The sequence below is a fragment of the Hemiscyllium ocellatum genome, unplaced genomic scaffold (assembly GCF_020745735.1).
Source record: "Hemiscyllium ocellatum isolate sHemOce1 unplaced genomic scaffold, sHemOce1.pat.X.cur. scaffold_680_pat_ctg1, whole genome shotgun sequence".
In the NCBI taxonomy this organism is placed as follows: Eukaryota; Metazoa; Chordata; class Chondrichthyes; order Orectolobiformes; family Hemiscylliidae; genus Hemiscyllium; species Hemiscyllium ocellatum.
Genome location: NW_026869167.1, coordinates 1 through 71,874, shown reverse-complemented (window position 1 = coordinate 71,874; position 71,874 = coordinate 1). Strand labels below are relative to the sequence as shown.

The 71,874-nt window shown below is 45.8% G+C and overlaps 2 long non-coding RNA genes and 8 other non-coding genes across 10 annotated transcripts in view; 1 reads left to right on the top strand and 9 right to left on the bottom strand.

Annotated features, from left to right (window-relative positions):
* LOC132814107 (uncharacterized) overlaps window positions 1-3,186 on the bottom strand; it is a 7,877-nt gene extending 4,691 nt beyond the window's left edge. The window contains exons 1-2 of the long non-coding RNA XR_009644310.1: window positions 3,053-3,186; window positions 1,950-2,064 (exon numbers count right to left, since the gene is read on the bottom strand). This is a non-coding gene — a long non-coding RNA (uncharacterized LOC132814107). The remainder of the gene's footprint in view (window positions 1-1,949; window positions 2,065-3,052) is intronic.
* A 9,035-nt stretch (window positions 3,187-12,221) lies between these two features.
* On the top strand, window positions 12,222-18,886 carry LOC132814106 (uncharacterized). The gene is made up of 3 exons (XR_009644309.1): window positions 12,222-12,407; window positions 14,831-14,939; window positions 18,851-18,886. It is a non-coding gene; the product is annotated as an uncharacterized LOC132814106 (long non-coding RNA).
* Window positions 18,887-44,703: 25,817 nt separating this feature from the next.
* trnav-aac (transfer RNA valine (anticodon AAC)) lies at window positions 44,704-44,776 on the bottom strand. Its single transcript has one exon. It is a non-coding gene; the product is annotated as a tRNA-Val (tRNA).
* A 3,211-nt stretch (window positions 44,777-47,987) lies between these two features.
* On the bottom strand, window positions 47,988-48,060 carry trnav-aac (transfer RNA valine (anticodon AAC)). The gene has a single exon. It is a non-coding gene; the product is annotated as a tRNA-Val (tRNA).
* A 3,210-nt stretch (window positions 48,061-51,270) lies between these two features.
* On the bottom strand, window positions 51,271-51,343 carry trnav-aac (transfer RNA valine (anticodon AAC)). Its single transcript has one exon. It is a non-coding gene; the product is annotated as a tRNA-Val (tRNA).
* A 3,210-nt stretch (window positions 51,344-54,553) lies between these two features.
* Window positions 54,554-54,626, bottom strand: trnav-aac (transfer RNA valine (anticodon AAC)). The gene has a single exon. It is a non-coding gene; the product is annotated as a tRNA-Val (tRNA).
* Window positions 54,627-57,836: 3,210 nt separating this feature from the next.
* trnav-aac (transfer RNA valine (anticodon AAC)) lies at window positions 57,837-57,909 on the bottom strand. The gene has a single exon. It is a non-coding gene; the product is annotated as a tRNA-Val (tRNA).
* A 3,210-nt stretch (window positions 57,910-61,119) lies between these two features.
* Window positions 61,120-61,192, bottom strand: trnav-aac (transfer RNA valine (anticodon AAC)). The gene has a single exon. It is a non-coding gene; the product is annotated as a tRNA-Val (tRNA).
* A 3,210-nt stretch (window positions 61,193-64,402) lies between these two features.
* trnav-aac (transfer RNA valine (anticodon AAC)) lies at window positions 64,403-64,475 on the bottom strand. Its single transcript has one exon. It is a non-coding gene; the product is annotated as a tRNA-Val (tRNA).
* A 3,209-nt stretch (window positions 64,476-67,684) lies between these two features.
* Window positions 67,685-67,757, bottom strand: trnav-aac (transfer RNA valine (anticodon AAC)). The gene has a single exon. It is a non-coding gene; the product is annotated as a tRNA-Val (tRNA).
* Between the last annotated feature and the right edge of the window lie 4,117 nt (window positions 67,758-71,874).

Below are 71,874 nucleotides of genomic sequence, written 5' to 3'. Positions count from 1 at the left end.
GCATTACATTTTTAAGTTTAGAGGAGAGACATATAAAAAAAAGACATGAGGAGCACATTGTTACACAGAGGATGGGTTGTGTGTGGAATGAACTTCCCAAGGAAGGGGTGAATGTGGGACATTTACAATGTTAAAAGACATTTGGATTAGGGCAGAAATAAGAAAGGTATGAAGGAATATGATCCAGGAACAGGTAGGTGGGATGAGATCCGTTTTAGAGTATGGTTAGTGTTAACAGAACAGTGTGGTATGACTCTCTGACTATGATTATAATGTTGTGTCATTAATTAAGAAAGGCTGCAAGAGAAAGCCAGGGAGCTACAGGCTGATGAGCGAGACATCAGGGTGGGTCAGTTGTTCTGACAGGTAGGCCTTATTACGAACAGCCAGCATGGGCTTTGTGCGTGGGATAACATGTCTCACAAACTTGACTGGAGTTTGCTCAAGATGTGACCAAAAACATAGACAAAGGCAGAGCAACAGACGTTGTTTCTGGCTTCCACAAACCCCTGTTCAGGGTGAAGCCTGATCCATTGGTTAGTAACGGTAGATAACAAAGGATCAGGGAGAGCTTGCCAACTGGATACAAAATGGGATGACAGTGAGAGACAGAGGATGGTGGGAGAGGGTTGTTGTTTAAACTGGGGCCTCTGACCAGCAGTGTGCTGTAAGGATTGGTGATGGGACCACTGTTGTGCACCATTTACATAAACAATCTGAGTGAAAAGAGAGCAGTCCCTGTTAGTATGTTTGTGGATACCAAGATTAGTGGAAGAGTGGGCAGGGAATATAGATATCGAAGGGGATATTAATCAACTGGGCCAGTGGGGCCAAGGAATGAAAGATAGAGTTTAATTCAGGTATTGGATTTATTCAGACAAACCAGGGAGGACTAACACAGTTAATGGTTGGGCCCTGGAGAGTGTTGTAGAAAAGGGAGAGACCAAGGGGTGCAGTTACATTGTTCCTTGGACTGGCATCACAGGGGGACCGGGTGTTGAAAGCGGTAATTGGCACACTTGTCTTCATTGGTCAGAGCATTGAGTACATGAGTTGGAGATATTGGTAACACTGTCGTCAATATTTCTCCTGGGCAGAGGAGGCCACAGGGTTACCTTATAAAGGTTTATGAAACAATGTAGGGCCTAAGTACGGTGAATAGCCAAGGGTAGGTGAGTCCAAAGCTAGAGGCATAAAGGTGGGGTGAGAGAGTAAGGATTTAAAGAGGGAGCTGAGGGCAACATTATCCACAGAAAATGGTGCATAGACGGAATGGACTGCCAGAGGAAATGGTAAAATCAAGTACAATTACAACATGGAAAAGATACTTGGGCAGGTACATGGAGAGGGGAAGGTTTGAAAGGATATGGGCCAAACACAGGCAAATGTGACTCATTCCATTTAGGAAACCTCGTCCGAAGAATCATGCCGCACAGAAACAGACCCTACGTCTGCAGTTATTGGAGGAGAAGACTATCGAGACAACGCATGTTGTAGAGACTAAAGCAAGTTACAGCGTTATGGATGGTCATCTGGACTGGAGGTTTCAAATATGTGAAATAATTGGTGAGAGGGGAGGAGATGACAGAGATAGGAACTGTGATAGGAGTTAGAATGATTGAAGACACTGGTCCTCAATACAAGCCGTAGATAGTGTTGGAGAGGGAATAGGGAACAGAAAGATCCCAGATTGCATTACCACCCTCTCATGGGAGGCCTGCTTTCCCCTCAGTTGTTCTGATGCTCCCTAAGAAAGCACAGGACTGGACTGATAACTGGAACTCCCGATGCTGTCTCATTACAACAAAACTTGCAGCAGGTATGGTGATTGAGCCTGGGTTGTGTCTGTACTGTGCTCCCCCTCCAGCACTTTCTCTATGTCCTGTTTTGTTAGCTGATGTTTGGATCCCTCTTACTACTTTCTGCTCTGTGCACTGGAGTGATCTTACCTGGCAGCAGGATTGATTGAAGACTCCGACCTCCCTGACTGTGTCTTTCCGGCTGACCAACCATCGTCCCAGCCAGCAGTTGGCAAGTCTATTGAGTCAGGAACTCCATGAGTACCTGTAGAAGACACAGAAAGGGGCAGAATGGGAATTTAGACTAATGCTTTGAGGGTGACACATATAGAATGGCACTGAGCCCCACATAGATCTGGAAAATCCCAGTCTCCATTCCTGACCTGTGCTGCCTCATCTCTCTGGAGCGGAGAATTCTGTTGGCTCATGATCTGGAGTAGCTTCAAAAGTGAGAGAGGCTGACAGAAGCAGCAATTAGACCCCCACAGTGAGGGATACCAGACGGTGAGGTACTGAGTCACTACACCAGAGCGCCGGGTCAAACAATTGTGCAGGAAGAAAGGGTTTTGATTCATGTTGCACTGGGATATACAAACTGTGAGCAGGTGAAGTGATGGCCTTGGGGCATTATTGTGTGACTATTTATCCAGAAACTCAGCAAGTGTTCTCTGGACACAAGTCCAAATCCCACCATTGTAAATGATTGAATGTGAAATAAATGCTTCAAAAATGATGTAATTAAAAAACATGTAAGTGAGTATTAAACAATTGCTGATGTTAAGAAAAATCCACCGGGTGCATCCCTGTCTTTAGTGAAGTAATCTAAGATGGGACTGGGATATCACAGGGATTACAGAACAACAGCTGAGGGAGGGACAGGACAGGCAGCTCAATGCCCCAGGGGACAGATGCTGCAGGAAGGACAGAAGGGAGCTGAGAGAGGAGGAGAGCTGCTGGTTCTGATTGGGGTGAAACATCACAGCAGGGACTGAGAGAGGAGATTCCTGCGGGACCGCCCAGTGACGCTGTGTTCATGGAATTCATCAGTAACAATGGGGCTTCCCTTTCCTCTGATTGTTCTACAGACCCCGATAGCCCCGCCCTCCTGCACCTTGACCTTCACAACATGGCGGCCCAGAGCGCTCCCTCTTCCCTCAAACAAATGGCGGCCGTGACCCTGGGCCGCTTCCCTGATCAGAGACCGCCACCTCCTTCCCCGGGCCTGGAGGGGCTTTTTTTGTGTTTTTTTTTACCTCTATCCGAGATTTGTGAATTCTGTCCGCTCCTTTCTCCCAGCGACGCTCCCACACACCGGCTCTGAGCTCACTCTCTGAAGCCGATCGCAGCTACTTGCCGGAGAATTCAGCTCCGTGTCTCTCCCTCTCCCTGTCCCGATCAGTGTGACACTGCGCATGTGCCACACAGGAACCAAACTGCGCGTGCGTCTGAGGTTTCCGGTGAGTTTATAGAGATTATTCATAACTGAAGAGAATCATGGGTGATATATTTGTCATTAACAACAGTTCTGTCGACTTACAGATATAGAGCTGGCTAGTATGAGAGTAGATTGTTCGGTCCAACTCAACCATACTGGCCAAGTATGTAAATTACCAGTCGTTCTGAGTTTGAAAACAAGTTTCTTACTCAATTTGTGCAAATCGATTGAAAATATGTACGTTATCAGATTTACATCACAACTATTTCTTAAAATCTCACATTGATTTATGACAGAGGTTTAACACTCCACTATGTAGTGAAAACGATCAATCCTGCAAAACAGTTTGCATTCTGACCAATCCTGACGCGTTCACTCCCGAGAATGCTTTGGCCCCGCCCCTCACTCACTCTGGTTGGAGGACCGGCCGCTGCTTGGTCCTCCAGTTCCGCCCCTTCCTCCCATTTGCAGAGTTGATTCGGGCGTGACTCAGCAGCTAAGCACCAGAAACATTAAGGGACAAGGGACAAGGGAATTTAGAGTCGATGTCTTGTGATGCGGTGAAAATATCCCGAATCTTGACCGGGAGGCCTGGTTTCAATTCACAGCGAGTGCAGGTGTGTCTAATAACAACTTTAAACAGGTTCATTCGGAAAAACAAGGGAACCGAGTAAAAACAATAGAAAATGCATACAATGTGGTGGGGTTCTCAATGCTCAGATGATTTTAGTCTTTACCAAGTGTTTCAGGGCCCCAATGGGTCCCAGTACAGACTATTCCACTCCACCTAGTGCGCAGCCAGATACCAGGATTGTGGGGCAAATTGTTGTGGTGGGATCCAGAGGTGTTTTCCCTCTATTTTGGAGGTAAAAATAGGTGAGAAGAAGCAGGGTTTTGTATGGAGTTACCTGCTCCCCTCCTGTTGCAGCAACTTATTATTGCCCTAACTTGACCTCGTACATTTTGGTAGCGATCAGTGACATTTCGTAAGCCAACATACAAGATCTGTCACTCTGTTTAAGACAGCAGAAATCTCTTGTAGCACAATAGTCATAGAACAATACAGCGCAGAACAGGCCCTTCAGTCCTTGATGTCACGCTGACCTGTGAACTGATTCTCACCCCTACACTATCCCAAAATCACCCATGTCCTTATCTAAGGATTGTTTAAATCTTCCTGATGTGGCTGAGTTGTCTACATTAGCAGGTAGTACGTTACCCCTCTCTGAGTAAAGAACCTGCCTCTGACATCTGTCTTAAATCTATCACTCCTCATTTGTAGTTATGCCCCCTCGTGCATACTGACATCATCATCCTAGAAAAAGACTTCCACTGTCTACCCTATCTAAGCCTCTGATCATCTTGTATGTCTCTATCAAATCCCCTCTTAGCCTTCTTGCCAAGGAGAACAGGTTCAAGTCTCTCAGCCTTTCCTTGTAAGACCTTCCCTCCAGAGTAGGCAATATCCTGGTTAATCTCCTCTGCACCATTTCCAATTCCTCCTGTCCTTCCCGAAATATGGGCACCAGAACTGCACACAGTATTCCAAGTATGGCTGCACCAGCTTTTTGTATCTTTGCAGCATGATATTGCGGCTCTGGAACTCAATTACTCTATGAATGAAACCTAACACACCATATGTCACCTTAACAGTACTTTCCACCTGGGTGGCAACTTTCAGGGATCTATGTACATGGACTCCGACATCCCTCTGCACATCCACACTACCAAGAATCTTTCCATTGACCTAGTACTCTGCCTTCCTGTTATTCTTCTCAAAGTGCATCACCTCACATTTAGCTGCATTGAACTACATTTGCCACCTCTCAGCCCAATTCTGCAGTTTATCCAAGTCCCCCCTGCAATCTGTAACACACTTCCACACTGTCCACTACTCCACCGACTTTAGTGTCATCAGCAAATTTACTAATCCATCTACCTATGCTTGCGTCTAAGTCATTTCTAAAAATGACAAACAGCAGTGGTGGTCCCAAAACAGATTTTTGTAGCACACCACTAGTAACTGGACTCCAGTTGAATATTTTCTATCAACCACCACTCGCTGCCTTCCTTTAGAAAGCCAGTGTCTAATCCAAACTGCTAAATCACCCTCATTTCCATGCCTCTGCATTTTCTCCAACAGCCTACTATGTGGAACCTTATCAAAGGCTTTACTGAAGTCCATGTATACCACGTCAACTTCCCTACCCTCATCTACATGCTTGGTCACCTTCTCAAAAACCTCAATGAGGTTTGCGAGACATGACCTGCCTTAATGAAACCATGTTGATTATCTGAAATCAAATTGTTGTTTGCAAGATGATTATAAATCTTATCTCTTATAATCCTTTCCAAAACCTTTCCTACAACAGAAGTCAGGCTCACTGGTGTATAATTACCTGGGTCATCTCTACTGCCCTTGAACAAAGGCACAACATTTGCAATCCTCCAGTCCTCTGGTACCAAACGTGTAGACAATGATGACTCAAATATGAAAGCCAAATGCTCTGCTATCTCCTCCCTAGCTTCCCAGAGAATCCTTGGATAAATCCCATCCAACCCAGGGGACTTGTCTACTTTCACTCTTTCTAGAATTGATAACACCTGTTTCTAACTAATCACGATCCTTTCTAGTCTAATATCTCATACCACATTCTTCTCCTCTACAATATTCTCCTTTCCCTGAGTGAAAACCAATGCGAAATGTTCGTTAGCACCTCTCCGATCTCCACATGGTACACACTCAACTTCCCATTCTGTCTTTGATTGGACCTGTTCCTACCGTAATCATCATTTTATTCCTCACATACCTATAGAAAACTTTAGGATTCTCCTTTATTCTATTTGCTAAAGACTGCTCGTGTCCTCTCTTTGCTCTTCTTAACTCTCTCTTTAAATCCTCCCTATCTGATCTGTAACTCTCCATCTCCTCATCTGAAACATCTTGTCTCATCAACACATAAGCCTCCTTCTTCTTCTTAACAAGCGATGCAATTTCTGTAATAAACCACGGATCCCTTACCTTATCACTTCCTCCCTGCCTGACAGAGACATACCTATCAAGGACATGCAATATCTCTTCCTTAAACCAGCTTCACATTTTCATTCTCTGCATCCCCAGCATTTTGCTACGCTATTCTATGCATCCCAATTCCTGCGTAATTGCATTATAATTGTCCTTGCCCCATTGATAACTCTTGCCCTGTGGCATGTACCTGTCCCTTTCCATTGCTAAACTAAACATATCTGAATTATGGTCATTCTCTCCAAAGTGCTCACCTAAAACTAAATCAAACACCTGGCCTGGTTCATTACCAATCACCAGATCCAATGTGGCCTCCCCTCTTGTTGGCCTTCGACATACTGTATCAGGAAACCCTCCTGTACACACTGGACAAAAATTGATCACCCAACGTATGAGAGTTATAGCATTCCCAGTCAATGTGGGGAAGCTAAAGTCCCCCATAAGCTCTTCAGCCACGTTCTCAAACAGACTCGCTACCTCTCTGCACAGAAGCTAAAGTCCCCCATAATGCCCACCCTGGTACTTTTGCACTTACCCAGAATAATTTTGCTAATCCTCTCTTCAACTTCCCTGGAACTCTGTGGAGGCCTATAAAAAAAACTCTAAGCAGTGTGACCTCTCCTCTCCTGTTTCTAACCTCAGCCCACACTACCTCAGTAATAGAGTCCTCATCAAAAGTACTCACAGCCACCGTTATAATATCCTTGACTAACATGACTTGCATGGACCCATTGCAGTGCTTCAAACTCCATGAGGCAGCCATACTCTCTATGACAGACAGACTCAGTCTGGAACCTCCTCTGTCAGTATTATTGCCAGAGCCCGTAGCCTTTGCACTACTTAGCCATTTCTTGATGTTATCCAAACTGAATCAAACTGGCTTAAAACTCGCATCTGTGATGTTGGAAACCACTGCAGAAGGATGAGATGGATCATCCCACTTTGCACTTCTGGATACAGATAGCTGCAAATGCTGTTGTCGTATCTGGTGCATGGATGTGTGAGGCCCCTCCATCAGTAAAGGTGGGGATATCTGTGATGCTTCCTCCAGTGAGTTATTTAATTGTCCATCACCGTTCACAACTGGGTGTAGCAGAACTGCAGAGTTCCGATCTGTTCCATTGGATGTAGGATCACTTAGCTCTGTGGCTTGGTGCTGATGCTGTTTGAAATGCAGATGGTCCTGTTTGGTAGCTTCACCAGGTTGGCACTTCATTTTTAGGTACACCTGGTGCTGCTGTTGGCATGCCCTCCTTTCCTGTCCTTTGTGATGGGTGAGAGCAGGATTTACAAACCCACGAGATTACAGATTGTGCTGGAGTACAGTTCTGCTGCTGTTGATGTCCCACAGTGCCTCAGAGATCCAGTTTGAGATTCTACATCTCTTCAAAGTCTGTCCCATTTAGAACGGTGATAGTGTCACTCAACACAATGGAGGTTTTTCTCAACTTTCAGCCAAGACTTTGTCTCCAAGAGGAATGTGTCCTGTCCGATACCGTCATGGACAGATGTATCTGCAGCTGGTCAATTCATAACAATGAGATCAAGTATGTTTTTTCCCTCTTGGTTCCCTCACCACCCATTGCAGACTCAGTTGAGCAGCTGTGTCCTTTAGGACCTGACCGGCTCAGTCAGTAATTCTGTTGCAGAGCTAGTCTCGATTGTGGACATTGAAATCCTGTACCCAGAGTACGTTTGACACCATTTTACTTCCCCAGTGCTTCCTCCAAATGGTGTTCAACATGAAAGAGAAGTGATTCATCAGCCAATGGAGGACGGTACCTAGTAATCAACAGGAGCCATGAGACTTCCTGGTGTCCGGAGTCAATGCTGAGTACTCAGAGGGCAAATCCTCCCTGTCTGTGCCACCACCTCTGCCTGGTCTGTCCTGCCGGTGGGACAGGACATATTCAGAGATTTCAGGAGAAAGTGAAGACCGCAGATGCTGGAGATCAGAGTCGAGAGTGTGGTGCTGGAAAAGCACAGCAGGTCAGGCTGATGAAGGGCTTAGGCTCGAAACGTCGATTCTCCTGCTCCTCGGATGCTGTCTGACCTGTTGTGCTTTTCCATCACCACAATCTCAATATCTTGGGATGGTGATGGTGGTGTCTGGTCATTGTCTGTAAGGGTTGATTTCATGAGTATGAGAATGTCAGGCTGTTCCTTGATTGGTCTGTGAGACAGCTCTGCACATTTTGACACCAAACTCCAGATGTTAGTCTGGAGGACGTTGCACCATCCAGAGGGCTGATTCTGTGGCTGTGTTTTCTGGTGCCTTGTTAGATACTGAGTGGTCCACCCAGTTTCATTCCTTTGTTGAGACTTTGCAGTGATTAATACAGTGAGTAGCTGGCTGGGCCACTGTCGGGTTGGCAGGATTTTTTTTTGCCATTGACAATGGTTTCATGGAGATCAGGAAATTCCTAATTCCAGTTATTTTTTCTTGAATTCAGATTCCACCATCTGCCAAGTTGGGATTCGAACCAGGACTTCAGTCATTTGTTTTAATATTTTGGATAAAAGTTAAATATATTAGGTTTGTTTAATCACTTTAAATATCACTTACCCAGGTTTTGTTTCTTTGTGAAACACTGTCCATCCTCCTGTCTCCTCCATCCAACAAAAAGAGTTTGGAGCACATGGCGTTTCTCTGTCACTAAGACTGAGATAATCCAATCTGCTGCTTCCCTCCCTCTCACTAGCCCACAGAGCCAAACTGCCTCACATGGTGTTCCTGGTTTTGTGCTAAACTTACATCTTCTTCCAGTCTCTTGTCAAGCCTTATCAGAACTCATCTTGACCCTTTACCCTAATTTCACTAAACTATAGACTTTCCAACTCTCTTTCCTCCTCCTTCTCATCAGTCCCCCTCACTGATTCACCAATATTGTTCCTTGTTCTGTCTTTTCTGGTTTTATCCTTCTCTCCCAAAATCCTGCTCCATCTCCACTCTCTCCCTTTCCTTTCTGAATTCCTTGCATTTGGTGTCCTTGGCCCCTCCTGTATCTCACGTACACACTGCCAGGAGGTGCCATTGTGCAAAAGCACCATGTTGGGTTTCACATGTACACTGACGATGCCCAGCTCTCCCTCCCCATCATCCCTCTCCATTACTCCACTGTTACTCAGTTATCAAACTGCTTACCACATTCCCACTACTCGATTAGGTGCAGTTTCCTCCAATGAAACATTGTAATGGTTAAACCCATTGTCTGACAAATTCCTTTCCCTTACTGCTGAGCGTCTCCCTCTCACTGGGAACGATGCAGCAGAACTACACTCTTCACAATATTATTACAGTTATATCTGATGTGAAGCTGACCTTCTGATCAGACATCTACACAATCCCAAACACCAGGAATTCCAATCTCTTAAATGTTGCTTGTCTCCTCCTCACTCCAGATCCATTGCTACTGAAACCCCTTACCCGTGTTCCGTTAAACTTGATGAATCCGAAACAGAACCCTTGATTCTGTGACTGACTCAGAATCTGGTTTCGAACTCCCCCCCTCTGTATTTACCCTCAGACACATCAGTATTTATTCTGTCAAACCCCTTAAGAATCTGGTGGTGCAGTCTGATTGTAGGTTGTGGAAATGGCAGGGGATGATATGTTGTATCTGGGTGGAAGTTAAGGACTTGGTGGGGGAGGGGGGGTGTTCTATCCTTGTTGCAGTTGGAGGTGTGGGTTTCAAAGGCAGAGGTGCAGGAAGTGGAGGAGATATAGTGGATGGTATTGACCACATGGGAGGGGAAATTGCAGTCCTTGAAATACGGGCCATTTGGTATGTTCTGGCCTCACTGGAACACTGCAGTAAGCATGAGACAGAGACGTTGGCCAGGGAACAGGCTCGTGTGTTAAAGTGGCAGGCAGCTGGAAGCTCGGGTCTGTTTTTGCAGCAAAACGTAGATCATCAGTCGCCATTTCCGCCACCTCCACTGAGATGCTGCCAGACCCAGATTCCTGTCCCCTCCATTAACAGCTATGCACCCTCCCAATCAGATCATAATCCACTCCTTTGTCTTTCCAAATGTTCCTGTCTCTCTCTGGGTTCTGTACCTGCCCATTATTTGCTCTTTAAACCCTATCTCCTGCAGTACAAAGATCTGCAGGTTAGTTGAATTGGCCAAGCTAAATTTCCCATAATGCTCAGGGATGTGTAGGTGAGGTGCATTATTCAGGAGAAATATACAGTAATAGGATAGGGGAATGGGTCTGGGTGGGATACTCTTCGGAGATACGCTGTGGACTTTTAGGGCCGAATGGCCTGTTTCCACACTGTCAGGATTCTAATTTTCCCAGCTCCCATCGGTTCTGAGGAAGGGCCACTGGACAGATTCCTGTTCCCAGATGCTGCCAGACCTGCTGAGCTTTCCCAGCACCTCCTGCTTGTTGTTCCTGATTGACACCATCCATCCACCTTCCGGGTTTGATTCAGGCAGGGGGAGGATCCCACCACTGACCTCACAATGGGGTCCAGCTGATTGATGGCAGCTTCGGACCAATAGGAAAAGGGTGTGGGACTGGTGGACAAAGTGGAACCAGCTGGTCATCCAAACAATGGGAGTGAATGAGGGGCGTGGCCAGTGGGATGACACGTCACCAGTAACTCCGCCTGTGCAGTGTCACGTGACTCGGCCGTTGGTGAATGTGGGAGAGGCAAACAGGGAAGGGGAGAGTGGCCTCGGAGACGGAGACAATGAGTCACTTTAGGCTGGGAAGTGTTAATTACACTCTGTACGGGTCATTAATCTGAATTAGAAACTCTTTCCCGTGTTTGCAGCAGATGGGAAAATGGCTGCGGCCCTCAGGAGGTGACAGGTCCTGGGATATGGCCGCCATCTTTATTGGGGCAAGGTACAGTGAGGGGCATGGACATGTCCTCTTCCTAGGATCGGGGTGGGGGAGGGGGGGGGGGGGGGTGTGTACGATTTGAAGAGAGGCATTTACACATCAGTCACATACCAAGAGAAAAATATGTCTTGTATTCTTCCTGCACTGGCTCTGAGTTTTGTTTTGAGAATTCATTTCATAGGATATTAAATCAGAATAATTGAGGCTGGGATCTCAAAAGTAAGTTTTTACAGTCAATGGAGTCATCAGGATCTGAATATCATTGACGTCTAAATGTGGAAGGAGAAAGGTTTGTGGAAAATATCTCCAATATTTTTGTTAAGCAGGAAGATGTACAAATTCGTGGTTGGATCACCCTTTGGGTGTGCGCTATGTTCTGGGCCCTGCAGCTGAGGAAGGAGCTATTGGCCTGAGAGGGAGCACAGATTTATCCAAATTACACCTGGTCTCTTTGGGTCTAAATCTGAGAGATCTTACAATCACTCACTTCATGATGTTAACCTGTAAACTTCATATTTTCAATTAACTGCAAACTTCCCATCAAAAGTCCTTTTGGACTCGAATTCCAGCACCATTTCAGGTGGAACGTTCCAGATTCTGACAACGGTCTGTTCATTCAGAAACTGCTGAGGTCCATGTTGACTCTGGGGTTACAAAGGGCTGCATTGAAAGATGAGATGCTGTCCCTGAGCTCCCATTGAGATACATTGGAACAGTACAGGAGGCTGAGGGCAGTGTAGGTGTGAGCAGGCAATGAAAATGACAGGGCTGCACTGTGAGGGCTGCTTGGCTCAATGAGAGTGTTTTGGAGTTGGGTGTAAACAGGGCGAGGGGAGACAGGGAGAAGGTGAAGCTGAAACTCAGTTTTAGTTCAGGGAACAGACAGTTTTTCAATGATACCTGCGGGGTATTTGTTAACAGTGTTTAATGTATTTTTCCTGAGGGCAGTTGAGAGCTAACCACATTGCTGTGGGTCTGGAGTCACATGTAGGCCAGACCAGGTGAGGATGACCGTTTCCTTCCCTACAGGACATGAGTGAACCAGATGGGTTTTCTGACAATCGACAATAGTTTCATGGTCATCATTTGCCTTTTCACTCCAGATTGTATTGGATTCTGATGTCCGCACAGCCATGTTGGGATTCTAACCCTAATCCTCGGAACATTGCACATGTCACTCATCTGGCAGGAATACCATTAAGCCATTGCCTCCCCTTTTTAGCAATGTTTAAAGAAAGTTCCATCATTCTACGTGAACAATGTGCAACGTCCATGTGTCGGCCTCTCCAAAAGGTTAATCAACAGAAATTTGTTTGGGAGTGAAATATTTCACTTTTTTTGGGGGGGGGGTGTTTATTAAACAAAATGAATCTAAATAAAAATCTGATGCCACGGACATATAATTTCTGAAGCCGGAGGGGGATTACAGAGACAGGGAGGGTGGTGAAGCCGGAGGGGGATTACGGAGACAGGGAGAGTGGTGAGGCCGGAGGGGGATTACGGAGACAGGGAGGGTGGTGAGGCCGGAGGGGGATTACGGAGACAGGGAGGGTGGTGAAGCCGGAGGGGGATTACGGAGACAGGGAGGGTGGTGAAGCCGGAGGGGGATTACGGAGACAGGGAGGGTGGTGAAGCCGGAGGGGGTTTACGGAGACAGGGAGGGTGGTGAAGCCGGAGGGGGATTACGGCGACAGGGAGGGTGGTGAAGCCGGAGGGGGATTACGGGACAGGGAGGGTGGTGAAGCCGGAGGGGGATTACGGAGACAGGGAGGGTGGTGAAGCCGGAGGGAGATTACAGAGACAGGGAGGGTGGTGAAGCCGAGGGGGATTACAGAGACAGGGAGGGTGGTGGGGCTGGAGGGGGATTGTTGTCCCAACATCACTGTGGTGTACATGGACTGCAGCATTTCAGGGAGGTGGTTAACCACCACTTTCTCCAAGACAAGTAAAGGTGGCCAATAAATACTGGTCTGGGCAGCAAAGGCAACCCCCAGTGAATAAAACCAAGCAGTGACCTCTCTGAGCTGACTTGCTGTGAAGTTAAAAACCTCTCTAGAAATGGAGTGGGCAGAGAAGAGAAACAGTGACATTTCCCAGCTGCCCTCAGAGAGACCTCACCCTTGGAAGTACTCAGAGCCGGGGATCAGCTCAGTGAGTTTCAGTCTCTTCAAACATCAATCTTAGTCAGTTTTATTTTATTAAATCTACAATAGTGAGTAAGGTGAGGATTTCTTTTTAATGTCTTTGGGTCTCTTGATTAAATGTTTAAGATATGAAATGTAAGCATTGCTAATCTCGGGCAGTATTTTTTGAGAAGTAAGACTGTGTCTTTGTCATGGTCTGTAGGTTGTTAAGGCGGAGAGATGGCCTGTTGTAGAGTGGCGTGCTGTTCCTGTCGGATGTGGGAGATTAGGGAGAGTCTCAATGATCCTGATGATTATGTCTGCAGGAAGTGTGATTGCAAATCCTATTGGATCGCATGGATTGGTGGAGGAGTGATTAAAGGCAGTGAGGAGTTAACAGGAGCCGGGGGGTGTGATATGTGGCCGTCTCAGGATTGCAAGATACTGCAGATACAGTCAGGTAGATGGGTTACTTCCAGGAAAGCTAGGAGGGGTAGGTAGGTACTGCAGGAGTCTCCACTGGCTATCCCCATCTCAGACAAGTACACGGTTTTGAAAAATGTAGGTGGTAATAGACTTTCAGGGGAATGCAGCACTGACAGCCAAGTTACTGGTACTGAGACTGGCTTCTTTCCACACGATCGATGGTGATAGGGGACTCTCTAGTCAGGGGCACAGTCTGCCATTTCTGCAGCTGACAGTGAGACATCAGAATGGGGTGGTGCTGCCCTGGTGCCAGTGTCTCACAGAGGGAGCAGAATATTCTCAAAAGGGAGAATAACCAGTGGGAGGACATTGTACATTGGTACCAATGGCATAGGAAGGGGAAAGCATGGGGTCCTGATGAGCACGGAGATTTGCTAGTGCCACTTGGGAGGCATTAAACCAGTGAGGGAGTCGGGGTAAACCTAAAGAGATAGTGAGAAAAGAGGTGAGTCTGAGGCTGGTACTGTTCACCGGTCAGACTGTCAAGGCAGGCAAGAGCAAGTCACAGAATGAGGTGGGACGGACCAGTTGCACTGCATTTATTTCAATGCAAGAGACCTGACGGGGAAGGCAGATGAGCTCAGGGTATGGTTTTGAACATGTGACTGGGATATTACAGCAATTACAGAGGCATCACTCAGGGATGGATAGGACTAGCAGCTTAATGTTCCAGGTATAGATGCTATAGTAAGGATAGAAAGGGACCAACAGCGCAGTGGGAGAGGTGTTTTTGATTAAGTATGACATTATGGCTGGGCTTCGGGAGGATATTCCTGGGAGTACATCCAGGCAAGTTATTTGGGTGGTACTGAGAAATAAGAAAGGGATGACCATCTTACTGGGATTGTGTTATAGACCCTCTCCCAATAGTCAGCAGGGAATTGAGACACAATTTTACCAGGAGACCTCAGATATCTGTAAGAATAATATGGATGCAATGATAAGTGGTTTTAACTTTACCAACATAGCCTCAGAGTGCTGTAGTGTTAAGGGCTTGGATGGAAAGGTATTTGTTCAGTGTGTACGAGAACGTTTCTGATTGAGTTTGTAGGATGTACCTACGAGAGAAGGAACAAAACCTGACCTGTTTTCTTTATTCATTCACAGGATGAGGCTGTCACTGGCTCGGCCAGCATTTATTGCTGCGTTTACCCAGAGGGCAGTTAAGAGTCAACTGCGTTGCTATAGGTCTGGAGTCCCATGCAGACCAGACCAGGTAAGGATGGCATTTTCCTTCCCTAAAGGTCATGAGTGAGCCACATTGGTTTTCCAACAATTGACAATGGATTCCTGTCATGACTAGATTATTTTTTCCAGATATTTATTGAATTCACGTTCCAAAATCTGCCGTGATGGGATTCAAACCCTTGTCCCCAGAACGTTATCTGGGTCTCTGAATTAACTGTCTAATTTCACTCCATCATCACTGCCTCTTAGGAAATGAGGCAGGGTGAGTGACTGAGGTATCAGTGGGGCAGCTCATCAGCATCAAAGATCCCACAGTATTGTGGCTCAGTGGTTTGTGCTGCTTCCTCAGCACCAGGGACCTGGGTTTGATTCCAGCCTCGGGCAACTGTCTGTGTTGGAGTTGACACATTCTCCCCAGTTTCTGTGAGGATTTCCTTTGGGTGTTCCAGTTTGCTCCCACAGTCCAAAGATGTGTAGGTTAGTTGGATGAACCATGTTAAATTTCCCATATTCAGAAGATGAGGTTTTGGGATGTGCAGGCAAATCTCTGCCTGATGTGAAAAGATCATTTTGGGGTCTTGGACAGAGGTCAGAGGGAGGTGTGGCCGCATGTTTTACATCTCCCATGGTGGTAAGGGAGGGTCAAGGGTGTGGAGCGTGGGTTGGTGGGAGGGTGTGGACCGAACAAGGAAGGCGCAGCTGGACAGAAATGATCAGGTAGAGTCAATGTGGCTTTGTACATGCACAATAACTTGAGTGAGTATTTTGAAGTGACGAAAAAATTGAATAAGGAAGGCGGTGAATGCTGTTGATATGGACATTCAACAAGGTTCCACAAAGCAGACTGGTTAGCAGGGTTAGATCACATGGAATGCAGGGAGAGCAAGCCATTACAAAACTGCCTTGAAAGTAGGAGACAGAGGATGATGGAGGGTTGCTTTGCGGACCGGAGGTCTGTGAGCAGCAATGTGCTGCAAGGATGGATATTGGGCCCTTAAATAAATGACTTGGATGTGAATATATGAGGTATGGTCAGTAGGTTTACAGAAGACACCAAAATTGGAGGTGTCATGGACAGTGAAGAAGGTTAGCTCAGAATACAACAGGATCTTGATCAGATGGGCCATTGGAGCAAAGAATGGCAGACGGAGTTCAATTTAGATAAATGTGAGCTGTTGTATTTTGAAAAGGCAAATCAGAGCAGGACTTATACACATAATGTTAAAGTCCTGAGGGGCGTTGCTGAACAAAGGGACCTTGGAGTGCAGGTTCATAGTTCCTTGAAAATAGAGTCACAGGGAGGCGGGTAGTGAATGCAGCATTTGGTACGCTCCCCGTTATTGGTCAGTGCATTGAATGCAGCTGTTGTGATGTCATATTGTGGCTGGACAGGGCACTGATTATAGGTCTTCTGGAATTCTGTTTTCAGTTCCAATCTCGCTGTTCTTGGAATCAGGCATCTGATTGGGTACATGAAGAGGGAGGTTTTAGAGGGATAAGGGTGAACCGCTGGCAAATGGGACTCCATTAACCGTCTCCGTTATTGGTCAATGCATTGAATACAGAAGCTGGGATGTCATATTGTGGCTGGACAGGACGTTGGTTAAGCCACTTCTGGAATTCTGTTTTCAGTTTGAATTTCCCTGTTCTGGGAAGGATGTTGTGAAACTTGAAAAGGTTTGGACAAGATTAACAAAAACGTTGCCAGGATTGGAGGATTTGGGCGACAGGGAGGGACTGGATAGGCTGGGGCTATTTTCTCTGGAGAGTCAAAGACTGAGAGGTGTCTCCATGGAGATTTATAAAATCACGAGGGGCGTGGATAAGGTGAGCAGCTGGCGTCCTATTTCCTCAGGTTAGGTGGGTCCAAAACTAGAGCACATGGATTTAAGTTGAGAGGGCAAAGATTTAAAAGGGATCTAAGTGGCAACGTTTTCAAGCTGAGTGTGGTGAGTGTATGGGAGGGGCTACCAGATGAAGTAGTGAAGGCTAATAAAAATCACAACTTTTAAAAGGCTTCCAATTGGGTACATGAATAGGAAGGGTTTTGATGGATACAGACTAATAGCTGGTAAATGGGAATCCATTAGTTTAGGATTCCTCGTTGGCACGGACGAATTGGACCGGAGGTCTGTTTCTTTGATGTTGATAATTTAAGATGCATTCCTCTCTTTTGTGCAGAGCTAGCTGAAGCACAGATAATTATCCTTGGAGCTGAGAAGGTGAAGCAGTGATTTCGCTCTTGTGCAGATTTGGTTGCAAGGTCTTGAATTTACAGAGAGAGAGAGGAATTGTTAACACTGTCACAATTTTTAGTAACTATTTTCAAGTAATTGGCAAATAATACAAGGTGAAAATGTGAACGCTATTTTACTCAGTAAGTTCTGAGCATCTGGAACAGTCTGAACGACACAGATTCAGCAGGTATTCTGAAACAGACTTGGAATTTTACTTTTTAAGGAAAGATTTGGGAGGCTATGGGCTCATGGGAGGGGACTTGGGACAGATTTGCAGCATCTCCAGAGAGAGAGAGTACAGCCCCAATGGGCTGAATAGCCCCCAGCCCCTGTGTTCTGTGATACTGCTCTATTCACTGTGAATGATGAAGCTCATCCCAGGGCAGAGAGAGGGAGGAGTCAACCACTCTCATGGCAATGGTGCCCGGCTGATTGACGGCAGCTCCAGACCAATAGGAGGAGAGTCTGTGTTCCCCTGCAGCCAATGGGAGTGAATCAGGGGTGTGGCCAGCAAGCCGACACCAGTCCATGAGCTGTGCAGGTGCAGTGTCACTGGGTGGGGGTGGGAGACACAGCAGAGACTGGGACAGAGGCTGTAGGACCTGAATTACAAACTCCCAGTAAATTAAAACCAAAAGAACTGCGGAAGATGTAAAACAGAACTAACAACCCGGAGGGTCTGGAAAATCTCAGCAGGTCTGGCAGCATCTGTGATGAGAAATCAGAGTTAAAGTTTAAGATCCGGTGTCCCTTCCACAGGACAGATGTTACTGAGGAAAAAAAGTCAGTTTATTTGCAGAAGATAGTGTGGGGGGAGGATATAAGGAGTAAAGGATAGGTGGGGATAGAGTGAGAAGAGCGGTTGGATAAAGGAGTGGATAACGATCTGGCTGGGGGAGGGTGATTAGCTGTTAATGGAGACAGTTAGTGGCTAACCATAGGTAGTGTGTAATGACAGGCTGTGAGACCAAGGCCTGGTGTGTGGGGTAGGGGGCTTCGACATGGGGTTCTTAACCAATGGTTAGCCCCTAACAGTCTCCATTGTAAGCTGTTGCCCACCTATATCACTCCACAATTGGAGCTGCCCAGTACACAAACCTTTGGAATATCCTCCCTAACCCCCTCTGTCCACCTTAAAGATGTATCTAAAAATCGTTCTCTTTAATCAACGTTTCCATCATCCGTGAAGCATTTTAGGAGATTTGTCAATGTGAAAGGCTCCCTACAATGCAGGTAGTTGTTGTTACTGTCTGACATCAGGAGAAACAGGGATGAGCCCTCTCTCTCTTATACCTGATGAACAGCAGCAAAAGCAGGAAGCACTGAGCATGCTCCAGCCCACAATGGGCCTCGGATTCTTGATGTTAATGGGGGAACGGGGGCTAGAGGTGCTAGTTGTTGCTTCAACCAATCGGAGTGAATGAGGGGCGGGACAATACTCCACCACGTGGTAAACCTCACTGACAGCACAGTGTGTTGTGGCCAAGGCATTGGAAATGTGTGAAGGTGCAGGGCAGGGGAAAGGAAAGACGTATTGACCAGAAAGAGAAGGAAATTTTCACAGTATGGAATGAGAGGTTTTACAGAACGTAGTGCACATTGTAAAACACACATTTGAAAATCCAAATTCTGCCCCATTTTCCCTCCCTATAATGCATTTTACACTCCCTGAAATATCAACTGTGTGTTTCTCCCTCCACAGATCCCAGTGATCAGTGCCAAAGCCCCATTGCCTGTGGAAAGGTGATGTTTGACTTCCTGTACAGCTGCAATTCGTGTGGTGAAGGTGCTCCCACAATGTGGTTGGGTAAGAGCTGTTATAGATTATTCACTCAGCGACAGTGAAGAGTTGACAATGTATGTGCAAATCAACAACAGTTTGTTTTTTTTAAGTTTATAATTCCACAGAAATACTATTGAGAGCTTCTGACATAAAGCCACAGATTAGGTCAGGTGATCAAAAGAACTGCCAAATAAACAGGTTTTCAGGAATACCTTAAAGGAGGAAAGCAGGTCTGAGAGGGTTAGGGTGGGAATTCCGGACAGTGTTGCCTTGGCAACAGTAGAAACAGCCAGACAGGTGAAGCAATGAATAAACATATCGTTGGGAATCTGAAAGAAAATGAGTTGTCGGGGTCTCACAGGTTGTGTGGTGCAGGGAGACAGGGATGTTCACAGCCAGGAATTTCATCAAGGGTGAGAATTTTAAATTGTTGCTTGTTGATAGATCAACAAATTTTGGTACAAGTGAGCACTTGGACAGTAGGGTTTTAGATACTCTTGAGATTGCATGTAAATTGAATGTGGGAGGTTGGCAAAGAGTGTGTTTGATAACGAAGTCTGGCGATAACACAGGGATGGACGAGTGTTTCAGTAAATGAGCTGAGACTAGGGTGGAGTTGGGTGACGTCACTAATGTAGAAATAGTGTTTTTGGTGTTAGGCTGTGCCTCCTCCTCACCACTCCCCCTCACTAAGTCACAGATATTGTTACTTGTTCTATCTGTCTCTCTTTTCTGGTTATGTCCTTCTCTCCCATTCTGCTACAAACTAATATTTGACCTCACCATTGTTGCAAACACCTCCTCCATCTCCACTCTCCCTTTTCTTTCTGAATTCCTTGTATTTGGTGTCCCTCCAGGATCTCTCCTTGGTCCCTCCTGTTTCTCACCTACATACTGCCAGGAGGTGACATCGTCCAAAAGCACCGTGTTAGGTTTCACATGTACACTGACAATGCCCAGCTCTCCTTCCCCATCATCCCTCTCCATTACTCAGTTATCAAACTGCTCATCACACTCCCACTACGCGATTGGCTGCAGTTTCCCCCAATGAAACATTGTGGTGGTTAAACTCATTGCCTTCAGTTGCTATTACAAATTCCTTTCCCTTACTGCTAACCCCCTTCCTCTCCCTGGGAACTATCTGAGATAGAACCATACTCTTCACAATATTGCTGTCATATCTGTAACCCCAAGTTGACCTTCTGATCAGATATCTACACAATCACAAACACCAGGAATTCCAATCTCTAAAATGTTGCTTGTCTCCACCTCACCCCAGCTCCATTGCTACTGAAACCCCTGACCCGTGTTGGTGTTGCCTTAAACTTGACGAATCTAAAACAGAATCCGTGATTCCGTGACTGACCCAAAATCTGCTTCCAGACTCCCTCATGATGGGAAACATCCTCTCGGTATTTAACCTGTCAAATTCCTTAAGAATTCTACATGTTACAATGAGATCACCTCTCATTCTTCCCAAATCCAGTGGGTGGAGTCCCAACTACTTCAGCCTTTTCTTAAAAGATAATCCCTGCGAACCAGGGTTCATCCCAGTCAGGTTTCTGTGAAATGCCTCTGATGAAATGATGTATTTCCTTAAATAAAGGGACCAAAACTTCTGTCATTAATCCCAGATGTGGTCTCACTTCAATTTATAAACTTCATAAAGTTCCTCTCAGGTATATACTCCAAACCACTCCCTTTAAACTTGCACTGATGTTGAAATGCTCAGCAGGTCATGCAGCATCTGTGAAGAAAAATCAGTTAAAGTTTCGGGTCTGGTCATCCTTCCTCAGATACATTAACTCTAATTTCTTTTCACACCTCCTGCTAGACCTTCTGAGCTTTTCCAGAAAATTCTGTTTCTCTTCCTGGTTTACAGCATCTTCAGTTGGTTCGGTTTTCATATCATTTAAACTTGCCATCTCTCCTTAGGATTTGTCATTTCCACCTTGGGGAAAAAGATTCACATTTGTTTGGTCTCCACTACCCTGGGAAAAAAGAAACCATGACTAGTCACCCTATCATTGCTCCTTATAATTTTATACAGTTCGATAAAGCCACCTAAAGTGTCCAGTGCTGCAGAGAAATAGCCTCAGCCTATTCAGCCTCTCCCTATGGTTCAAATGTTCCAATACTGGCAACATCCTAGTAAACTTTTCTGAACTCGTGCAAGTTTCCCAACATCTTTTCTGTAACAGGGAGACTGGAATTGAAAGCAGTCTCGGGATTCCAAAAGTGGCCGAGCCAATAAACTGTACAACCGAAACATGATCTCCCAACTCCTATCCTCACTGCACTGCCCAATAACAGCTAGCATACCGCACACCACCTTCACCGACCTGTCTACCTTCAACCCCACTTTCAAGGAACTATCAACCCACACTGCACGGTCTGTTTGTTTGTCAACACTTCCCAGGAACTTTTCTTTGAGAAGTTGAGTCCTATTCTGGTAACATCTTTCTGAAATGAGGGAGACTACAATTGAATGCAGTATTCTAACACTGGCCTGACCAATGCTCTACTCAGCCACAACGTGACCTCCTAACCCCTGTATTCAGTGACAGAATCCCCACAGTGTGGAAGCAGGCCTTTCGCCCCATGAGACCATACCAACCATCGGAACAGCATTCCACCCTAACTCTGTAACCTATCATTACCCAAAGCTAATCCAGCTAACCTGCACGTCTTCGGATTTGTGGGAGGAAATTAAGAACACCAAGAGGAAGCCCACCCAGACACACAGGGAGAATGTGCAAACACCACACAGACAGTGGAGTCGAACCAGAGTCCATTTATTGACCAGCGCATTCCATTAAAGGTCAGTTTCCCAAATGCCGCATTCAGCACCTGATCTCCCTGAAACCCCACTTTCCAGGAACTATGCAGTTGTTCTGAGCCCTTCAGAGGGAATTAATGCGAGGAGGAGAAAACAGGAACAGGGTTGAGTTGTAGATCAATAAAATAACTCTGCATCTTCCCCCTCTCTGTTCCCCCCCGTCTCCCCACACTCTGTCTGGTTTCCCCTCCCCCACCCCCGGCGGTCAGTCCTTTGTCGCGCCTCCCCCACCTCGTCGGTCGCACTCCCCTGTTGGTCTGTCCCACAAACTGTTGGTCTTTCCCCCCCTCTGTCAGTCGCCCCCCTGTCGATCGCACATCTCTTTTCCCCCTCCGTCTGTCCCCCCCCCAACCGTCAGTCGCCCCCTCTGTAGCCCCCGTCTGTTCCCCTCCCCTCTAATCCCACTTTCTGCCCTCATCCATTTCTGTGCCTCCCCTCTCTATCCCCCCTCTCTGCCCCCACCCATTTCTGTCCCAACCCTCTCGATCCACCCCCTCTCTGTCTACCCTCCCCTCCCATTCCCCTAGTTCTGTACTCCCCCCTCCGCAGGGAAAATATCTTGTCTATTTACCCTATCCATGCCCGGCCTGATTTTAAAAAATTCTTTCCACTCACCGTTCAGCCTCTGATGCTCCAGGGAAAACAGCCTATCCAGCCCTGGCAACATCCTACAATTCTTTTCTGACCCCTTTCAAGTTTGAGAACATCCATCTGATAGGAAGGAGACCAGAATTGCATGGAATATTACAAAAGTTGCCGAATCAATGTCCTGTACAGCCGCAATATGACCTCCCAACCCCTATACTCAATGCTCTGACCAATAAAGGCAAGCAGACCAACTGCCACCTTCACTATTCTATCTACTTGCTGCTCTACTTTTAAGGAACTATGAACCTGCGCTCCAAGGACTCTTTGTTTAGCAGCACTACCCTGGAACTTACTGTAAACTGTAAGTGCTGCAAAAGTTTGTTTTTCCAAAATGCAGCAGCTCGCATTTTTCTAAACTGAACTCCTCAGCCCATTACCCATCTGATCCAGATCCTCTTGTACTCTGAGGTAATCTTTTTCCCTGTCTACCACACCTCCCATTTTGGTATCATCCGCACACTTATTTACAATACCTCTTATGTTCACATCCAAATCATGAATGTAAATGGCGAAACGTAATGGATCCAGCACCGATCCTTGTGACACTCCACTGGTCACAGGCCTCCAGCCTGAAAAGCACCCTCTGCCTTCTACCTTCGGGCCAGTTCTGTACTCCATACGATCTAACCTTGCTGACCAGTCTCCCATGAGGAACCTTGTCAAACGCCTGACTGAAGTCCATGTAGATCATGTCCATGCTCTGCCCTCATCAATCCTCTTTGTTACTTCTTCAAAAAACCTGAGTCAGATTCATGAGACATGATTTCCCATGCACAAAACTGTTATTAATATCCAGGATTTAACTCTGTACATCGGGGTCTGCGTTGCCCAGTTATAGGTGTTAATATTCGGGATGAAGTTCAAGTACACCAGCATTTTGTCAGTGACTATGTATTGAGTCTTGTTAATGTTACCAACACAGTTGAGTTCCTTTTGAACGGTAGTCCCCGTATCCCTTGCCCACCAGGAAATGGTGGCAGTGTCTTTACCTCTGGACCAGGAGGATCGGGCTCAGAGTTGAGGAACAGCATCTTTGAAGAGGATGATTAGAAAACCCGCCCAAGCCACCAGGCCATACTGTCTCCCAGCTGTCCCTGCCTCAGCCTCTAAACAGAACCTTCCTGTAATTTCTCTCCTGTCAGACTCTCCCATTGCTCAGATTGTCCAGGATCCCGTTCTGCTGCTGCATTGCTCGTGTCCCTCACTGACCTGTCCATCCCCCAGTGTCCTCCACATTCATTCATTGTTTGCAATCACATTACCCCAGTTCTCCAGCCCCACTCCTTCCCGTCTATAGAGAAGAAGACGGGAAGGTTAGCCCTGCTGCCTCACAGCATCAGGTACTCGGTTTCGATTCCAGCCTCTGGCAACTGTCTGTGTGCAGTTTGTACATTCTCCCCGTGTCTGAGCGGGTTTCCTCCCCCAATCCAAAGATGTGCAGGACAGGTGAATTGGCCATTCTAAATTGCCTATAGTATTAGTTACATTAGTCAGGGGTAAATATAGGGTAGGGGAATGGGTCTGCGTAAGTTACTGTTTGGAGGGTCAGTATGGACTTGGCAGCTTCATTGGCAGCTTCCTCCCTCTGGGAGCAGGACCCAGGGGAATGGCCCCTTTTCCCCCCCCCCCCCACGACACTGTGATCAGACTATCAGTGGTGCAGCGTTTTGCAGAAAGTTATCAGAACTCTTTTGTGAAGATTCAGGGTTTTTATTGAAAGTGACAAGAATGGGCCTGCAATTAGAGTTCTAATTCGGTTCATTTTGGTATGATGGGTTTTGGCCAGAGTGTGCAGGAAGCAGTGTATGCAGGATGGTTGTCAGCAGAGGATTCACCAACAACTCCCCCCCACCCTGGTGGACTCAGAGTCAGATTCATTGATTTGTTTCTTAGTCCACAGACAAGAGCTAGGAAACTCAATTCAAAGAGAGGAGAGAGAGTGTGAGAACTGGGTGTGGAGGGAAGGGAGTGAGGGGATTGGTTTGGATTTCAGTTGACAGAAGAAAGAAATTGTTAGACTGAGAGTTAAAACTTTGGGAAACATGAAAATACAATTTAATACTATAATTGTCTGATAAAGATCCATCCTGAATTAATATGGTGAGTTGTTTTCTCAGTTGTAGGGTACCGAAAGGGTGGATTTGTGGATGAGAAATTCAAATTGAAATTCATTTTCAGTTTTGATAGTTACTTGATCCGTGCCGATCTGAATATTCATTGGCCTTTTCATGTGGAAGGAAAGGTGTGTATTCTGTCCGTGGGCGAATATTTCAAATCTCAGTGTGACTGGAAAAAATACTGAGGTACAGCCAAGTCCATGTTAGCGTGGTGACTGTGGAGAAAGAGTTTGTTTGTTTTTGAAAGTCTGAAAAATCATGGCACATCTCCCAGGAACAATTAAGCCACAGCTTTGCTTTGTAGAAGGACAAGTCTTTAATTAACCATACAACCAGAAAGACACAAGAATACCTGCACCTTGGGAAATACTATGAAAACGGGATTATTGTAAAGGAGTTCATTCTCGATCATGGATTGTAATCCATTGGCGTTGTCACGTCGGTTCCAGCGCCGTGGGGAAACACTGGAAATATGAGGAATGCAGTGTAGGTTTCAGTTATTAAACTGTAAAAAGTGCAGAACAACTTAAAAGGATGTTGTCAGGGCTCAGGGGTCTGAGTTATTGGGAGAGGTTGGACAAGCGAGGATTTTTTTGCTTAGAGCAGAGGAAACTGAGTGGGTACTGTTCAAGAAGTGTATAAGACCATGAGGGGCATGGATGAGGTGAATGCATTCAGTAATTTTCCCAGGGAATCAAGGACTGGGGGGCATCAGTTCAAGGTTAGAGGGGAAAGAATAAAGGGAAGTTGAGGGGCAACTGTTTTACACAGAGGGTGGTATGTATATGGACTGAGCTGCCAGTGGAAGTGGTTGAGGTGGGTACACTCTCAGAACAGGTAAAAGACATTTGGACAAATACCTGGATAGGAAAGGGTCAGAAGCATATGGGCCAAGTGCAGGGAAATGGGGTTAGTGTGGATGGACATTCTGGTCAGCATGGGCCAGTTTGGGCCAAAGGGCCTGTCTCTGCTGCAGGATGCAATGACTCAAAGTGCATCTGCTATTTCTCCCACTAACTCTGTTGCTATCCTGGGATGTATTCCATCAGGGCCAGGAGACCTGTCTACCTTTAGCTCCATTAGCTTGCCCAGTTCTAACTCTTTCATGATAATGGTTATTTCTTGGTCCTCACCTTCCTCCTTATCAATTATTGACATGTTCTTCGTATCCACCACTGTGAAGACTGACTGCTGTGTCCTCATATTCCTGAACCCTGCTGGATAGGGATAACTAGGTACAGAACTCTGAGAGGTCTTCTTAGAGTCTTTATTGATGAGACATGGCAGTTACCTGGATAGTGTACATGCAGAACGCGTCCAGGCAGCATCAGGTAACTCCCCACCTGTCCCATGTAAAGCTCCTATTCTTATACCTTTGTGGTTTGGGACTTTAAATAGAGACTGTCTCTCAGTATTATCTCCATGGCAACGGTCAGTTAGAAAGTCTAGTTCAGTTTCGCACTTTGTGGTTAAAACATACACCCCTCCCCCACTGTGGCTCCCTCAAATATCTGAAAGGCACTTCAGTTTCAGTGGGGCTGTCTATCAGGATTCTGATATGGAGGAGTCGGTGTTGGGTGGGGTGGACAAACTTATAAATCACACAACACTAGGTTATAGTCCAGCAGGTTTATTTGCAAGTACAAGCTTTTGGAGTGTGCTGTGATTTGTAACTTGATCAGGATTATCTCTATGGTAACAGTTAAACGCTTCAACAATTACAGAGGCCATATGTTCCCCACATAATAGGTTCCCCTCTAGCAGTGTAAACTGCTATTCTGACCCTGGGGATAGCGACTCATCACTTTTCTCCCCCAATCCCATCTAGATTTCTGTTGACCTTTAAAGTTTTTCTAATCTCCTAGTTTCTCCGTGGTCTTTGCCAATTTGTATGCCTTCTATTTCAATTTGATAGAGTCCCTTATTTCCTGAGCCACTCATGGCAGATTACTCCTTTTCCTACAATCTTTCCTTTTCCCTGATATATACTTTTGCTGAGCACTTCGAAAAACTCCCCCACTGTCGGTCAACGTTCCCAAGGTAAAGTCTTTGCTTCCAGTTTACATTAGGTTGAGGCAGGAGTTGGCTATTGTAGTTTCATTTGTTTAAGCACTGGATCTTGGATTGGATCTAATCTTCCATCTTTCCAGCTGCGTTCTAAGTTCAACCAGATTTATCAGAAGTCTTTTATCAGATTACGAGGGGAGGCGATGTTTTCTGGGTGCTTTGCGTTTCATTGTCAAGGACCTTAGCTTTGTATTAAAGTATAGGATAGATATTCACAACAGAGTATTCTGGACGGTGTGAATGTACTACACAGTCTAAAATCATAAATCACTGTCTCCCCTGAGTTTAAAATTGCAAAATCATTATCTCCCACATGCTTCCTCACTATCTAAGTTTGGAACACTAATCCACCTGACTATCCTGCTTTTTCCAAAATCTCCTTTGGTGAAGGTGGTGAGTTTTGGATTCAGCTTTCCAGTTATTACCGTAAGATGATAAGCACTGGGCACAGGAGAGGCAATGCAGCTCTTCGAACCAGCTCCACCATTTAATACGGTGATGACTGAGCTCACCTCGGTCTCAGCTGGATTTTCCCACCTGCTCTCTCTCACCCTTCATCTCATTGTAAATTCAACATCTGTATCTCTTCATTAAATCTGCTCATTGTCCTGGCATCCACCGCATTTTGAATAGGAAATTCCACAGATTTGCAACACATTGAGATAAGTACATTCTTCTTTAAGAGAGTAGAATAAAGGTCCCTAAAGTGCAGAAACAGGGTATTCATCCATCGAGTCCGCACCAACCTTTGATGAGCATCCCATTCAGACCCACCCTGTCTCTGTAACCCTGCATTTCCCATCGTTAATGGCCTAACCAGCACATATATGGACACTGTGGGCAATTTAGCATAGGCCATCCACCTAACCTACACATCTTTGGACTGTGGGAGGAAGCTGGAGCACCCTAGGAAACCCACGCAGACATGGTGAGAACGTGTAAATTCCACACAGTCGCATCTGGCTGAAATAAAACCCGGGTCCCTGACGCTGTGTGGCAGCAATGCTAACAACTCAGCTACATCTGCTTAAAATCTGCTACCCCTTATTTACCTCCCCACCCGGCAATCTATGTTCCTTACGTCAGAAATCAGGTTGAGGAAGCAGATGTCTCAGTAAAATCCAGTGAGAGTCCATATGTCCTGTGTGTCTGAATGGGGATCCAATACACAACACCCTCGAGCCCACACCTTTCATTCACTATCCAGAAACATGTCTCCAGTGGCTTCATGGGGGCTACAACTCCCACAATCCCTGAGGCAGGGACCACGCGTGTGCGGGGAAGCCCAGAACTGCACATGTACAGATTATGGGCAGATGTTGGAGCATGTGCTTTGGGGTAATTAGCGGAAAGCATTTGACACTGTGATTGGCTGGAGGAGGGACCAATCAGCTTGTAGTATTGATGGGTGGGGGGGGGGTCAAAGTTCCATCCCCAACTTGTCATAACACTGGGCATCGACCAATGGGAAACAAAGAACGATCTGACCCATTCTCCCAGACTGAAGGTTCCGCTTCTGTCCAGGATCTGCTACCTCCCTTTCTGTTTCCTTTTGATTTATTCTCCTGTTATATTTTTGACTTGCAGCAACTGAAGGGAAATGGAGTAAACCCAGAAAGGGTGCAGAGTCTAACCAGGACAGGAAGTGGTGGCATGGTTCTCTTTACCAGTAACTCCATGAGAATGGAGGTGGGTACATTAGGGACAGCAGAGTCAGAATGGTGGGAGAGAGTAAGTGGGCTGGAGGGTTACAGCTTTTGGGGAAGAAAGGGAAAAAAGATTTCCAGAAAAGCTAGAATTGTCTGCTCTGAATATCTAACCTGTACATATTTGTTTATTCAGGGTGCTCGATGGTCAAGATTTGCAGACTGAAATCTCAAACTCCTGTGCAGATCATGATTAAGTTAACCAGCATTTGAAGAACCAAAGATAGAGAATAACTTGGCCAAATTCCAGCAACACTCTCCCACACAGCATTGTCGGTCTCTCTGCGCCAAATGGACTGTGAATGGTTCAAGACAGCAGCTCACTACCATCTTCTCAAGGGTAACTAGAGATGGGGAATAAATGCTGCTGAGCCAGTGATGCCCATATCCTGGAAATGGTTTCTGTCTCAAGTTGCTGAAACCCAGTTGCTGTTACTGCAAGATGATGAGGGATGCTGAGTGCATCCTCCAGGAGGCAGCACCATCACATTACCCCCGCCTACACCCATACAGTAACACAGCAACATCACTGGAACAAAAGGCAGTGAAACCAAAGGAGGACTTAGATATAGTTCTTCGAGATAAAGTCATGAAAGGGGATTGGAACACAGCAGGAACAGGAGACTGAGCTGGATGGTCAGCTGTTTCCCATTGAATGGAGCAGCAGGATTGAAAGGCCGAATGGCCTCCTGCTGCTATCTCTCATGTATGTAAATAGCCATGGAGCCCAGGTAGGAAGAAGTAGGCAGGGCAGGGATTCTCCAGGCGAATACACTTCCACATCCGGGTTCAGTGAGGGACGGTTTAATGAATTTTATTTAATATTTGTCTTTAACACAAGGTTTGTGAATTTGGTTTTAAAATATTGTAGCTATTTATTCCACAACAAATACAACTAAAAGAAAATAAATGAAACGATCTGAATATAACAGTTTTTAAAATTTCAAACGCCCTGTAAAACAAATCCTGTCTACTCCCAGACACCATCACTTTCCAGTTACTCAAGCTCCAGGGAAATATTCCCTCCCTGTCTGAACCTTTGGTTCGATTTAACTGCTTTTCATTTCTGGTTCTGTGAGCTGTGAAGTGTTCTTTATTCCCCATTTCTCTGACCCGGACGTGGTATCTCACACACAGCTGAGCAACCTTCCCACCATCAACATTATCATTACGCCATTACCCCATTTGGGTTCCCATATAATCACCAGCAGTAAACCACCCATGTAACCAATTGAATATTTATAAACAACGCCCCATACAGGCAAAACAAACCATTACAAATGACAAAGTGGGAAGGGATCAAATCAAAGTAGAGTTGGGGGTGAGGAGGCAGCGATGGAGATAAAGCACTGTATCCACTCCGTTACCCATCTCTATCTAAAGGCATTGGGAGAATTGATACATACCACATGCTCCTTCTCCAAGGACACCCTGTTGTATCCCCTTTATCCTCAATCATAGAATGGAATCCCGACAGTGTGGAAGGAGAGAATTGGCCCATCAAATCCCACCAACTATCCAAAGAGCATCCCATCTGGAGCATTCCACCCCTGTAACACTGCATTTCCCATGGCTGATCCACCGAGTCTGAACAATTCTGGACACTGTGGACAATTTAGCATGACTGATCCACCTAACCCACAAATCTTTGGACTGTGGGAGGAAACCAGAGCACCTGGAGTGGACCCACACTATCCTGGGGACAATGTGGGAACTCCACACAGGCTGTTGACCAAGGCTGGATTCCAACCTTGTACCTGGTGCTATGAAGCAGCCATGCTACAATCACAATTTAAATCAAAACAGATTACCCCTGCTCATTGCTGTTTGTGGAGACTCATTGCCCAGAGAGACATTCTGAGATTCAGAAAGAGACAATATGAGTTCAGTCAACTCCTGTCGAGTTAATGTGATTAACAACAACATCAATACTCCAACAGTGTCATCAGACCTCGTACCTATTCTATCATTTACGATTTTTAACCCATGGGAAGTTTGTTACCAGCTTCAAATTGGTATAATGCTCTGACCACTTTGACAGAGCCAGTGCTCGTCAGCTCTAATAGTTATCAATAGATTGTATCTAAACAGGATGCCCCACAACAGGAAGTGCTCTGACACTCAATGCCCGTAAGTCAAGGTCATTTTCCTAAAACCACTCACGTCTGGCAATATCATTGAAGGTATTTTATACAGTAACCTTTCAGTCTCAATTGCCAGTTCCAGTCCATGAAGCAGCCAGTAACATGCATCAGGGAATTGAATTGCATTGCCCTGGCAGGAGAGATTGAGGAGCTTGAAGCTGTCTTCTCTGGAGTATCTAAACATGAAACACTTCAAATGAAAAAAAATCTTCAAGAGCTCGATAGGACAGATACAGGAAGGATGTGCTCCCTGGCTGGTGTGTCTGGAATGAAATAAGCACTAACTCCGGTATCTTTACCCAGCATCCCCTTTAGCTGCATAAATGTTGAAGATTTATTTGCTGCTCTAATTCCACTCTCTTGATCACTCCCATTTTTCACTGCTGTAATGTTGATGACTGTGCAAATGTATAAAATTTAATTTAATCCATCCCAAAACCTCTCTGTACCTGTGTCTCACTTGTGTTCACCGAGATGCTCATTCAATCTGACCTCTTTACAAACCCTGCTCTGATATTTCCTTGGAGGGCTCAGAATTAATTATTCACAGAATTATTACTGTACAAAAGGAGGCTGATTAGCTCATCAGCTCTCCAAAGGATCACCTCACCGAATGCTATCCTTCTCCCTTTACCCCATAAACCTTCCCATTCATCCTCTTCCAATAACACCGGCATGTTCACAGCGAACTACAGCGATCGGATTTATTTTGTTTGTTCATGGGATCACGGCATCACTTGCTGGGGCAGCGTTTGTCATCCATTCTAACTGCCCAGGAGATGTTTCAGAGTCAACCCCATTATTTGGGGTCTGGATTCACATGTTGGCTGGACCAGGTCAGAAGTAACACAGTCTCCTAGACCCAATGACCGAAAGAGTTGATTTCTGGCCTACTATCTCAGCAAAGACAGTTCTCATTGTAATGGCAGAATTTCTCCGTGACCCAGTGAGTGCTGCAACACCTGAGGCTGTGGGGGAGGCAGATTCAATCACGGATATGGGAAAATACTCAGACACTGACCTGTCCATCTGGTTGTTAACTCAGACAGATAGAATGAAATATGCACATTCGATAGCAACTTTGATGATCTGGGGCAATGAAACATGCTTCCGACCTGATTATTTCAACCTCAAATCTCTGAAAATACAAACACAAAGCTTCCCATTTGTACCAGGTTGTCTCTCAGCCTCCTGTTTTCTTGAGAAAAACATTTTGAGCCGTTCAGCCTTTTCTTGTAATTATAACCTCTATGTTCCTGTAAGATTTGTAATGAAACCTTTATTGATTCCCTGTCCCTTGTGAGTGATGCCAGCAGCAGAAACAGGTCCTGACCTGTGAGGAGTTTCAGTTGGATTATTCATATTTAAAAATTCATGCTCACCCTCACATACAGTGTGGAATTGATATAAAAACAGCAGGAAAGGAGTGAGTGAGAACCCACAGAAACACGCAGGCAGCATGTGTACCTAATGTGTAACCGGGCATGAGGAAAATGTGACAGCAATCGCAACCATTTATAATCACATAATTCTGCAGGTGTAGACAGAGGCTATTCGGCCCATCAAGTCGGTAATTACCTGCTCTCCTACCCTATCCCCGTAACCCCACTTTTACCATGGCCAACCCAACCCACCTAACCTACACTCTCCAGGCCATGTTAGCACGGCCAATAAAGTAAATCTGCACATCTGTGGGAGGGTCACAAATTACATCCAAATGCTCGGAATTGTGGATGAAACTCACAAATACTTGACTGACGCAAATTCTCTGTTTCTAAAATAAAATCTGGGTGAAACTGCAGCCAGAAAGATTTCCAATTATCTCTGGAGGAAGAGAATTCAAAATTTGTGCCATTGACCCGGGGGGAGGGGGAGTGAAAGTTACAGTGGTCAGGGAACCATCAGAAATGTAACAGGTTGTGAGTAGGTAGGTGTGAGACGAGGACAGAAAGGCAGTCTGTCACATAGGGGAAGGCAGGCGAGATTAAACAGCAGAAATGCTAATCCCTCAAAGCCAAGGGGAATAGATTTAGGGCTGGGAAGGAAACAAGGTATGCAGCTGCCAAAGAAATACTTTGAGAAAATAGATTATAACAACATAGAGGACAGAGTTCACAGTCTGAAATTGTTGCTCTCATTGGTGAGTACAGAACGCTGTAAAGCCTGAGTCATTCTATCACAGCCAACACATGGAGGATGGGCCGAGTGGCTTTGATCTGTGCTGTAACTTTCTGATAATTTTATTCTGACATTTGGAGCTCAAGTCTAATGATGTTTAACTTCTCAAATTGGACTGGAGTTAATATTCTGGAGAAATGCCAAATAAATCACATTTATCCCATTCTGCAGAACTTAGTCCATTGCCCTGCACGTTCCAACATTTCAGTTCCATCCACGTACTTTTTTTCAAATGTAATGCTGGTAACTGCCTCTGTTACCCGATCAGTGAGATCCTGCTCTCCACCATCTCTGAGGGAAATAAATTCTCCTTTCCACTTTCTTTTCAGAGAATTATCTTCAATCTAAAACCTTTAGTTCCTGATGGCTCTGTTAATGAATAGCTGCTTCCTATCCATTCTACCTGGATTCCTCAGTATTTTATCACATCAATTAAATCTCAGTTCATCTTCCTTGGAATCCAGCCCCCCCCCCCCCCCCCCCACCCCCCCCCCCCCCACCACCACCACCTCCAATCTATCCAATCTTTCCTCAGAGCAGAAATTATCCAATCAGAGGAACATTCTGATCAATTTTCTCTGTCCCCTCTCTGGTGTGATCACATAAATCCTGGAATGTGGGGACTATGAGTGAGTGCACTACTTTAGCCGTGGTCACCGTGTTCCAGTGTCACCTCCGTGTTCTTGTGGTTGTTGCTGATACAAGACAAATCCTGGTTTTCCCACATGGGAACTGCCTCTGTCACCCCATCAGTGAGATCCTGCTCTCCCACATGTGCACTCCATGGGACTGGGATTCCCTACCATGTGTTTGTTTGTTAATTAATCCTAAATAAGTTTCACATTAAAACAGGATTATCAGATACCCAGCAATGAATTTTTTCCATTATACTCAAGTCACCTTACTTTTAATATCTCTTTAAAATTATTACTAACACAACAGGCTTTAATTTGCTGAAGAAGTATTCAGGTGTCTTCACTGTTACAATCACTTGAAGATTATCTTTACTTTTAGTTACACCTGGCGAATTGAACACTGATTGTAAACATATTAATATCAAATGGACTTCAGTTTATGAAGATTAATCCAGTCTGACATTCTTGTTGATTCATATCTTGGAGAGAACTGTCCTCAGAACTCCAGCTGTGCTCTGACTTCAATCACGACTGCTTGTGGTTGGACTGCAGATCTTAGATCTGTTCTGTTGTTTACTGGCTTGCTTTGCTCTGTCTATCACTTGCTGCTTATGCTGTTTGGTAACTTCATCAGGTGAACACCTCATTTTCAGGTATTCATGCTGCTGTTACTGACATGCCCTCCTGAATTCTCTCAGTTGAATGAGGGCTGATCCTCTGGTTTGATGGAAGGAGGGAAGCTGGGGAATATGCTGGGCCGTGATTCTGTAAGCTTTGTTGGAGTACGACTCTACTGTTGTTGGAAGGCAAGAGCTAAACTCTTGCACTGTAAACCCGATGTACAAGAAGCTACAGGCAGTATCATAAACACTGACAGTCCAAGACATGAAATACGAGCAACACTGTACAATGGTGCAGGATCACAACTGCAGCAAGGGGAGATTAAGATCCAACTTGACATAGGAGTATGGAAAGAAGCAGCTGATCAAATTGTCTTATTCATAGTCATAAAGAGACTCTGTGAGATTATTGTACTCTTAGGGTTGAGGATGGAGGAGGTTGGGGAGATGAGGAGCTCTTCAAAGGAAAGTAATCTGCCAAAGAGTTATGGGATCGACTTGATTGCTAGGTATTTAACAGAAAGCTAATTGAAACTGTTTTTATCCCCAAAAGATAACAAGACTGATGGTGTTTCCAATCATGATCAGAAACAAACCTCAGAATACATGGTTCATAGATGGATGTCAATAGCCCATCAACATCCAACTCCTGCAATTATTCAGCAAATGTATGTGTGATTAACTAGTCCTGATGTCAGTCCTGATATACCAGAAAATCGCTGTTTACTCTGTGCAGATGGACAGCAATGTGAGGAAGTATTGGCCGAGTGATATTGTCGCTAGACAGTTCATCCAAAGCCCCAGATAAAGTTCTGGAGACCTGCGTTCAAAGCCTGCTGCAGCAGATGGGGGAATTTGAATTAAATTTTTAAAAACTTGAAAATTGAAGAATCTAATGACGACCATAAATCGATTGCCAGAAAACCCCATCTGGATCACTAATGTCCTTTCAGGAAGGAAGCTGCCATCCTTACCTGGTCTGGCCTACATTGTGACTTCAGACCCACAAAAATGTCGTCGACTCTTACCTGCCCTCTGGGCAATTAGGGATGGGCAGTAAATGCTGCCGGGCCAGTGACACCCTCATCCTGTGAATGAATAAAGGAAAATAAAAGTCTCTACCCAGTGTGAATCTGTACATGTTCAGAAATGTTGTGAACATTTCCAAAATGAACTTCTTTATATGCAAAACTTTATTAACTGCAAAACCGTTGTTCATTACTTGGTGTGAAAAAGAGAAAAAAAATCCAACTGTGGTTATGAGTAAAATCGCTGGTGTCTCAGCAGGATGGATGCCTGAGTGAATCCCTTCCCCCCCACACACGCACAGAGCAGATGAACAGCTTCTCCCCAGTCTGACTGGTTTGGCCCGTTTCCAGGTGGGAATGCGTAAAGAATTCCCTACTGGCAATCCCCACATTTCCAGAGTCTGTCCCTAGTGTGGCTGCACTAGTGTTTAGCCATTTCATATAAATGCGAGCAGACTGTTACACACACCGTTAGCCTGCTCTTCCCCCCCCCCCTTCCCCACCCCCCGCCACCGCCCAAAGAAACCAGTATAAAGCAGTAAACATTATCTCCTGCTGTGGAAGGACAGTCTGTATTGGTCTGAGTAGAAACATGAGCAGATTTACCTAAATGACAACTTAATCGGTGACCAGAGCACGTTAAGCAAGTCCAAATAAAATGCATTATAGCACAGAAAGAGGCCCATCAAATCCAAGCTGGCTCTCTGGAGCAGAATCCAATATTCTCACTCCCCATACATCCCCCAAACTTTGCAAGTTTATTTCCCTAAGATCTGATATAATTGTTTTTACCAATCATTCATCTTCTCCTCTGCCTGCACCACCATAATAGGCAGCTTGTTCTGCATATTTCTAGCCAATACAGACAGCAGAAACACTTACTCATGTCCGCTGTCTCAAAACCTTACATCTGATCTTAATTCTTTTGCCATCGCCTATCGAATACACATATTTTTGTCTGCTATATCTAAGTCTGTTATAATCTTATACAGCTCTATCAAAAATATATTTAGCTTGTTTACTTCAAAGAAAATAGCAATTTCTTCAAATCAATCCAATGACTGCATTTTCTTCATCAGTGAACCACTCCAGTAAGTCTGTACTCCACACCCTGAAGATCACTCATAGCCTTCATTGTCGATGCCTATTTTGTTCCACAAATCCAGACGATGCAAATTTTCTGCACAACAGCAGTAGCTTTATTATTGGGCAGCCGGCGAGAGTTTCAAAGCATCTCCAAATTAGCAAAGTGCCTACCTGTAGAGACTCTTCTTCATGAATCTCTGCCTTACCCACAGAGACAGTATATTTAATAGGGAGTAGACAAAGGCATATCAGTCACATGGGCGATTGTCATTACATAGTTTAAAGTAGGTAATTATGACCTTACAAAGCTTGATGAATGGCGACGTCCTGTGATAACGTATGAATGGATTACAGAAACTGATTATCGTATTGTTCATGATTATGTGTTGATAGGAAGAGATTAAGGCTGGAGGGTTCTTCCTTCAGTAAATGGGGGATTCACTTACCTATGCTAATATGGAGGGGAGGTAAGACAAGGGAGCGGGAGGCAGTTTAACAGGGTTGTGCCCAGGGCTCTCAGTCTTGTCTGGAAAGGGCAAATTCCTCTGTCTGGGGTTACGAGGAAATCCAGATGTGGGCTGCAAGAGGTTCTATTTTGAGATACCGTCAGCCTTCCCCCTTCTGAAGTGTTCTGTCTGTAATGTAAGAGTACAAGCCTTCAGTTAATGAAATAAGGCCTTTGGCAAGGAATGGTTAACCCTTGAGACCTCACAGTGTCCTGAACGGGAAGCAAAAGGTACGGAACTGGTCCCTCTATGGTAGTTTAACTTCCTCGTTCTGAATCTGTTGACCAGAATTAGACAATAGGTGCAGGATTAGATTACTTACAGTGTGGAAACAGGCCCTTCGGCCCAACAAGTCCACACCGACCCGCCGAAGCACAACCCACCCGTACCCCTACATATACCCCTTACCTAACATTACAGGCAATTTAGCATGGCCAATTCACCTGACCCACACATCTTTGGACTGTGGGAGGAAACCGGAGCACCGGAGGAAACCCACGCAGACACGGGGAGAACGTGCAAACTCCACACAGTCAGTTGCCTGAGGCGGGAATTGAACCCAGGTCCCTGGTGCTGTGAGGCAGCAGTGCTAACCACTGTGCCACCGTGCCGCCCATGAGTAGGCCATTCAGCCCTTCGAGCCTGCACCGCCATTCAATATGATCATGGCTGATTATTCCTAATCAGTATCCGCTCCCTGCCTTATCTCCATAACTCTTGATTCCACTATCTTTGAGAGCTCGATCCAACTCTTTCTTAAATGAATCCAGAGGCTGGGCCTCCACTGTCCTCTGGGGCAGAGCATTCCACACAGCCACCACTCTCTGGGTATTTTAAGCTGTGTACTCTGGTTCGGCACTCACCCATCAGCGGAAACATGTTTCCTGCTGCCAGAGTGTTCAATCCTTTCATAATTTTATACGTCTCAATCATGTCCCCTCTCAGTCTTCTAAACTCAAGGGCATACAAGCCCAGTCGCTTCAGAGAAAGAGGAGAAGGGAGAGGTGAGGGGGAGGGGAGAGAAGAGAGGAGAGAGGGGAGACGAGAGAAGGGAGGGGAGAGGCGACAGTGGTAAGGAGTGAGAGGAGTGAGTAGTGAGGAGGGGGAAGAGGGAAGAAGGGAGATGAGAGAGGAGAGAGGGAGGAGGAGAGGGCAAAGGGGATGAGGAGAGAGGGGAGGGAGAGAGAGGAGAGGATACAGTGGTGAGGAGTGAGAGGAGAGATTAGTGAGGAGTGAGATGGAAGGGGGAGGAGAGAGGGAAGGGGGAGAGGAGAGAAGGAGGAGGAAGGGAGGGGGATGAGGAGAGAGGGGAGGTTGATAAGAGAGAGGGGAGGGGAGAAGAGAGAGAGGACGGGAGAGTGTGCGGGAGGAGAGAGGGGGAGGGAAGAGGGGTGAGAGGGGGAGGGGAGGGAGTGGGAGGAGAGTGGGAGGATGGAGGGGAGGAGAGAGAGAGTAGAGAGGGCGTGGAAAAGAGGGGTAGAAGAGAGAGAGAGGGAGAGGAGAGAGGTGGAGGAGGGAGGGGCAGGGAAAGATGGGGAGGATGAGGCAGAGAAGAGCAGGAGCAAAAGAGCGTGTCAGAGCGGGGGAGGAGGAGAGTGGGTGAGGGGTGGGGTGAGGAGGAAGAGAGTGGGGTGTGGTAGCTGGGAGAGAAGAGGTGAGGGGGAGGAGGTGGCGGTGCGGAGAGAGTGAGTAGACAGCAGGAGGAGCAGAAGGAGGTGACGAGGGAGGACAGAGTGGTTGGACGTGGGGAGGAGGAAATTGGATGAAAGACAGAAGGGCACATGGGTAGGACGGTGAAAGTGTGGGAGGAAAGTGAGGAGAGAATTGGGAAGATAGGTGAGGGCAGGGTGGCAGAAGAGAGGGGATAGGAGACTGGGGGAAAGAGAGGGGTGGGAAGATGGGTAGGAGAGTAACCCACCCAGACCTTTATCGGTCTGGAGAGTTCACCTAGCCCATTGGGCTACTCTCCCATTACCAGTCCACCCTGACCTGCACACCATTGGACCGGGTGAGGAAACCCACGCAGACACTGGGGAAAATGTGCACACTACACACAGACAGTCGCCTTGGGCAGGATTTGAACAGGGTCCTGGCACTGTGAGGCAGCAATGGTAACTACTGAGCCACCATGCGACCCTAATGAGAGAGAGAGAGAGAGAGAGGGACAGAGAGAGATGAAGTGAGAGTGGAGGGAAAAAGAGGAGAGAGGGGAGAGAAGAGTGGGAGAAGAGAGAGGAGAGAGAGAACAGAGGGAGCAGCGGAGAGGATGAGAAGAGAGGTGAAGAAGGGGTGGAGAAGAGAGAGCAGAAGAATGAGAGTGTGAAAAAGAAAACGACAGAGGAGAGAGAAGAGAAAGAGAGAGCAAGAGAGAGAGAGAGAGAAAAGGCAACAAGGGAACAAGTGACCCCCAGCCCACATTCTATCACAGACAGACAGAGACAGTCACAGATCAATACTCCCCCGGTCAGCCGGCATGGCGTGAGGGTAATGGCTGACTGAGCTAGGTTCAATTACTCCCAAAGTCTATCACCCAAATCCCATCTCCTCCCAAACCCAGTTCATCCTGTCAGCTCCCAACTTCCTCTACCTGGAACACATCTCCCCCAGGTATGGGATACACCAACAATCAACTAAGACTTTGGTACAGATCGTCAGGGAGGATATGATGGCGAAATTATATGCAGTGATTGGTAATGACTGAGGATGCAATACTCAAACGTCAATTATTTCCAGTTTGTGATGAATCAATTGATATTGTCAGATTTTGATTAAATGTTTCTTTGGCGTTTCCTGTCTGTGAATCTTCTTCACACATTCAAAGAAGTTTAATGAAGTCAATGCTGGTCCAGGTGAGAAATCAGACAGACAGATAATTCCCTTAGTTTGATACTTTTGTGTATATATCCTTCCTTGAATTCCTCAGAGAAAGAAGCTTACAAGATCCATCACTATTAGGGAAGAGAAAAAAGAATAATCAAAATAAAGTAAGAAATTATCTCTAAAGATGAACATTATTTCTCTCTCCCAAAAGGTGCCATTCCTATTGGGTTCCTCCTGCACCCTCTCTATAATTTCAGAAACTCACATTATCGCTCCTCGAAGTCGAGGGTCATCAGTATACTCACAACAGAGATCATCATACATTGCGAAGGATTGGAGGTTCCAGAAAGGGGATAGGCTCATTCATTTACAAGAAAGTTTCAGGAGTGGCTTATGATGCAATGGAGCAACTGGAGTTGAAGCAAGATGTGACAAAGCTTATTGGCTTATTATTGTTATAGGTAAGGAAGATGAAAACAAGATGTTCACATTAGCTGGGGGAAATGGACAACGAGATACAAAAATTAAGATTGTGGATAGATTGACAGGGAGGATTTGAGGAAGTGGTTATATAGAAGGGATTCAATATCCACTGTACCTTAATGGATTGTATTTGGACTGAACAGCCTGAAGTTCTGTATTTAATTTTCACATTCTGTCAAGCCGTGTGCTTGAATTATCCCAGTACCAGAGTCAGAGTGATGTAGCTCAGGCAGTCATTTTGAACGGTCTGGGTATCTTCTAATTTCCAGTTCCTTTCCCTCTGGGTGTTTGCAGACCCCTCAAGCTCTCTGACACTTTTGGTAATGAAAGCAGGAAAATTGGTGACAGACTCTGAAAACAGTGAAAGTTCCAGTTGTTCCACCGCCCTCCAGATCCCCGCTAACCTTCCTGCTTTAGGGAAATCGGCACGCCTGGTTGGTGACAGGCTGTATGACTCCAATGGTAAGCAGCGGGCTGAAAGATAAAGGTTGGTAGTTTGACACCATCCAGGTATAGAGCTTTGGTTGTTCCAGATCAGACTATGGGAATACTACCCTAGCACCATTTAAACCGGAAAATCCATGGCAAGGTTGAATTGCAGCCCAAACCATTGATGATTCTGTGTTCCCTGGCTCCACATGGAGTAAGATAGGGACAAACATTGTTCTCTCCAGACCCCTGCTGTCAACAAAAAGTGGCCACTGCAGCTCCCTGCACAGCCCTGGGACACAGCTTACAGAAACTGTCTCTTCATGAATGGCGCTTCCCGTGTGAGAAACTTTACTTTTAATACGGTAACGGCTGCAATCCAACCCCTGTCCCCAAGATTAGAAGCTGCAGGATTTTGTGATGAGAACAGTGTTATGAAGTTGAAGACGTGCACTCCACCTTTAAATGAGAGTGAATGCTGTTCGGAACTGAGCGCTGACAAATACCTGTGATGACCAGCTAGCAGTCTCAGCGTGTACTGGAAAATTGAAAACGGTTGGCTGTAGAACAAGTCAGTTTTGTTTGCTAATTAAGAAACAATTCCAATTTTACCAATCAATTTAAATTATGCCTCAGGATACTAAAATCCAATCGCTCTTGAATTTAGTGTTTAGAAACACTGCAGAACCGGGTCCTTCCACAATGTTACTCCCACTGACCATTCCGCATGAAACATGCCCAGGTTCTCAGTTGAGGATTGTTGCTGGGAACCTTTGCCCCTTGGCTTTGAACCAGGCCGCCTGCCCAAGGAAAGCAAATGTGGTACTGTTTTTAGTGGAAGGATCAGAGTCCAGGAACTCCACTGTGACACAGAATGGCCATCAGTGCTGTACACATCTGTGCATATTCAAAACCAGTTTGGCGACCACTGTGACAATGTTTCACACAGAAATGAAATGGGATTGTATTCCGTTTCATCACGCGAGCATGTATGAGCGAGCAAATTCAAAGCCAGGTTTGCTGACGTGAACAGCAAGTTATAAAACTCTGCTCAGGTCAGTCTGAAAGGCTGCCATTGGGGATAAAGCTATCCTTGCCCGATTTTGAAGTGGGGATTTTTCGTGTATGAGGTGACTCTAACAGCCACTACACTACAGGCAACATCCCCGCGAGCAGCTGGTGTTCAGAGTCGGCCAGCACTAAACTTTACAGCCGTTCAACGCTTCATCTTTCTGTTTCCAGGAGCTGGTTATTCTCCAGCGTAATTGGCATCATTACAAAAATAAGAAAATCACGTGAAATTGCTCACAAAATATAGACAAAGATGGTGTCAGGGGTGCACAGTTTGGAATGTCAGGCGAGCCTGAACATGCTGGGACGTCTTACCCTTCATCGTCGGGCATGGCCTGAAGGAAGGTTTGTCAACAGAAAAATTTGAGTTATTGGTCTCTGCAATATGGGGCGAGTTAAAAACTGGAGAGCATAGGTTTAAGGTGGGACGGTAAAATATAAAAGGGATTGAGGCACCTTTCCCACACAGAAGGTTGTGCGGGTATGGAATCAGCTTCCAGAGGAAATGAAGGAGGCTGGTACACTCAGAAGATTTCAATGGCAACCGGATGAGTTTCTGGATAGGAAGGGTTTAGTGGGGTAGGGGACAAATGCTGGGAAATGGGAGTTTATTTAAAATGCATTTTAAGAGACATTGAAGCATGAATGCTATTCTGGGGACAGTCCGAGGGCAATCAGCCATAAACAGCTCCCAGATCCTTCAGAGGAATTCCAAACTGCACTCCCAAAATGTATTGGAAACTTGGTGCACCGCCACCTCCCGAAAAGCTCCGAAATGAGGGAAAAGAAAGAACTGAACATGAATGGACCATGAAAAGTTAAGAGATTCCCAAACACATTCTCGTTTAGATTAATTTGCCCATCCGATCAACAATGCGACAGTGCCTGCTTCCTCCATCTCCAGGGCAGAAGGGAAGGAAATAAAAGAAATTTAAGACCATATGACATCACAATGTAGTGGAATTATTTTCCCAGTTTCCGGAACACCAAATAATGGGAAGTAAAGTCACTGCAGGATTTTGTTTCACAACAGCGATGCAATACCAATCTCCGTTCTGTTTCAGTGAAAACAGTCAATAACACAACTTGGCCGGAATATGATGCAGCAGTAGAACCGCTTGAGACCGGGGCATTTCATGTGGGACGCAAACGTGATCATAACAGCATGAACATTGACAGGATAGAGAGTGTGCACTCTCCCAAATCAGAGGTACATTTCCAAAAGCAAAACCACATGGTTGTTTTGGAATTTAAACACAGCAGCATTTAACAGGCTACAGTAAAACAGACAGCACACCCACAAAGGGCAGCGGTTGGATCTGAACTCGAACCACCTGTGAGTTTGTAGTGAGAAAGCGGTTTCTTCGGTCGCTTGGCCACGAAACCAGCCACAGCTGCAGTATATTGTCTTACACCTTCCATGATGCTCCTGTGAAACATTAGAAGCAAAGTCACCGGGAAACAGTTCTGTGATCCCTCTCCTGCTGGCACAGCTGCAGGGATATGCCCAAATTACAATATCAATCTTGCAACAAACTTTCAATCCAGCCAAAAATCATTGATTGCTGGAATCAGGCTTCTGAGATTTGCTGAAGCCACAAATGTAATGTCTGTATGAGAGAATGAATATTCGGTAATGATTGGGGAAAGTAACCATGAGCTGCATGATATTGCTGGTATTTGGATTGTTGCTTTGGTAAATGATTTCGTCCTCTGCTCGAAACAGGGCAACTTTCAGTTTTTGAGGATATTAACAGAAGTCAAAAGCTGATTACCACACCCCACCCCAGAAGATGTCAAAGAGGTGCTAACTGTACCTGAGTGCTCTTTGTTCTCGATGTGAAGAGCGCTCTGCCTGAGTCACCTTCATGTCTCTGGTTGCTGAGTGAATCACAAAGAAGGAGCCCCTCAATACAGCCCCTCAAAAGCAATGGTAAGCTGAGTCTACCTACTCAGACTCTTTTCAGCTACAAATGTTTCGGTGAGTGCGTGAGAATATATGTTCAGTTATGATTTGGTCAAATCACCATGAGCTGCTTGACATTACTTCAATTTCGATTCTTGCTTTGCTCAATGATTGCTCGAAACAGGACAACTATCACGTTTACACGGAACATGAAACATATCGGACTACAGGGAAAATGCACAAAGCTGAGCAGGCCGTGTTCCACATCCTACCGTGCAGCATCGTTTCAGTCACTGTGTCTGTTTTGCAGAATAAGATTCCCAAAGAATGCTCTCCACTCTAAAAGCGGAGGTAGCATTACAATCCGAGAAGGACAGATCAAATTGTGCGGATGCTCTGTCCTCGGGGCCAGTTCGAGATGCCACTTTCCTTGCCTTTTACCTTAACAGTGCAATTGGCTGCAGAGATGTTCACACCTGGACGTGAGCCACATCGATACCGACTGACTTGGAAACCTGCGTGGGAATCGACAAGAAGCGACTCAATAAATTTTGCTAAACTCCATGATGCTTATTAGAAATGCAGTTTCTGCTCACGTCAATTTAAAAGGCAGTTTCTGAACATGGTAACAGAAGTTCCTACTCACCCCACCCCCACTGCGGAAGAGGTGCTAACTGCCCTTGACTGCTTTTTGTTCTCAATGTGAAGAGCTCTCCCGCATGAGTCACCTTCACGTCTCTTGTTGCTGAGTGACTCACAAAGAAGGAGTTTCACCAGAGCTGCAACTGCCTCACTTTCCCACTCGCCCTCCCGTTTACATTTTCCTGCTCGTCAGTGATTTAAAGAAAACCAAAAGGTTGCGATGTCATTCTGTAGCCTCTCTGTCAATTCCTCCGTTACAGTTCCAACATGGCTTAGATCTCGGGGCTCACCTTAATACTAGCGACGCTATGAAATCACAAGTCCAGAGGTTCCTCTGAGAGTGTAATTTCTTTCATTGCTGTTGCTGATTGAATGAGTCACTATAACGTGCGAACTGATCCAAACCATGATTCAGCACCTCTGCTGCCAATTCTCGCACGTTGAATAACGACAGGCAGCTTCCAAATGAGGCCTTGCAGAGACGACTTTGGGGTACATTTGTCAGACAGACTAGTTGAGGAATCCGTGGCGTACTGTGACATCAGCTCAACAGCTTCTTCCCTGTCTTTGAACCGGCCCGCCTGCGCAAGGAATGCAAATGCGGTATTGCTTTTTGTGGAAGATTCAGAACGCGGTAACTACACTCTGAAACAGAATGGCATATGATCAGACCCAGCTTGGAGAAAACCTTTACAATGCTTTGCAAACGAATTTAATGGAATTGCATTACATTTCACAAAGAGAGCAGATTTGTTCGAGCGATTTCGAAGGCAGGTTTGCAGATGGGAAAGCAAGCAAGAAAGCTCCGTTCTTGTCCGTGTAAAAGGCTGCAATTGAAGAACAAAGCAGTTTCTGCCCAGTTTCGAACTGGGGACCTTTCGCGTGTTAGGCGAATGTGATGACCACTACACTACAGAAACAAGCCTGTGCCGGCCGCGCCGCGGCTCTGTGGCATCCAGCACTGAAAGTTGAAGCCATTCTACGTTTCACCTTTCTTTTTCCAATAGTGCGTTGTTGTCCAGGGTAATTGACATCTTGAAAATTTTTTAAAAAACAAACGTGAAATTGGTGACAAAATATAGACAAGGATGTGGTCAATGTTTGGACTGTAGAGTGAGGTGGAATAGGCTGAGACAAGTTTCCCGGCAGCATAACGGCTGCGACATGATTTTATGGAAGGGTTTTGAACTGAGTATTTACGTGTTTTACCCAAGCTAGGGTGAGTTGGAAACTCGGGAGCATAGGTTTAAGGTGAGTGCTCTGAAAGTGACAAAGGAACTGAGGCACATTTCCCACACACAAGGTTGTGCGTGTATGGAATGAGCTACCAGAGGAAGTGGAGGAGGCTATTGCACTCAGAAAATTGCAATGGTAATCGGATCAGTTTCTGGATAGGATGGGTTCAGAGGGATTGAGGCCAAATGCTGGGGAACGGGACTTGTTTAACTTTGGATATGTGGTGAGCATGGATGAGATACCCCAAAGTATCTGTTTCCACGCGGTGTACCCCAATAACGTTGTGTTTGAAAGGATTACTTTTTAGCGGAGCTTGCCTTCGCAGTCTGTAGCACAATCATTTAGACTGTTCGACTGCTCACGGGAAAGGTAGTATTGTGAAACACTGCAGAAACGAACGACTTCCTTACTTTTGCTGTGACTGACCATACTTCGTGAAGTTTTCCCAGATCCTCAGTTGAGGATTTTTGCTGCTGGAAGTTACCTCAGAAGCCCTGTTAACTCGTAATGTATTGAGCGAATCGCAAACAGAAAGCATTTAACACGGAACACAAACAAAACTGGCATACCTAATGCATGTTCAGACACAGCGAAGCATGAATGCTGAATGTGAGACAGTCCGAGGGCATGAGGCATAAAGTAACCTCACAACTAACAACTGGGCAATTCCAAACTACTCTTTCAAACATACTGCAGCCTTAGTGCACCACCACTTCCCAGACAATGCTGAAAAGAGAGAAAGAAGGAATATAATAAGTATGGGCCATAAAAAAGTGAATTTCACCAATCACAGTCTCGATTAGATTACCTTTCCCTTCCGGTGTCTCCAAGATGGAAATGAAGGAAATGGGAGAAATTCAATAACATATTCAGTGGAAAGAATTTCCCATTCGCCAGAAAGCCAAATAACGATGAATCGACTCAGCGCAGGACTTTGTTTCACAACAGCGATGAAATAACAGTCTCCATTCGGTTCCAGTAAAAACTCAACTTGCCTGGAACGTAAACCAAGCGCTGAGCTGTTTGCGATTTTCTGCAGGGGTGGCGAGCACCATCATGACAGCAGAGAGACTTCACAAAATACCCCTGGAACATCAACGCAGCGGGGATCGAAGCAGCATTTTAACGATGCTGCGGCGGTGGAGCTGACCAGCTGAAATGGCAGTGGTGGGATTCGAACTCGCCACTTACAGGACAGGAATACTGGATGCAGCGCCTTAGACCGCTCGGCCACACTACCAAACAGCGCAGCCGTGCATTTTCTTGCATTTCGGATTGTGCTCCTGCATAACCACACATGCTAAGTCACATGAAAAGGGTTCCATGGTCCCACTCCGACTCGCACAGCTGCTGGGATGTGCCCAGCTACAATGACAATTTCGCAGCAGATAATGAAATCCCATCAATCCAGGCAAAAATCAATGGTAAGCTGAGTCTATCTTCTCAGACTCTTTTCAACCAGAAATGTATCTTTGACTGCATGAGAATATATGTTCGGTTATGATTTGGTCAAATCACCATGAGCTGCTTGACATTACTTCAATTTCGATTCTTGCTTTGCTGAATGATTTCACCCATTGCTGGAAACAGGACAACTTCCACATTTACACGGAACACAAAACACACCGGACTACAGAGAAAATGCACAAAGCTGAGCAGGCCGTGTTCCACATTATACCGTGCAGCATCGTTTCAGTCACTGTGTCTGTTTTGCAGAATAAGAGTTCCAAAGAATGTTCTCCACCCTAAAACCGGAGGTAGCATTACAACCCGAGAACGACAGATCACATTGGGAGGATGCTCTGACCTCGGGGCCAGTTCGAGATGCCACTTTCCTTGCCTTTTACCTTAACCGTGCAATTGGCTGCAGGGATGTTCACACCTGGACATGAGCCACATCGATACCAACTGAATAGGAAACCTGTGTGGGAATCGACAAGAAGCGACTCAATAAATTTTGCTAAACTCCATGATGCTTATTAGAAATGCAGTTTCTGCTCACGTCAATTTAAAAGGCAGTTTCTGAACATGGTAACAGAAGTTCCTACTCACCCCACCCCCACTGCGGAAGAGGTGCTAACTGCCCTTGACTGCTTTTTGTTCTCAATGTGAAGAGCTCTCCCACATGAGTCACCTTCACGTCTCTTGTTGCTGAGTGACTCACAAAGAAGGAGTTTCACCAGAGCTGCAACTGCCTCACTTTCCCACTCGCCCTCCCGTTTACATTTTCCTGCTCGTCAGTGATTTAAAGAAAACCAAAAGGTTGCGATGTCATTCTGTAGCCTCTCTGTCAATTCCTCCGTTACAGTTCCAACATGGCTTAGATCTCGGGGCTCACCTTAATACTAGCGACGCTATGAAATCACAAGTCCAGAGGTTCCTCTGAGAGTGTAATTTCTTTCATTGCTGTTGCTGATTGAATGAGTCACTATAACGTGCGAACTGATCCAAACCATGATTCAGCACCTCTGCTGCCAATTCTCGCACGTTGAATAACGACAGGCAGCTTCCAAATGAGGCCTTGCAGAGACGACTTTGGGGTACATTTGTCAGACAGACTAGTTGAGGAATCCGTGGCGTACTGTGACATCAGCTCATCAGCTTCTTCCCTGTCTTTGAACCGGCCCGCCTGCGCAAGGAATGCAAATGCGGTATTGCTTTTTGTGGAAGATTCAGAACGCGGTAACTACACTCTGAAACAGAATGGCATATGATCAGACCCAGCTTGGAGAAAACCTTTACAATGCTTTGCAAACGAATTTAATGGAATTGCATTACATTTCACAAAGAGAGCAGATTTGTTCGAGCGATTTCGAAGGCAGGTTTGCAGATGGGAAAGCAAGCAAGAAAGCTCCGTTCTTGTCCGTGTAAAAGGCTGCAATTGAAGAACAAAGCAGTTTCTGCCCAGTTTCGAACTGGGGACCTTTCGCGTGTTAGGCGAATGTGATGACCACTACACTACAGAAACAAGCCTGTGCCGGCCGCGCCGCGGCTCTGTGGCATCCAGCACTGAAAGTTGAAGCCATTCTACGTTTCACCTTTCTTTTTCCAATAGCGCGTTGTTGTCCAGGGTAATTGACATCTTGAAAATTTTTTAAAAAACAAACGTGAAATTGGTGACAAAATATAGACAAGGATGTGGTCAATGTTTGGACTGTAGAGTGAGGTGGAATAGGCTGAGACAAGTTTCCCGGCAGCATAACGGCTGCGACATGATTTTATGGAAGGGTTTTGAACTGAGTATTTACGTGTTTTACCCAAGCTAGGGTGAGTTGGAAACTCGGGAGCATAGGTTTAAGGTGAGTGCTCTGAAATTGACAAAGGAACTGAGGCACATTTCCCACACACAAGGTTGTGCGTGTATGGAATGAGCTACCAGAGGAAGTGGAGGAGGCTATTGCACTCAGAAAATTGCAATGGTAATCGGATCAGTTTCTGGATAGGATGGGTTCAGAGGGATTGAGGCCAAATGCTGGGGAACGGGACTTGTTTAACTTTGGATATGTGGTGAGCATGGATGAGATACCCCAAAGTATCTGTTTCCACGCGGTGTACCCCAATAACGTTGTGTTTGAAAGGATTACTTTTTAGCGGAGCTTGCCTTCGCAGTCTGTAGCACAATCATTTAGACTGTTCGACTGCTCACGGGAAAGGTAGTATTGTGAAACACTGCAGAAACGAACGACTTCCTTACTTTTGCTGTGACTGACCATACTTCGTGAAGTTTTCCCAGATCCTCAGTTGAGGATTTTTGCTGCTGGAAGTTACCTCAGAAGCCCTGTTAACTCGTAATGTATTGAGCGAATCGCAAACAGAAAGCATTTAACACGGAACACAAACAAAACTGGCATACCTAATGCATGTTCAGACACAGCGAAGCATGAATGCTAAATGTGAGACAGTCCGAGGGCATGAGGCATAAAGTAACCTCACAACTAACAACTGGGCAATTCCAAACTACTCTTTCAAACATACTGCAGCCTTAGTGCACCACCACTTCCCAGACAATGCTGAAAAGAGAGAAAGAAGGAATATAATAAGTATGGGCCATAAAAAAGTGAATTTCACCAATCACAGTCTCGATTAGATTACCTTTCCCTTCCGGTGTCTCCAAGACGGAAATGAAGGAAATGGGAGAAATTCAATAACATATTCAGTGGAAAGAATTTCCCATTCGCCAGAAAGCCAAATAACGATGAATCGACTCAGCGCAGGACTTTGTTTCACAACAGCGATGAAATAACAGTCTCCATTCGGTTCCAGTAAAAACTCAACTTGCCTGGAACGTAAACCAAGCGCTGAGCTGTTTGCGATTTTCTGCAGGGGTGGCGAGCACCATCATGACAGCAGAGAGACTTCACAAAATACCCCTGGAACATCAACGCAGCGGGGATCGAAGCAGCATTTTAACGATGCTGCGGCGGTGGAGCTGACCAGCTGAAATGGCAGTGGTGGGATTCGAACTCGCCATGTACAGAACAGGAACCTGGATCCAGCGCCTTAGACCGCTCGGCCACACTACCAGACAGCGCAGCCGCGCATTTTCTTGCATTTCGGATTGTGCTCCTGCATAACCACACATGCTAAGTCACATGAAAAGGGTTCCATGGTCCCACTCCGACTCGCACAGCTGCTGGGATGTGCCCAGCTACAATGACAATTTCGCAGCAGATAATGAAATCCCATCAATCCAGGCAAAAATCAATGGTAAGCTGAGTCTATCTTCTCAGACTCTTTTCAACCAGAAATGTATCTTTGACTGCATGAGAATATATGTTCGGTTATGATTTGGTCAAATCACCATGAGCTGCTTGACATTACTTCAATTTCGATTCTTGCTTTGCTGAATGATTTCACCCATTGCTGGAAACAGGACAACTTCCACATTTACACGGAACACAAAACACACCGGACTACAGAGAAAATGCACAAAGCTGAGCAGGCCGTGTTCCACATTATACCGTGCAGCATCGTTTCAGTCACTGTGTCTGTTTTGCAGAATAAGAGTTCCAAAGAATGTTCTCCACCCTAAAACCGGAGGTAGCATTACAACCCGAGAACGACAGATCACATTGGGAGGATGCTCTGACCTCGGGGCCAGTTCGAGATGCCACTTTCCTTGCCTTTTACCTTAACCGTGCAATTGGCTGCAGGGATGTTCACACCTGGACATGAGCCACATCGATACCAACTGAATAGGAAACCTGTGTGGGAATCGACAAGAAGCGACTCAATAAATTTTGCTAAACTCCATGATGCTTATTAGAAATGCAGTTTCTGCTCACGTCAATTTAAAAGGCAGTTTCTGAACATGGTAACAGAAGTTCCTACTCACCCCACCCCCACTGCGGAAGAGGTGCTAACTGCCCTTGACTGCTTTTTGTTCTCAATGTGAAGAGCTCTCCCGCATGAGTCACCTTCACGTCTCTTGTTGCTGAGTGACTCACAAAGAAGGAGTTTCACCAGAGCTGCAACTGCCTCACTTTCCCACTCGCCCTCCCGTTTACATTTTCCTGCTCGTCAGTGATTTAAAGAAAACCAAAAGGTTGCGATGTCATTCTGTAGCCTCTCTGTCAATTCCTCCGTTACAGTTCCAACATGGCTTAGATCTCGGGGCTCACCTTAATACTAGCGACGCTATGAAATCACAAGTCCAGAGGTTCCTCTGAGAGTGTAATTTCTTTCATTGCTGTTGCTGATTGAATGAGTCACTATAACGTGCGAACTGATCCAAACCATGATTCAGCACCTCTGCTGCCAATTCTCGCACGTTGAATAACGACAGGCAGCTTCCAAATGAGGCCTTGCAGAGACGACTTTGGGGTACATTTGTCAGACAGACTAGTTGAGGAATCCGTGGCGTACTGTGACATCAGCTCATCAGCTTCTTCCCTGTCTTTGAACCGGCCCGCCTGCGCAAGGAATGCAAATGCGGTATTGCTTTTTGTGGAAGATTCAGAACGCGGTAACTACACTCTGAAACAGAATGGCATATGATCAGACCCAGCTTGGAGAAAACCTTTACAATGCTTTGCAAACGAATTTAATGGAATTGCATTACATTTCACAAAGAGAGCAGATTTGTTCGAGCGATTTCGAAGGCAGGTTTGCAGATGGGAAAGCAAGCAAGAAAGCTCCGTTCTTGTCCGTGTAAAAGGCTGCAATTGAAGAACAAAGCAGTTTCTGCCCAGTTTCGAACTGGGGACCTTTCGCGTGTTAGGCGAATGTGATGACCACTACACTACAGAAACAAGCCTGTGCCGGCCGCGCCGCGGCTCTGTGGCATCCAGCACTGAAAGTTGAAGCCATTCTACGTTTCACCTTTCTTTTTCCAATAGCGCGTTGTTGTCCAGGGTAATTGACATCTTGAAAAATTTTTAAAAAACAAACGTGAAATTGGTGACAAAATATAGACAAGGATGTGGTCAATGTTTGGACTGTAGAGTGAGGTGGAATAGGCTGGGACAAGTTTCCCGGCAGCATAACGGCTGCGACATGATTTTATGGAAGGGTTTTGAACTGAGTATTTACGTGTTTTACCCAAGCTAGGGTGAGTTGGAAACTCGGGAGCATAGGTTTAAGGTGAGTGCTCTGAAATTGACAAAGGAACCGAGGCACATTTCCCACACACAAGGTTGTGCGTGTATGGAATGAGCTACCAGAGGAAGTGGAGGAGGCTATTGCACTCAGAAAATTGCAATGGTAATCGGATCAGTTTCTGGATAGGATGGGTTCAGAGGGATTGAGGCCAAATGCTGGGGAACGGGACTTGTTTAACTTTGGATATGTGGTGAGCATGGATGAGATACCCCAAAGTATCTGTTTCCACGCGGTGTACCCCAATAACGTTGTGTTTGAAAGGATTACTTTTTAGCGGAGCTTGCCTTCGCAGTCTGTAGCACAATCATTTAGACTGTTCGACTGCTCACGGGAAAGGTAGTATTGTGAAACACTGCAGAAACGAACGACTTCCTTACTTTTGCTGTGACTGACCATACTTCGTGAAGTTTTCCCAGATCCTCAGTTGAGGATTTTTGCTGCTGGAAGTTACCTCAGAAGCCCTGTTAACTCGTAATGTATTGAGCGAATCGCAAACAGAAAGCATTTAACACGGAACACAAACAAAACTGGCATACCTAATGCATGTTCAGACACAGCGAAGCATGAATGCTAAATGTGAGACAGTCCGAGGGCATGAGGCATAAAGTAACCTCACAACTAACAACTGGGCAATTCCAAACTACTCTTTCAAACATACTGCAGCCTTAGTGCACCACCACTTCCCAGACAATGCTGAAAAGAGAGAAAGAAGGAATATAATAAGTATGGGCCATAAAAAAGTGAATTTCACCAATCACAGTCTCGATTAGATTACCTTTCCCTTCCGGTGTCTCCAAGACGGAAATGAAGGAAATGGGAGAAATTCAATAACATATTCAGTGGAAAGAATTTCCCATTCGCCAGAAAGCCAAATAACGATGAATCGACTCAGCGCAGGACTTTGTTTCACAACAGCGATGAAATAACAGTCTCCATTCGGTTCCAGTAAAAACTCAACTTGCCTGGAACGTAAACCAAGCGCTGAGCTGTTTGCGATTTTCTGCAGGGGTGGCGAGCACCATCATGACAGCAGAGAGACTTCACAAAATACCCCTGGAACATCAACGCAGCGGGGATCGAAGCAGCATTTTAACGATGCTGCGGCGGTGGAGCTGACCAGCTGAAATGGCAGTGGTGGGATTCGAACTCGCCACTTACAGGACAGGAACCTGGATCCAGCGCCTTAGACCGCTCGGCCACACTACCATGCAGCGCAGCCGCGCATTTTCTTGCATTTCGGATTGTGCTCCTGCATAACCACACATGCTAAGTCACATGAAAAGGGTTCCATGGTCCCACTCCGACTCGCACAGCTGCTGGGATGTGCCCAGCTACAATGACAATTTCGCAGCAGATAATGAAATCCCATCAATCCAGGCAAAAATCAATGGTAAGCTGAGTCTATCTTCTCAGACTCTTTTCAACCAGAAATGTATCTTTGACTGCATGAGAATATATGTTCGGTTATGATTTGGTCAAATCACCATGAGCTGCTTGACATTACTTCAATTTCGATTCTTGCTTTGCTGAATGATTTCACCCATTGCTGGAAACAGGACAACTTCCACATTTACACGGAACACAAAACACACCGGACTACAGAGAAAATGCACAAAGCTGAGCAGGCCGTGTTCCACATTATACCGTGCAGCATCGTTTCAGTCACTGTGTCTGTTTTGCAGAATAAGAGTTCCAAAGAATGTTCTCCACCCTAAAACCGGAGGTAGCATTACAACCCGAGAACGACAGATCACATTGGGAGGATGCTCTGACCTCGGGGCCAGTTCGAGATGCCACTTTCCTTGCCTTTTACCTTAACCGTGCAATTGGCTGCAGGGATGTTCACACCTGGACATGAGCCACATCGATACCAACTGAATAGGAAACCTGTGTGGGAATCGACAAGAAGCGACTCAATAAATTTTGCTAAACTCCATGATGCTTATTAGAAATGCAGTTTCTGCTCACGTCAATTTAAAAGGCAGTTTCTGAACATGGTAACAGAAGTTCCTACTCACCCCACCCCCACTGCGGAAGAGGTGCTAACTGCCCTTGACTGCTTTTTGTTCTCAATGTGAAGAGCTCTCCCGCATGAGTCACCTTCACGTCTCTTGTTGCTGAGTGACTCACAAAGAAGGAGTTTCACCAGAGCTGCAACTGCCTCACTTTCCCACTCGCCCTCCCGTTTACATTTTCCTGCTCGTCAGTGATTTAAAGAAAACCAAAAGGTTGCGATGTCATTCTGTAGCCTCTCTGTCAATTCCTCCGTTACAGTTCCAACATGGCTTAGATCTCGGGGCTCACCTTAATACTAGCGACGCTATGAAATCACAAGTCCAGAGGTTCCTCTGAGAGTGTAATTTCTTTCATTGCTGTTGCTGATTGAATGAGTCACTATAACGTGCGAACTGATCCAAACCATGATTCAGCACCTCTGCTGCCAATTCTCGCACGTTGAATAACGACAGGCAGCTTCCAAATGAGGCCTTGCAGAGACGACTTTGGGGTACATTTGTCAGACAGACTAGTTGAGGAATCCGTGGCGTACTGTGACATCAGCTCATCAGCTTCTTCCCTGTCTTTGAACCGGCCCGCCTGCGCAAGGAATGCAAATGCGGTATTGCTTTTTGTGGAAGATTCAGAACGCGGTAACTACACTCTGAAACAGAATGGCATATGATCAGACCCAGCTTGGAGAAAACCTTTACAATGCTTTGCAAACGAATTTAATGGAATTGCATTACATTTCACAAAGAGAGCAGATTTGTTCGAGCGATTTCGAAGGCAGGTTTGCAGATGGGAAAGCAAGCAAGAAAGCTCCGTTCTTGTCCGTGTAAAAGGCTGCAATTGAAGAACAAAGCAGTTTCTGCCCAGTTTCGAACTGGGGACCTTTCGCGTGTTAGGCGAATGTGATGACCACTACACTACAGAAACAAGCCTGTGCCGGCCGCGCCGCGGCTCTGTGGCATCCAGCACTGAAAGTTGAAGCCATTCTACGTTTCACCTTTCTTTTTCCAATAGCGCGTTGTTGTCCAGGGTCATTGACATCTTGAAAAATTTTTAAAAAACAAACGTGAAATTGGTGACAAAATATAGACAAGGATGTGGTCAATGTTTGGACTGTAGAGTGAGGTGGAATAGGCTGGGACAAGTTTCCCGGCAGCATAACGGCTGCGACATGATTTTATGGAAGGGTTTTGAACTGAGTATTTACGTGTTTTACCCAAGCTAGGGTGAGTTGGAAACTCGGGAGCATAGGTTTAAGGTGAGTGCTCTGAAATTGACAAAGGAACTGAGGCACATTTCCCACACACAAGGTTGTGCGTGTATGGAATGAGCTACCAGAGGAAGTGGAGGAGGCTATTGCACTCAGAAAATTGCAATGGTAATCGGATCAGTTTCTGGATAGGATGGGTTCAGAGGGATTGAGGCCAAATGCTGGGGAACGGGACTTGTTTAACTTTGGATATGTGGTGAGCATGGATGAGATACCCCAAAGTATCTGTTTCCACGCGGTGTACCCCAATAACGTTGTGTTTGAAAGGATTACTTTTTAGCGGAGCTTGCCTTCGCAGTCTGTAGCACAATCATTTAGACTGTTCGACTGCTCACGGGAAAGGTAGTATTGTGAAACACTGCAGAAACGAACGACTTCCTTACTTTTGCTGTGACTGACCATACTTCGTGAAGTTTTCCCAGATCCTCAGTTGAGGATTTTTGCTGCTGGAAGTTACCTCAGAAGCCCTGTTAACTCGTAATGTATTGAGCGAATCGCAAACAGAAAGCATTTAACACGGAACACAAACAAAACTGGCATACCTAATGCATGTTCAGACACAGCGAAGCATGAATGCTAAATGTGAGACAGTCCGAGGGCATGAGGCATAAAGTAACCTCACAACTAACAACTGGGCAATTCCAAACTACTCTTTCAAACATACTGCCGCCTTAGTGCACCACCACTTCCCAGACAATGCTGAAAAGAGAGAAAGAAGGAATATAATAAGTATGGGCCATAAAAAAGTGAATTTCACCAATCACAGTCTCGATTAGATTACCTTTCCCTTCCGGTGTCTCCAAGACGGAAATGAAGGAAATGGGAGAAATTCAATAACATATTCAGTGGAAAGAATTTCCCATTCGCCAGAAAGCCAAATAACGATGAATCGACTCAGCGCAGGACTTTGTTTCACAACAGCGATGAAATAACAGTCTCCATTCGGTTCCAGTAAAAACTCAACTTGCCTGGAACGTAAACCAAGCGCTGAGCTGTTTGCGATTTTCTGCAGGGGTGGCGAGCACCATCATGACAGCAGAGAGACTTCACAAAATACCCCTGGAACATCAACGCAGCGGGGATCGAAGCAGCATTTTAACGATGCTGCGGCGGAGGAGCTGACCAGCTGAAATGGCAGTGGTGGGATTCGAACTCGCCACTTACAGGACAGGAACCTGGATCCAGCGCCTTAGACCGCTCGGCCACACTACCAGACAGCGCAGCCGCGCATTTTCTTGCATTTCGGATTGTGCTCCTGCATAACCACACATGCTAAGTCACATGAAAAGGGTTCCATGGTCCCACTCCGACTCGCACAGCTGCTGGGATGTGCCCAGCTACAATGACAATTTCGCAGCAGATAATGAAATCCCATCAATCCAGGCAAAAATCAATGGTAAGCTGAGTCTATCTTCTCAGACTCTTTTCAACCAGAAATGTATCTTTGACTGCATGAGAATATATGTTCGGTTATGATTTGGTCAAATCACCATGAGCTGCTTGACATTACTTCAATTTCGATTCTTGCTTTGCTGAATGATTTCACCCATTGCTGGAAACAGGACAACTTCCACATTTACACGGAACACAAAACACACCGGACTACAGAGAAAATGCACAAAGCTGAGCAGGCCGTGTTCCACATTATACCGTGCAGCATCGTTTCAGTCACTGTGTCTGTTTTGCAGAATAAGAGTTCCAAAGAATGTTCTCCACCCTAAAACCGGAGGTAGCATTACAACCCGAGAACGACAGATCACATTGGGAGGATGCTCTGACCTCGGGGCCAGTTCGAGATGCCACTTTCCTTGCCTTTTACCTTAACCGTGCAATTGGCTGCAGGGATGTTCACACCTGGACATGAGCCACATCGATACCAACTGAATAGGAAACCTGTGTGGGAATCGACAAGAAGCGACTCAATAAATTTTGCTAAACTCCATGATGCTTATTAGAAATGCAGTTTCTGCTCACGTCAATTTAAAAGGCAGTTTCTGAACATGGTAACAGAAGTTCCTACTCACCCCACCCCCACTGCGGAAGAGGTGCTAACTGCCCTTGACTGCTTTTTGTTCTCAATGTGAAGAGCTCTCCCGCATGAGTCACCTTCACGTCTCTTGTTGCTGAGTGACTCACAAAGAAGGAGTTTCACCAGAGCTGCAACTGCCTCACTTTCCCACTCGCCCTCCCGTTTACATTTTCCTGCTCGTCAGTGATTTAAAGAAAACCAAAAGGTTGCGATGTCATTCTGTAGCCTCTCTGTCAATTCCTCCGTTACAGTTCCAACATGGCTTAGATCTCGGGGCTCACCTTAATACTAGCGACGCTATGAAATCACAAGTCCAGAGGTTCCTCTGAGAGTGTAATTTCTTTCATTGCTGTTGCTGATTGAATGAGTCACTATAACGTGCGAACTGATCCAAACCATGATTCAGCACCTCTGCTGCCAATTCTCGCACGTTGAATAACGACAGGCAGCTTCCAAATGAGGCCTTGCAGAGACGACTTTGGGGTACATTTGTCAGACAGACTAGTTGAGGAATCCGTGGCGTACTGTGACATCAGCTCATCAGCTTCTTCCCTGTCTTTGAACCGGCCCGCCTGCGCAAGGAATGCAAATGCGGTATTGCTTTTTGTGGAAGATTCAGAACGCGGTAACTACACTCTGAAACAGAATGGCATATGATCAGACCCAGCTTGGAGAAAACCTTTACAATGCTTTGCAAACGAATTTAATGGAATTGCATTACATTTCACAAAGAGAGCAGATTTGTTCGAGCGATTTCGAAGGCAGGTTTGCAGATGGGAAAGCAAGCAAGAAAGCTCCGTTCTTGTCCGTGTAAAAGGCTGCAATTGAAGAACAAAGCAGTTTCTGCCCAGTTTCGAACTGGGGACCTTTCGCGTGTTAGGCGAATGTGATGACCACTACACTACAGAAACAAGCCTGTGCCGGCCGCGCCGCGGCTCTGTGGCATCCAGCACTGAAAGTTGAAGCCATTCTACGTTTCACCTTTCTTTTTCCAATAGCGCGTTGTTGTCCAGGGTAATTGACATCTTGAAAAATTTTTAAAAAACAAACGTGAAATTGGTGACAAAATATAGACAAGGATGTGGTCAATGTTTGGACTGTAGAGTGAGGTGGAATAGGCTGGGACAAGTTTCCCGGCAGCATAACGGCTGCGACATGATTTTATGGAAGGGTTTTGAACTGAGTATTTACGTGTTTTACCCAAGCTAGGGTGAGTTGGAAACTCGGGAGCATAGGTTTAAGGTGAGTGCTCTGAAATTGACAAAGGAACTGAGGCACATTTCCCACACACAAGGTTGTGCGTGTATGGAATGAGCTACCAGAGGAAGTGGAGGAGGCTATTGCACTCAGAAAATTGCAATGGTAATCGGATCAGTTTCTGGATAGGATGGGTTCAGAGGGATTGAGGCCAAATGCTGGGGAACGGGACTTGTTTAACTTTGGATATGTGGTGAGCATGGATGAGATACCCCAAAGTATCTGTTTCCACGCGGTGTACCCCAATAACGTTGTGTTTGAAAGGATTACTTTTTAGCGGAGCTTGCCTTCGCAGTCTGTAGCACAATCATTTAGACTGTTCGACTGCTCACGGGAAAGGTAGTATTGTGAAACACTGCAGAAACGAACGACTTCCTTACTTTTGCTGTGACTGACCATACTTCGTGAAGTTTTCCCAGATCCTCAGTTGAGGATTTTTGCTGCTGGAAGTTACCTCAGAAGCCCTGTTAACTCGTAATGTATTGAGCGAATCGCAAACAGAAAGCATTTAACACGGAACACAAACAAAACTGGCATACCTAATGCATGTTCAGACACAGCGAAGCATGAATGCTAAATGTGAGACAGTCCGAGGGCATGAGGCATAAAGTAACCTCACAACTAACAACTGGGCAATTCCAAACTACTCTTTCAAACATACTGCAGCCTTAGTGCACCACCACTTCCCAGACAATGCTGAAAAGAGAGAAAGAAGGAATATAATAAGTATGGGCCATAAAAAAGTGAATTTCACCAATCACAGTCTCGATTAGATTACCTTTCCCTTCCGGTGTCTCCAAGACGGAAATGAAGGAAATGGGAGAAATTCAATAACATATTCAGTGGAAAGAATTTCCCATTCGCCAGAAAGCCAAATAACGATGAATCGACTCAGCGCAGGACTTTGTTTCACAACAGCGATGAAATAACAGTCTCCATTCGGTTCCAGTAAAAACTCAACTTGCCTGGAACGTAAACCAAGCGCTGAGCTGTTTGCGATTTTCTGCAGGGGTGGCGAGCACCATCATGACAGCAGAGAGACTTCACAAAATACCCCTGGAACATCAACGCAGCGGGGATCGAAGCAGCATTTTAACGATGCTGCGGCGGAGGAGCTGACCAGCTGAAATGGCAGTGGTGGGATTCGAACTCGCCACTTACAGGACAGGAACCTGGATCCAGCGCCTTAGACCGCTCGGCCACACTACCAGACAGCGCAGCCGCGCATTTTCTTGCATTTCGGATTGTGCTCCTGCATAACCACACATGCTAAGTCACATGAAAAGGGTTCCATGGTCCCACTCCGACTCGCACAGCTGCTGGGATGTGCCCAGCTACAATGACAATTTCGCAGCAGATAATGAAATCCCATCAATCCAGGCAAAAATCAATGGTAAGCTGAGTCTATCTTCTCAGACTCTTTTCAACCAGAAATGTATCTTTGACTGCATGAGAATATATGTTCGGTTATGATTTGGTCAAATCACCATGAGCTGCTTGACATTACTTCAATTTCGATTCTTGCTTTGCTGAATGATTTCACCCATTGCTGGAAACAGGACAACTTCCACATTTACACGGAACACAAAACACACCGGACTACAGAGAAAATGCACAAAGCTGAGCAGGCCGTGTTCCACATTATACCGTGCAGCATCGTTTCAGTCACTGTGTCTGTTTTGCAGAATAAGAGTTCCAAAGAATGTTCTCCACCCTAAAACCGGAGGTAGCATTACAACCCGAGAACGACAGATCACATTGGGAGGATGCTCTGACCTCGGGGCCAGTTCGAGATGCCACTTTCCTTGCCTTTTACCTTAACCGTGCAATTGGCTGCAGGGATGTTCACACCTGGACATGAGCCACATCGATACCAACTGAATAGGAAACCTGTGTGGGAATCGACAAGAAGCGACTCAATAAATTTTGCTAAACTCCATGATGCTTATTAGAAATGCAGTTTCTGCTCACGTCAATTTAAAAGGCAGTTTCTGAACATGGTAACAGAAGTTCCTACTCACCCCACCCCCACTGCGGAAGAGGTGCTAACTGCCCTTGACTGCTTTTTGTTCTCAATGTGAAGAGCTCTCCCGCATGAGTCACCTTCACGTCTCTTGTTGCTGAGTGACTCACAAAGAAGGAGTTTCACCAGAGCTGCAACTGCCTCACTTTCCCACTCGCCCTCCCGTTTACATTTTCCTGCTCGTCAGTGATTTAAAGAAAACCAAAAGGTTGCGATGTCATTCTGTAGCCTCTCTGTCAATTCCTCCGTTACAGTTCCAACATGGCTTAGATCTCGGGGCTCACCTTAATACTAGCGACGCTATGAAATCACAAGTCCAGAGGTTCCTCTGAGAGTGTAATTTCTTTCATTGCTGTTGCTGATTGAATGAGTCACTATAACGTGCGAACTGATCCAAACCATGATTCAGCACCTCTGCTGCCAATTCTCGCACGTTGAATAACGACAGGCAGCTTCCAAATGAGGCCTTGCAGAGACGACTTTGGGGTACATTTGTCAGACAGACTAGTTGAGGAATCCGTGGCGTACTGTGACATCAGCTCATCAGCTTCTTCCCTGTCTTTGAACCGGCCCGCCTGCGCAAGGAATGCAAATGCGGTATTGCTTTTTGTGGAAGATTCAGAACGCGGTAACTACACTCTGAAACAGAATGGCATATGATCAGACCCAGCTTGGAGAAAACCTTTACAATGCTTTGCAAACGAATTTAATGGAATTGCATTACATTTCACAAAGAGAGCAGATTTGTTCGAGCGATTTCGAAGGCAGGTTTGCAGATGGGAAAGCAAGCAAGAAAGCTCCGTTCTTGTCCGTGTAAAAGGCTGCAATTGAAGAACAAAGCAGTTTCTGCCCAGTTTCGAACTGGGGACCTTTCGCGTGTTAGGCGAATGTGATGACCACTACACTACAGAAACAAGCCTGTGCCGGCCGCGCCGCGGCTCTGTGGCATCCAGCACTGAAAGTTGAAGCCATTCTACGTTTCACCTTTCTTTTTCCAATAGCGCGTTGTTGTCCAGGGTAATTGACATCTTGAAAAATTTTTAAAAAACAAACGTGAAATTGGTGACAAAATATAGACAAGGATGTGGTCAATGTTTGGACTGTAGAGTGAGGTGGAATAGGCTGGGACAAGTTTCCCGGCAGCATAACGGCTGCGACATGATTTTATGGAAGGGTTTTGAACTGAGTATTTACGTGTTTTACCCAAGCTAGGGTGAGTTGGAAACTCGGGAGCATAGGTTTAAGGTGAGTGCTCTGAAATTGACAAAGGAACTGAGGCACATTTCCCACACACAAGGTTGTGCGTGTATGGAATGAGCTACCAGAGGAAGTGGAGGAGGCTATTGCACTCAGAAAATTGCAATGGTAATCGGATCAGTTTCTGGATAGGATGGGTTCAGAGGGATTGAGGCCAAATGCTGGGGAACGGGACTTGTTTAACTTTGGATATGTGGTGAGCATGGATGAGATACCCCAAAGTATCTGTTTCCACGCGGTGTACCCCAATAACGTTGTGTTTGAAAGGATTACTTTTTAGCGGAGCTTGCCTTCGCAGTCTGTAGCACAATCATTTAGACTGTTCGACTGCTCACGGGAAAGGTAGTATTGTGAAACACTGCAGAAACGAACGACTTCCTTACTTTTGCTGTGACTGACCATACTTCGTGAAGTTTTCCCAGATCCTCAGTTGAGGATTTTTGCTGCTGGAAGTTACCTCAGAAGCCCTGTTAACTCGTAATGTATTGAGCGAATCGCAAACAGAAAGCATTTAACACGGAACACAAACAAAACTGGCATACCTAATGCATGTTCAGACACAGCGAAGCATGAATGCTAAATGTGAGACAGTCCGAGGGCATGAGGCATAAAGTAACCTCACAACTAACAACTGGGCAATTCCAAACTACTCTTTCAAACATACTGCAGCCTTAGTGCACCACCACTTCCCAGACAATGCTGAAAAGAGAGAAAGAAGGAATATAATAAGTATGGGCCATAAAAAAGTGAATTTCACCAATCACAGTCTCGATTAGATTACCTTTCCCTTCCGGTGTCTCCAAGACGGAAATGAAGGAAATGGGAGAAATTCAATAACATATTCAGTGGAAAGAATTTCCCATTCGCCAGAAAGCCAAATAACGATGAATCGACTCAGCGCAGGACTTTGTTTCACAACAGCGATGAAATAACAGTCTCCATTCGGTTCCAGTAAAAACTCAACTTGCCTGGAACGTAAACCAAGCGCTGAGCTGTTTGCGATTTTCTGCAGGGGTGGCGAGCACCATCATGACAGCAGAGAGACTTCACAAAATACCCCTGGAACATCAACGCAGCGGGGATCGAAGCAGCATTTTAACGATGCTGCGGCGGAGGAGCTGACCAGCTGAAATGGCAGTGGTGGGATTCGAACTCGCCACTTACAGGACAGGAACCTGGATCCAGCGCCTTAGACCGCTCGGCCACACTACCAAGCAGCGCAGCCGTGCATTTTCTTGCATTTCGGATTGTGCTCCTGCATAACCACACATGCTAAGTCACATGAAAAGGGTTCCATGGTCCCACTCCGACTCGCACAGCTGCTGGGATGTGCCCAGCTACAATGACAATTTCGCAGCAGATAATGAAATCCCATCAATCCAGGCAAAAATCAATGGTAAGCTGAGTCTATCTTCTCAGACTCTTTTCAACCAGAAATGTATCTTTGACTGCATGAGAATATATGTTCGGTTATGATTTGGTCAAATCACCATGAGCTGCTTGACATTACTTCAATTTCGATTCTTGCTTTGCTGAATGATTTCACCCATTGCTGGAAACAGGACAACTTCCACATTTACACGGAACACAAAACACACCGGACTACAGAGAAAATGCACAAAGCTGAGCAGGCCGTGTTCCACATTATACCGTGCAGCATCGTTTCAGTCACTGTGTCTGTTTTGCAGAATAAGAGTTCCAAAGAATGTTCTCCACCCTAAAACCGGAGGTAGCATTACAACCCGAGAACGACAGATCACATTGGGAGGATGCTCTGACCTCGGGGCCAGTTCGAGATGCCACTTTCCTTGCCTTTTACCTTAACCGTGCAATTGGCTGCAGGGATGTTCACACCTGGACATGAGCCACATCGATACCAACTGAATAGGAAACCTGTGTGGGAATCGACAAGAAGCGACTCAATAAATTTTGCTAAACTCCATGATGCTTATTAGAAATGCAGTTTCTGCTCACGTCAATTTAAAAGGCAGTTTCTGAACATGGTAACAGAAGTTCCTACTCACCCCACCCCCACTGCGGAAGAGGTGCTAACTGCCCTTGACTGCTTTTTGTTCTCAATGTGAAGAGCTCTCCCGCATGAGTCACCTTCACGTCTCTTGTTGCTGAGTGACTCACAAAGAAGGAGTTTCACCAGAGCTGCAACTGCCTCACTTTCCCACTCGCCCTCCCGTTTACATTTTCCTGCTCGTCAGTGATTTAAAGAAAACCAAAAGGTTGCGATGTCATTCTGTAGCCTCTCTGTCAATTCCTCCGTTACAGTTCCAACATGGCTTAGATCTCGGGGCTCACCTTAATACTAGCGACGCTATGAAATCACAAGTCCAGAGGTTCCTCTGAGAGTGTAATTTCTTTCATTGCTGTTGCTGATTGAATGAGTCACTATAACGTGCGAACTGATCCAAACCATGATTCAGCACCTCTGCTGCCAATTCTCGCACGTTGAATAACGACAGGCAGCTTCCAAATGAGGCCTTGCAGAGACGACTTTGGGGTACATTTGTCAGACAGACTAGTTGAGGAATCCGTGGCGTACTGTGACATCAGCTCATCAGCTTCTTCCCTGTCTTTGAACCGGCCCGCCTGCGCAAGGAATGCAAATGCGGTATTGCTTTTTGTGGAAGATTCAGAACGCGGTAACTACACTCTGAAACAGAATGGCATATGATCAGACCCAGCTTGGAGAAAACCTTTACAACGCTTTGCAAACGAATTTAATGGAATTGCATTACATTTCACAAAGAGAGCAGATTTGTTCGAGCGATTTCGAAGGCAGGTTTGCAGATGGGAAAGCAAGCAAGAAAGCTCCGTTCTTGTCCGTGTAAAAGGCTGCAATTGAAGAACAAAGCAGTTTCTGCCCAGTTTCGAACTGGGGACCTTTCGCGTGTTAGGCGAATGTGATGACCACTACACTACAGAAACAAGCCTGTGCCGGCCGCGCCGCGGCTCTGTGGCATCCAGCACTGAAAGTTGAAGCCATTCTACGTTTCACCTTTCTTTTTCCAATAGCGCGTTGTTGTCCAGGGTAATTGACATCTTGAAAAATTTTTAAAAAACAAACGTGAAATTGGTGACAAAATATAGACAAGGATGTGGTCAATGTTTGGACTGTAGAGTGAGGTGGAATAGGCTGGGACAAGTTTCCCGGCAGCATAACGGCTGCGACATGATTTTATGGAAGGGTTTTGAACTGAGTATTTACGTGTTTTACCCAAGCTAGGGTGAGTTGGAAACTCGGGAGCATAGGTTTAAGGTGAGTGCTCTGAAATTGACAAAGGAACTGAGGCACATTTCCCACACACAAGGTTGTGCGTGTATGGAATGAGCTACCAGAGGAAGTGGAGGAGGCTATTGCACTCAGAAAATTGCAATGGTAATCGGATCAGTTTCTGGATAGGATGGGTTCAGAGGGATTGAGGCCAAATGCTGGGGAACGGGACTTGTTTAACTTTGGATATGTGGTGAGCATGGATGAGATACCCCAAAGTATCTGTTTCCACGCGGTGTACCCCAATAACGTTGTGTTTGAAAGGATTACTTTTTAGCGGAGCTTGCCTTCGCAGTCTGTCGCACAATCATTTAGACTGTTCGACTGCTCACGGGAAAGGTAGTATTGTGAAACACTGCAGAAACGAACGACTTCCTTACTTTTGCTGTGACTGACCATACTTCGTGAAGTTTTCCCAGATCCTCAGTTGAGGATTTTTGCTGCTGGAAGTTACCTCAGAAGCCCTGTTAACTCGTAATGTATTGAGCGAATCGCAAACAGAAAGCATTTAACACGGAACACAAACAAAACTGGCATACCTAATGCATGTTCAGACACAGCGAAGCATGAATGCTAAATGTGAGACAGTCCGAGGGCATGAGGCATAAAGTAACCTCACAACTAACAACTGGGCAATTCCAAACTACTCTTTCAAACATACTGCAGCCTTAGTGCACCACCACTTCCCAGACAATGCTGAAAAGAGAGAAAGAAGGAATATAATAAGTATGGGCCATAAAAAAGTGAATTTCACCAATCACAGTCTCGATTAGATTACCTTTCCCTTCCGGTGTCTCCAAGACGGAAATGAAGGAAATGGGAGAAATTCAATAACATATTCAGTGGAAAGAATTTCCCATTCGCCAGAAAGCCAAATAACGATGAATCGACTCAGCGCAGGACTTTGTTTCACAACAGCGATGAAATAACAGTCTCCATTCGGTTCCAGTAAAAACTCAACTTGCCTGGAACGTAAACCAAGCGCTGAGCTGTTTGCGATTTTCTGCAGGGGTGGCGAGCACCATCATGACAGCAGAGAGACTTCACAAAATACCCCTGGAACATCAACGCAGCGGGGATCGAAGCAGCATTTTAACGATGCTGCGGCGGTGGAGCTGACCAGCTGAAATGGCAGTGGTGGGATTCGAACTCGCCACTTACAGGACAGGAACCTGGATCCAGCGCCTTAGACCGCTCGGCCACACTACCAGACAGCGCAGCCGCGCATTTTCTTGCATTTCGGATTGTGCTCCTGCATAACCACACATGCTAAGTCACATGAAAAGGGTTCCATGGTCCCACTCCGACTCGCACAGCTGCTGGGATGTGCCCAGCTACAATGACAATTTCGCAGCAGATAATGAAATCCCATCAATCCAGGCAAAAATCAATGGTAAGCTGAGTCTATCTTCTCAGACTCTTTTCAACCAGAAATGTATCTTTGACTGCATGAGAATATATGTTCGGTTATGATTTGGTCAAATCACCATGAGCTGCTTGACATTACTTCAATTTCGATTCTTGCTTTGCTGAATGATTTCACCCATTGCTGGAAACAGGACAACTTCCACATTTACACGGAACACAAAACACACCGGACTACAGAGAAAATGCACAAAGCTGAGCAGGCCGTGTTCCACATTATACCGTGCAGCATCGTTTCAGTCACTGTGTCTGTTTTGCAGAATAAGAGTTCCAAAGAATGTTCTCCACCCTAAAACCGGAGGTAGCATTACAACCGAGAACGACAGATCACATTGGGAGGATGCTCTGACCTCGGGGCCAGTTCGAGATGCCACTTTCCTTGCCTTTTACCTTAACCGTGCAATTGGCTGCAGGGATGTTCACACCTGGACATGAGCCACATCGATACCAACTGAATAGGAAACCTGTGTGGGAATCGACAAGAAGCGACTCAATAAATTTTGCTAAACTCCATGATGCTTATTAGAAATGCAGTTTCTGCTCACGTCAATTTAAAAGGCAGTTTCTGAACATGGTAACAGAAGTTCCTACTCACCCCACCCCCACTGCGGAAGAGGTGCTAACTGCCCTTGACTGCTTTTTGTTCTCAATGTGAAGAGCTCTCCCGCATGAGTCACCTTCACGTCTCTTGTTGCTGAGTGACTCACAAAGAAGGAGTTTCACCAGAGCTGCAACTGCCTCACTTTCCCACTCGCCCTCCCGTTTACATTTTCCTGCTCGTCAGTGATTTAAAGAAAACCAAAAGGTTGCGATGTCATTCTGTAGCCTCTCTGTCAATTCCTCCGTTACAGTTCCAACATGGCTTAGATCTCGGGGCTCACCTTAATACTAGCGACGCTATGAAATCACAAGTCCAGAGGTTCCTCTGAGAGTGTAATTTCTTTCATTGCTGTTGCTGATTGAATGAGTCACTATAACGTGCGAACTGATCCAAACCATGATTCAGCACCTCTGCTGCCAATTCTCGCACGTTGAATAACGACAGGCAGCTTCCAAATGAGGCCTTGCAGAGACGACTTTGGGGTACATTTGTCAGACAGACTAGTTGAGGAATCCGTGGCGTACTGTGACATCAGCTCAACAGCTTCTTCCCTGTCTTTGAACCGGCCCGCCTGCGCAAGGAATGCAAATGCGGTATTGCTTTTTGTGGAAGATTCAGAACGCGGTAACTACACTCTGAAACAGAATGGCATATGATCAGACCCAGCTTGGAGAAAACCTTTACAATGCTTTGCAAACGAATTTAATGGAATTGCATTACATTTCACAAAGAGAGCAGATTTGTTCGAGCGATTTCGAAGGCAGGTTTGCAGATGGGAAAGCAAGCAAGAAAGCTCCGTTCTTGTCCGTGTAAAAGGCTGCAATTGAAGAACAAAGCAGTTTCTGCCCAGTTTCGAACTGGGGACCTTTCGCGTGTTAGGCGAATGTGATGACCACTACACTACAGAAACAAGCCTGTGCCGGCCGCGCCGCGGCTCTGTGGCATCCAGCACTGAAAGTTGAAGCCATTCTACGTTTCACCTTTCTTTTTCCAATAGCGCGTTGTTGTCCAGGGTAATTGACATCTTGAAAAATTTTTAAAAAAACAAACGTGAAATTGGTGACAAAATATAGACAAGGATGTGGTCAATGTTTGGACTGTAGAGTGAGGTGGAATAGGCTGGGACAAGTTTCCCGGCAGCATAACGGCTGCGACATGATTTTATGGAAGGGTTTTGAACTGAGTATTTACGTGTTTTACCCAAGCTAGGGTGAGTTGGAAACTCGGGAGCATAGGTTTAAGGTGAGTGCTCTGAAAGTGACAAAGGAACTGAGGCACATTTCCCACACACAAGGTTGTGCGTGTATGGAATGAGCTACCAGAGGAAGTGGAGGAGGCTATTGCACTCAGAAAATTGCAATGGTAATCGGATCAGTTTCTGGATAGGATGGGTTCAGAGGGATTGAGGCCAAATGCTGGGGAACGGGACTTGTTTAACTTTGGATATGTGGTGAGCATGGATGAGATACCCCAAAGTATCTGTTTCCACGCGGTGTACCCCAATAACGTTGTGTTTGAAAGGATTACTTTTTAGCGGAGCTTGCCTTCGCAGTCTGTAGCACAATCATTTAGACTGTTCGACTGCTCACGGGAAAGGTAGTATTGTGAAACACTGCAGAAACGAACGACTTCCTTACTTTTGCTGTGACTGACCATACTTCGTGAAGTTTTCCCAGATCCTCAGTTGAGGATTTTTGCTGCTGGAAGTTACCTCAGAAGCCCTGTTAACTCGTAATGTATTGAGCGAATCGCAAACAGAAAGCATTTAACACGGAACACAAACAAAACTGGCATACCTAATGCATGTTCAGACACAGCGAAGCATGAATGCTAAATGTGAGACAGTCCGAGGGCATGAGGCATAAAGTAACCTCACAACTAACAACTGGGCAATTCCAAACTACTCTTTCAAACATACTGCAGCCTTAGTGCACCACCACTTCCCAGACAATGCTGAAAAGAGAGAAAGAAGGAATATAATAAGTATGGGCCATAAAAAAGTGAATTTCACCAATCACAGTCTCGATTAGATTACCTTTCCCTTCCGGTGTCTCCAAGACGGAAATGAAGGAAATGGGAGAAATTCAATAACATATTCAGTGGAAAGAATTTCCCATTCGCCAGAAAGCCAAATAACGATGAATCGACTCAGCGCAGGACTTTGTTTCACAACAGCGATGAAATAACAGTCTCCATTCGGTTCCAGTAAAAACTCAACTTGCCTGGAACGTAAACCAAGCGCTGAGCTGTTTGCGATTTTCTGCAGGGGTGGCGAGCACCATCATGACAGCAGAGAGACTTCACAAAATACCCCTGGAACATCAACGCAGCGGGGATCGAAGCAGCATTTTAACGATGCTGCGGCGGTGGAGCTGACCAGCTGAAATGGCAGTGGTGGGATTCGAACTCGCCACTTACAGGACAGGAACACTGGATCCAGCGCCTTAGACCACTCGGCCACACTACCATGCAGCGCAGCCGTGCATTTTCTTGCATTTCGGATTGTGCTCCTGCATAACCACACATGCTAAGTCACATGAAAAGGGTTCCATGGTCCCACTCCGACTCGCACAGCTGCTGGGATGTGCCCAGCTACAATGACAATTTCGCAGCAGATAATGAAATCCCATCAATCCAGGCAAAAATCAATGGTAAGCTGAGTCTATCTTCTCAGACTCTTTTCAACCAGAAATGTATCTTTGACTGCATGAGAATATATGTTCGGTTATGATTTGGTCAAATCACCATGAGCTGCTTGACATTACTTCAATTTCGATTCTTGCTTTGCTGAATGATTTCACCCATTGCTGGAAACAGGACAACTTCCACATTACACGGAACACAAAACACACCGGACTACAGAGAAAATGCACAAAGCTGAGCAGGCCGTGTTCCACATTATACCGTGCAGCATCGTTTCAGTCACTGTGTCTGTTTTGCAGAATAAGAGTTCCAAAGAATGTTCTCCACCCTAAACCGGAGGTAGCATTACAACCCGAGAACGACAGATCACATTGGGAGGATGCTCTGACCTCGGGCCAGTTCGAGATGCCACTTTCCTTGCCTTTTACCTTAACCGTGCAATTGGCTGCAGGGATGTTCACACCTGGACATGAGCCACATCGATACCAACTGAATAGGAAACCTGTGTGGGAATCGACAAGAAGCGACTCAATAAATTTTGCTAAACTCCATGATGCTTATTAGAAATGCAGTTTCTGCTCACGTCAATTTAAAAGGCAGTTTCTGAACATGGTAACAGAAGTTCCTACTCACCCCACCCCCACTGCGGAAGAGGTGCTAACTGCCCTTGACTGCTTTTTTGTTCTCAATGTGAAGAGCTCTCCCGCATGAGTCACCTTCACGTCTCTTGTTGCTGAGTGACTCACAAAGAAGGAGTTTCACCAGAGCTGCAACTGCCTCACTTCCCACTCGCCCTCCCGTTTACATTTTCCTGCTCGTCAGTGATTTAAAGAAAACAAAAAGGTTGCGATGTCATTCTGTAGCCTCTCTGTCAATTCCTCCGTTACAGTTCCAACATGCCTTAGATCTCGGGGCTCACCTTAATACTAGCGACGCTATGAAATCACAAGTCCAGAGGTTCCTCTGAGAGTGTAATTTCTTTCATTGCTGTTGCTGATTGAATGAGTCACTATAACGTGCGAACTGATCCAAACCATGATTCAGCACCTCTGCTGCCAATTCTCGCACGTTGAATAACGACAGGCAGCTTCCAAATGAGGCCTTGCAGAGACGACTTTGGGGTACATTTGTCAGACAGACTAGTTGAGGAATCCGTGGCGTACTGTGACATCAGCTCAACAGCTTCTTCCCTGTCTTTGAACCGGCCCGCCTGCGCAAGGAATGCAAATGCGGTATTGCTTTTTGTGGAAGATTCAGAACGCGGTAACTACACTCTGAAACAGAATGGCATATGATCAGACCCAGCTTGGAGAAAACCTTTACAATGCTTTGCAAACGAATTTAATGGAATTGCATTACATTTCACAAAGAGAGCAGATTTGTTCGAGCGATTTCGAAGGCAGGTTTGCAGATGGAAAGCAAGCAAGAAAGCTCCGTTCTTGTCCGTGTAAAAGGCTGCAATTGAAGAACAAAGCAGTTTCTGCCCAGTTTTCGAACTGGGGACCTTTCGCGTGTTAGGCGAATGTGATGACCACTAACTACAGAAACAAGCCTGTGCCGGCCGCGCCGCGGCTCTGTGGGCATCCAGCATGAAAGTTGAAGCCATTCTACGTTTCACCTTTCTTTTTCAATAGCGCGTTGTTGTCCAGGGTAATTGACATCTTGAAAAAGTTAAAAAAAAACAAACGTGAAATTGGTGACAAAATATAGACAAGGATGTGGTCAATGTTTGGACTGTAGAGTGAGGTGGAATAGGCTGGGACAAGTTTCCGGCAGCATAACGGCTGCGACATGATTTTATGGAAGGGTTTTTTGAATGAGTATTTACGTGTTTTACCCAAGCTAGGGTGAGTTGGAAACTCGGGAGCATAGGTTTAAGGTGAGTGCTCTGAAATTGACAAAGGAACTGAGGCACATTTCCCACACACAAGGTTGTGCGTGTATGGAATGAGCTACCAGAGGAAGTGGAGGAGGCTATTGCACTCAGAAAATTGCAATGGTAATCGGATCAGTTTCTGGATAGGATGGGTTCAGAGGGTTGAGGCCAAATGCTGGGGAACGGACTTGTTTACTTTGGATATGTGTGTGAGCATGGATGAGATACACCAAAGTATCTGTTTCCACGCGGTGTACCCCAATAACGTTTGTGTTTGAAAGGATTACTTTTTAGCGGAGCTTGCCTTCGCAGTCTGTAGCACAATCATTTAGACTGTTCGACTGCTCACGGGAAAGGTAGTATTGTGAAACACTGCAGAAACGAACGACTTCCTTACTTTTGCTGTGACTGACCATACTTCGTGAAATTTTTCCAGATCCTCAGTTGAGGATTTTTGCTGCTGGAAGTTACCTCAGAACCCCTGTTAACTCGTAATGTATTGAGCGAA